We start from the raw sequence: 58,493 nt of genomic DNA, 5'->3' as shown, positions 1-58,493 counted from the left end.
GCAGGTTAGCTGATGAAGTCAATGAATTTGTGATGACAAACATTTATTCAGCTGGATGCCCACTAATTGGCCTCCACCTATTTACATAAACACACTTAAACTGGAATTGAAAACACACGCCTTTCGTGGCGAAGTTTTTCGGCCTCAAATGAGTTCAGTGAGTTTAAGCTATGACATGATGTCATCAAAAATCCACTTTAAATAACAATCGAACATTTGTTACGAGGCTTCGTGGAGAAGTGTGCGATATCTTGTGATATTTAGGTCAGCTAGAACCTCTGAGACTGTGGCGGAATGTTTTCTCCGTGACATCACACTCACAACAAAGTTAGATGACATCACCATACATTCCGAGTTCCGGAACTTTCAACTGCTTCATTTCAGATGAAAGTTCCGGAACTCTGAATGTATCTGATGATAAAGGCAGGGCCACAGCAGGAACTCTGCCATCGGCCACGAATATTAACCAGTTCCAGACACGGGCAAGATGCTGTCTGGCATTCTCCTCCTGTGGTTTGTCTGCGCTGCGGATGTGCGCCATCAACACGTTAATGATGTCCTCTGTAAACTATGAAGAAAAGCACAACCGTGACAATCATTGGCATTGTTCTTACATATTGGTGACAATACAAGGTACAAGGTAAATTTGTTTGTCTCTTTTAAAAACGTAGTTTAAGAAGAAATGAAATTAAAGTTCACCCTTAATCTTGCTTCATCTATTGGCGTCGAAGGAGTTGAGGAGGTTTTTTTTTCAATTTGAAGGAGTTTGAGTTATCTTTCATGACATCATTTTTACGTGATTGTTATTATACTCTATATCTATATCAACCAGTAATCAATTGTCTATAATTAAGCTGAAACAGAAACAATCAAAGTTGGTCTCCAGTTTTTGGATTGTGATTTCTGGTTTTAATGATAATAAGTAACTTATCTGTTGGTTTGTAAATTATAGTAATTAATCTGTATTTCAAACATATAAACCAAAGCAAGCAAAATAAACAAACAAACAAAAACAAACTCAGACAAAGCAAATGAGCCTTACGGCTGACTGCAATGAAGATAAAAAAAAAAAAAAAGAGGCCCATACAAAACCTATATTCCAGTCTCAATAAACAAATACTCAAACTACTAAAACTTCAATATCACATGTTCCAAAAACAGTAGGAATAAGTACACACTTAAATACAAGCCAAAAATAAATGTGGTTTTCCCAACTCAAATTAACAAGTCATAACAACACTATTGCTCAGATGTGTTTAGTAGTTTGATTTCTTTCAAATGAACAGTTTTCATGAATGCATCTAAAATTGAAATCATGTTTTTTCATGTGTGAACTCCAGGAAGTGTTAATCAAACAGCTGTTTGTTTATTCATATTAATCTGTTTGGGCGTATACACAATTGATTCATGATTCATTAGAGGTGATATTTTGATTTATTTTACACAATGGAATCATAGAAGGGGTTAAACTGAAAACATGTGGAACATTTAATGAATTTAAACATGTTTTTAAAAACAATATGTACTGAAGAGGTAGGAAGTGGCAGAACACAGAGGGGAACAGGACTGAGACCACCAGAAAATCTTCACCTTCTCAGCGTTGTCAGATGTACGATAATTATTGTATTTGTATGATAATTTTGTCCTCTGTGCGATGCACAATCAATTATTACAAAATTTCCGTAACGTACAATAATTTAACCACAAATACAATAAGCACTTAGTTTAGTTTACACGTCTCATTTTCACTCATTTCCTGGCTCCTACATCTGTGCTTTCGCATCACTTCTCACATGATCTCCTTACAGCCAAAGGTGTTTGGTGTAGTCCACAGTGATTGAAAATGATGGCAGGTTAGCTGATGAAGTCAATGAATTTGTGATGACAAACATTTATTCAGCTGGATGCCCACTAATTGGCCTCCACCTATTTACATAAACACACTTAAACTGGAATTGAAAACACACGCCTTCGTAGTCAAGTTTTTCGCCACAAATGAGTTCAGTGAGTTTAAGCTATGACATGATGTCATCAAAAATCCACTTTAAATAACAATCGAACATTTGTTACGAGGCTTCGTGAGAAGTGTGCGATATCTTGTGATATTTAGGTCAGCTAGAACCTCTGAGACTGTGGCGGAATGTTTTCTCCGTGACATCACACTCACAACAAAGTTAGATGACATCACCATACATTCCGAGTTCCGGAACTTTCAACTGCTTCATTTCAGATGAAAGTTCCGGAACTCTGAATGTCTGGTGATAAAGGCAGGGCCACAGCAGGAACTCTGCCATCGGCCACGAATATTAACCAGTTCCAGACACGGGCAAGATGCTGTCTGGCATTCTCCTCCTGTGGTTTGTCTGCGCCGTGATGTGCGTCATCAATACGTTAATGATGTCCTCTGTAAACTGTGAAGAAAAGCACAACCGTAACAATCATTGGCATTGTTCTTACATATTGGTGACAATACAAGGTACAAGGTAAATTTGTTTGTCTCTTTTAAAAACGTAGTTGAAGAAGAAATTAAATTAAAGTTCACCCTTAATCTTGCTTCATCTTTTGGCGTCGAAGGAGTTGAGGAGGTTTTTTTTTTCAATTTGAAGGAGTTTGAGTTATCTTTCATGACATCATTTTTACGTGATTGTTATTATACTCTATATCTATATCAACCAGTAATCAATTGTCTATAATAAAGCTGAAACAGAAACAATCAAAGTTGGTCTCCAGTTTTTGGATTGTGATTTCTGGTTTTAATGATAATAAGTAACTTATCTGTTGGTTTGTAAATTATAGTAATTAATCTGTATTTCAAACATACAAACCAAACAAAGCAAAATAAACAAACAAACAAAAACCAACTCAGACAAAGCAAATGAGCCTTACATTTGACTGCAATGAAGATTAAAAAAAAAAAAAGAGGCCCATACAAAACCTATATTCCAGTCTCAATAAACAAATACTCAAACTACTAAAACTTCAATATCACATGTTCCAAAAACAGTAGGAATAAGTACACACTTAAATACAAGCCAAAAATAAATGTGGTTTTCCCAACTCAAATTAACAAGTCATAATAACACTATTGCTCAGATGTGTTTAGTAGTTTGATTTCTTTCAAATGAACAGTTTTCATGAATGCATCTTAAATTTAAATCATGTTTTTTCGTGTGTGAACTCCAGGAAGTTTTAATCAAACAGCTGTTTGTTTATTCATATTCATCTGTTTGGGCGTATGGATTCATGATTCATTAGAGGTGATATTTTGATTTATTTTACACAATGGAATCATAGAAGGGGTTAAACTGAAAACATGTGGAACATTTAATGAATTTAAACATGTTTTTAAAAACAATATGTACTGAAGAGGTAGGAAGTGGCAGAACACAGAGGGGAACAGGACTGAGACCACCAGAAAATCTTCACCTTCTCAAGCGTTGTCAGATGTACGATAATTATTGTATTTGTATGATAATTTTGTCCTCTGTGCGATGCACAATCAATTATTACAAAATTTCCGTAACGCATAAATAATTTAACCACAAATACAATAAGCACTTAGTTTAGTTTACACGTCTCATTTTCACTCATTTCCTGGCTCCTACATCTGTGCTTTCGCATCACTTCTCACATGATCTCCTTACAGCCAAAGGTGTTTGGTGTAGTCCACAGTGATTGAAAATGATGGCAGGTTAGCTGATGAAGTCAATGAATTTGTGATGACAAACATTTATTCAGCTGGATGCCCACTAATTGGCCTCCACCTATTTACATAAACACACTTAAACTGGAATTGAAAACACACGCCTTTCGTAAGCCGAAGTTTTTCGGCCTCAAATGAGTTCAGTGAGTTTAAGCTATGACATGATGTCATCAAAAATCCACTTTAAATAACAATCGAACATTTGTTACGAGGCTTCGTGAGAAGTGTGCGATATCTTGTGATATTTAGGTCAGCTAGAACCTCTGAGACTGTGGCCGAATGTTTTCTCCGTGACATCACACTCACAACAAAGCCAGATGACATCACCATACATTCCGCGTTCCGGAACTTTCAGCTGCTTCATTTCAGATGAAAGTTCCGGAACTCTGAATGTACGGTGATAAAGGCAGGGCCACAGCAGGAACTCTGCCATCGGCCACGAATATTAACCAGTTCCAGACACGGGCAAGATGCTGTCTGGCATTCTCCTCCTGTGGTTTGTCTGCGCCGTGATGTGCGTCATCAACACGTTAATGATGTCCTCTGTAAACTATGAAGAAAAGCACAACTGTAACAATCATTGGCATTGTTCTTACATATTGGTGACAATACAAGGTACAAGGTAAATTTGTTTGTCTCTTTTAAAAACGTAGTTGAAGAAGAAATTAAATTAAAGTTCACCCTTAATCTTGCTTTATCTTTTGGCGTCGAAGGAGTTGAGGAGGTTTTTTTTTTCAATTTGAAGGAGTTTGAGTTATCTTTCATGACATCATTTTTACGTGATTGTTATTATACTCTATATCTATATCAACCAGTAATCAATTGTCTATAATAAAGCTGAAACAGAAACAATCAAAGTTGGTCTCCAGTTTTTTGGATTGTGATTTCTGGTTTTAATGACAATAAGTAACTTATCTGTTGGTTTGTAAATTATAGTAATTAATCTGTATTTCAAACATATAAACCAAACAAAGCAAAATAAACAAACAAACAAAAACAAACTCAGACAAAGCAAATGAGCCTTACGGCTGACTGCAATGAAGATAAAAAAAAAAAAAGAGACCCATACAAAACCTATATTCCAGTCTCAATAAACAAATACTCAAACTACTAAAACTTCAATATCACATGTTCCAAAAACAGTAGGAATAAGTACACACTTAAATACAAGCCAAAAATAAATGTGGTTTTCCCAACTCAAATTAACAAGTCATAATAACACTATTGCTCAGATGTGTTTAGTAGTTTGATTTCTTTCAAATGAACAGTTTTCATGAATGCATCTTAAATTTAAATCATGTTTTTTCATGTGTGAACTCCAGGAAGTTTTAATCAAACAGCTGTTTGTTTATTCATATTAATCTGTTTGGGCGTATACACAATTGATTCATGATTCATTAGAGGTGATATTTTGATTTATTTTACACAATGGAATCATAGAAGGGGTTAAACTGAAAACGTGGAACATTTAATGAATTTAAACATTTTTTAAAAACAATATGTACTGAAGAGGTAGGAAGTGGCAGAACACAGAGGGGAACAGGACTGAGACCACCAGAAAATCTTCACCTTCTCAGCGTTGTCAGATGTACGATAATTATTGTATTTGTATGATAATTTTGTCCTCTGTGCGATGCACAATCAATTATTACAAAATTTCCGTAACGTACAATAATTTAACCACAAATACAATAAGCACTTAGTTTAGTTTACACGTCTCATTTTCACTCATTTCCTGGCTCCTACATCTGTGCTTTCGCATCACTACTCACATGATCTCTTTACAGCCAAAGGTGTTTGGTGTAGTCCACAGTGATTGAAAATGATGGCAGGTTAGCTGATGAAGTCAATGAATTTGTGATGACAAACATTTATTCAGCTGGATGCCCACTAATTGGCCTCCACCTATTTACATAAACACACTTAAACTGGAATTGAAAACACACGCCTTTCGTAGTCGAAGTTTTTCGGCCTCAAATGAGTTCAGTGAGTTTAAGCTATGACATGATGTCATCAAAATCCACTTTAAATAACAATCGAACATTTGTTACGAGGCTTCGTGAGAAGTGTGCGATATCTTGTGATATTTAGGTCAGCTAGAACCTCTGAGACTGTGGCCGAATGTTTTCTCCGTGACATCACACTCACAACAAAGCCAGATGACATCACCATACATTCCGAGTTCCGTAACTTTCAACTGCTTCATTTCAGATGAAAGTTCCGGAACTCTGAATGTACGGTGATAAAGGCAGGGCCACAGCAGGAACTCTGCCATCGGCCACGAATATTAACCAGTTCCAGACACGGGCAAGATGCTGTCTGGCATTCTCCTCCTGCGGTTTGTCTGCGCCGTGATGTGCGTCATCGATATGTTAATGATGTCCTCTGTAAACTATGATGAAAAGCACAACCGTGACAATCATTGGCATTGTTCTTACATATTGGTGACAATACAAGGTACAAGGTAAATTTGTTTGTCTCTTTTAAAAACGTAGTTGAAGAAGAAATGAAATTAAAGTTCACCCTTAATCTTGCTTCATCTTTTGGCGTCGAAAGAGTTGAGGAGGGTTTTTTCAATTTGAAGGAGTTTGAGTTATCTTTCATGACATCATTTTACGTGATTGTTATTATAGTCTATATCTATATCAACCAGTAATCAATTGTCTATAATAAAGCTGAAACAGAAACAATCAAAGTTGGTCTCCAGTTTTTTGGATTGTGATTTCTGGTTTTAATGATAATAAGTAACTTATCTGTTGGTTTGTAAATTATAGTAATTAATCTGTATTTCAAACATATAAACCAAAGCAAGCAAAATAAACAAACAAACAAAAAACAAACTCAGACAAAAGCAAATGAGCCTTACGGCGGACTGCAATGAAGAAAAAAAAAAAAAAAAAGAGGCCCATACAAAACCTATATTCCAGTCTCAATAAACAAATACTCAAACTACTAAAACTTCAATATCACATGTTCCAAAAACAGTAGGAATAAGTACACACTTAAATACAAGCCAAAAATAAATGTGGTTTTCCCAACTCAAATTAACAAGTCATAATAACACTGTTGCTCAGATGTGTTTAGTAGTTTGATTTCTTTCAAATGAACAGTTTTCATGAATGCATCTTAAATTTAAATCATGTTTTTTCGTGTGTGAACTCCAGGAAGTTTTAATCAAACAGCTGTTTGTTTATTCATATTAATCTGTTTGGGCGTATACACAATTGATTCAATTGAAGACAACGTGCTGACGTATTGCGGGTTACATCACTTCCGGTGTATCTTGTCTGTGTCTCTGGTAGCGTCTCTGAGCTGCTCCTACGAGCGATCCTCAGCTAATCTTCTAACTTGTTCCTTACTTCGGCTGCTCTTATCTATCTGTGACTGAAAACTCACATAAGTTTTACTTAATCACTCACAGCTGTCTCCTCCTCTCAGCGGTTTTTTTTTCTGTGTATTCACAGCCGCTCTCTCACTGTTAGCCGGTTAGCTTGGTTAGCATTAGCTCTGGTTAGCGATGGCTTCTCTCTGCTCCTCTCCCTCTTCTGCTCCTCTCCTGCTCAGTGTGTCAGATGTTTAGTTACTCCTCTGCCTCCTTCAGTGATAGTGGGACCTGTAACTAGTGTAGTTTATTTGCTGCGCTGGAGGCGAGGCTTTGCGATCTGGAAGCGGCTCCGCACCGTGGATAATCCCTCTGTAGCTGCGATAGCTAGCAGGCCCCTGTAGCAGTGCGGACCGACATAGCATAGCCTCTGCTAGCCGTCCCCGGCAGCCCTGCAGCCGGGAGGCTGGGTGACTGTCCGAGCGAAGCATAGGAAGTCGAAGCCCGCGGCACACCACCCACCCCCCCTTCACGTTCCAAATAAGTATGCCCCTCTCAGCCACACACCGACCGAGGACACAACCCTGGTCATTGGTAGCTCTATTTTGCGAAACGTGAAGTTAGTGACACCAGCGGCCATAGTCAAATGTATCCCTGGGGCCAGAGCGGGCGACGTCGAGTCAAATTTGAAGCTGCTGGCTAAGGCTAAACGTAAATACAGTAAGATTGTTATTCACGTTGGCGGCAATGACACCCGGTTACGTCAATCGGAGGTCACTAAAATTAACATAGAGTCGGTGTGTGAGTACGCCAAGACGATGTCGGACACCGTAATCTTCTCTGGACCCCTCCCCAATGTGACCAGTGATGACATGTTTAGCCGCATGTCAGCACTCAACCGCTGGTTGTCGCGGTGGTGTCCAGCAAATGATGTGGGCTTCGTTAATAATTGGTGCTCCTTTTGGGGTAAACCTGGTCTTATCGAAGGGACGGCATCCATCCCACTTTGGATGGAGCCGCTCTCCTCTCTAAGAATCTGGCCGATTTTATTAGAGGCCCAAAGCCATGACAAACCAGAGTTGGGACCAGGTTTCAGAGTCGGAGTCTTACACGCTTCTCTGAGCTTCCTCTAGCACAGTCACACACCCATAATGTAAATGTTATAAAACAGTGTCTGTCCTCGACCACTTCATTTGTTTAATACTAAAATAAACAAAAGGGGAGTTGTACATGAAAATCTCATAAAATTAACTCATCTCCTGTCATACAGCATCATAACAGGAGAATTAAATGCGGACTCTTGAACGTTAGATCCTTATCAACCAAGGCTCATTTATTCACTGATTTAATATCGGATAACCATATTGATTTATTATGCCTCACTGAGACCTGGCTTTGTCCTGAAGAGTACGTTAGCCTGAATGAATCCACTCCTCCTGGTCATACAAATAGTCACGTTGCGCGGGACACTGGCCGAGGAGGGGGAGTCGCTGCTATTTTTGATTCAAGCTTAGCAATTCACACTAAGGCCAAGTTAAACTATAATTCATTTGAAAGCCTTTTTCTTAGTCTTTCTCACCCATCCTGGAAAACTTTACAGCCAATTCTATTTGTCATAGTGTACCGCGCCCCCGGCCCATACTCTGAATTTCTATCTGAGTTCTCTGAGCTTATATCAAGTTTAGTGCTCAAATCAGACAAAATTATTATCGTAGGGGATTTTAACATTCACATGGATGTTAATAGTGACAGCCTTAGTTCTGCTTTCTCCACACTTTTGGATTCAATAGGCTTCAGTCAGTGTGTACATAAACCCACCCACCGCTACAATCACACCTCGATTTAGTCCTTGCATGACGGCATTGATATTGCAGATTTATCAGTCTTTCCTGAGATTCCTGCTCTGTCTGACCATTATTTGATAACTTTTAATTTTTATTACTTGACTACAAGCCTCTCAGTAAGAGCTACTCTTCTAGATGTCTATCTGACTCAGCAGTGGCTAAATTTAAGAAACTAATTCCCTCTGCTTTGACATCATTACCATGTCTTACAACTCCTGAGCACACTACTACTAACTTAAGTCATTCCCAAATTGACTGTCTCATCGATAATGCTACTGGCTCACTGCGATCAGCTCTCGACACTGTTGCACCCTTCAAGAAGAAAATAATGAAACAAAAAAAATTAGCCCCATGGTTTAACCTCCAGATTCGCAAATTGAAACAAACATCGCGAAAATTTGAAAGACATTGGCGTTCGACCAAACTGGAAGAGTCCCGTTTAGTCTGGCTGGACAGTCTTAAAGTCTATAAGAAGGCCCTCCGCCATGCCAGGGCAAACTATTATTCATCACTAATTGAGGAAAACAAAAACAATCCCAGGTTTCTTTTCAACACTGTAGCCAGGTTGACTCAGAGTCACAGCTCTATAGAGCCCTGTATTCCTTCAGCCCTAAGCAGTGACGACTTTATGAATTTCTTTAATAATAAAATCATAACTATTCGAGATAAAATCCATCACCTCTTACCCTCAACTGACCTGACCCCGAACTCAGATAGCCTGATTATGGCAGCAAGACCCGAAATTTATCTAGACCATTTCTCCCCCATTGACCTTCATCAACTCTATACTTTGGTTTCTGCATCTAAGCCATCAACATGCCTGCTAGACCCCATCCCAACTAAGCTCCTTAAGGAAGTTTTACCTTTATTAGACAACTTTTTATTAGATATAATCAACGCGTCTTTATTGACAGGTTATGTACCCCAGTCTTTTAAAGTAGCTGTCATTAAACCTCTTCTAAAGAAGCCCACTCGATCCTGAGATTTTAGCTAACTATAGACCGATATCTAATCTCCCTTTATTTCTAAAATCCTTGAGAGAGTGGTTGCTCATCAGCTCTGTGACTTTCTCCGAGACAACAGTTTATTCGAGGACTTTCAGTCAGGCTTTAGAGTTCATCATAGCACAGAGACGGCACTAGTAAAAATTAATAACGACTTATTTATCGCTTCTGACACAGGTCTGGTCTCTGTTTTAATCCTATTAGATCTCAGTGCTGCATTTGACACCATTGACCATCAAATCTTACTGCACAGACTTGAATCCTCAATTGGCCTTAAAGGAACGTCACTAGCCTGGTTTAGGTCATACTTATCAGATCGTTCCCAATTTGTTCACATCAATGATCAACCCTCCGCACATACAAAGGTCTGCTTTGGAGTGCCACAAGGTTCGGTGCTCGGACCAATCCTTTTCACTTTATATATGCTTCCTCTAGGCAACATAATTAGAAAACATTCCTTAAATTTCCATTGTTATGCTGATGATACGCAATTATATCTATCTATGAAACCAGATGAAACTGATCAGCTATCTAGACTTCAAACATGTCTTAAGGATGTAAAAGCCTGGATGAGCCGTAATTTCCTGATGTTGAATTCAGACAAAACTGAAGTTATTGTTCTTGGCCCAAAACACCTCAGAAGCTCCTTTTCCAACAATTTAATTTCTCTAGATGGCATTACCCTGGCCTCTAGCACAACTGTAAGGAACCTCTGAGTTTTATTTGACCAGGATTTATCCTTTGCCTCCCATATAAAACAAACTTCAAGGACGGCTTTCTTTCACTTGCGTAACATCGCAAAAATTAGACATATCCTGTCCCAAACAGATGCTGAAAAATTAGTACATGCATTTGTCACCTCTAGGCTGGATTACTGTAATTCCCTATTATTTGGTTGCCCAAACAAATCTCTTAGGTCTCTCCAACTGGTGCAGAACGCTGTTGCTCGTGTTTTTAACGGGAAGCAAGAAAAGGGATCATATTTCTCCTGTTTTAGCTTCTTTGCACTGGCTCCTGTGAAATCCAGGATTGAATTTAAAATCCTCCTCCTTACTTACAAAGCTCTAAATGGTCAGGCTCCATCCTATCTGTCACAGCTCATAGTTCCTTACCAACCCTCAAGATCACTGCGCTCTGAAAACGCAGGGTTACTTGTGATTCCCAAAATTTCCAAAAGTAGGTTAGGAACCAGAGCCTTCAGCTACCATGCTCCTCTCCTATGGAACCATCTTCCATTTTCGGTCAGGGAGGCAGACACCGTTTCAACTTTTAAGGGTAGACTTAAGACCTTCCTCTTTGATAAAGCTTATAATTAGGGCTGGCTCAGGTTGCCTGGACCAGCCCATAGTTAGGCTGACATAGGTTTAACCTGCCGGGGGACTTCCTCTGATACGCTGAGCTCCTTTCCTTCTCTCAATGCCGCCATCAGAAATCATGCATGTCTGTTAACTGCATTGCCATGTGCAAGCTTAACTTAGCTCTGTGATAGCCATGTGGTACTCTCACTACCTGGGGCTCTCGATTACAGAGCCTGGGTCTGTTGAACTGCACTACGCTAATCCCATTGCCTCTCGGGAGCGTTCCTGCTCCTTGTTTCCCAGTTTCCTGGATCCTGGCCGTAACCTTGACTGTGCCTGACCGTGGTGATTGCTGTGCTGATGCTGCGACCCTGCCTTTGGTTGTGCTCGTGCTGTGGCTGTACTGATTCTGTGCCCCCCGCTCGCCCTGATCGTGGTCTGGTCCTGGTTGCACCGATGCTGTGATCTTGCCTTTGGACAACTCCCTTTCACATATGCATGAGACTGTTATCATCTCTGTCAACATCATCATAGAGAGCAATTACTAATTTCACACCTACCATTATTGTAATATGACATGCATCTGTTTCTATTGTTTCTTCCCTTTTTTCCCCCGTTACAGGGTGTCTTTTTGGGGAGTTTTTCCTTGGGTGATGTGAGGGTCTAAGGGCAGAGGGATGTCGTACACTGTCAAGCCCTCTGAGGCAAACCTTGTTTTGTGATAATGGGCTATATAAATAAAACTGACTTGACTTGACTTGACTTAATTAAAATATCCGGTTGTGTGCTGTACATTTCAAATGTTTTGGAGTGGAGTTATTTAGTTCAAGACCGTGTAGTAATGATAAATTAATATAAATGTCAGTGAACTAATTCTTTTGTATGCTTGGAAAATGACTTACATGACTTACAAGTTCTACCTGTTAAAAAAGTAAATTTTTTATTTGGGTTGCATGAAATGGAAATATTTAAGTATCTAAAATGGTTCATAGGTAGAGTACACATTAAAGTACAGAGATCCGTTTGGGGTTCACTCCACCTTCTACAAAGTGAGATGGTCAGTGCTCAGCCTTCTGCTGCTGACGCTCTGTGTCATCGTGGTCGCTGTGAACCGGAGGACCAGGACCAGCTATCATTGAAATGACCTAAAACACAGTTTTTCATATTTAAAAACTGCCAAATCAGTGACTACATAAGAATGATGTTTCAAGATGCTGAAATAGAACGAGTGAGTGAAGAGTGAAAATCAAATATCAGGATAAAACTGGAAAAAAAAACATACAAAGCACATGTGTGTCTGTCACAGGGCTCACAGGTGGAACGGTTGTGACAGTGAATTAAAATGTGTAAAGTTTAGTTCATAATGAAAATGAATTTTTTTCAAAAATGTTTAAAAATGTGGTTAATAAATATAAAGCTGGAATATGATTTAATTTGAATGAAATTTCAGAAAACTTATGAATTCTGTGTTTGTTTTTACACTTTCTTTTGTTAATAGTTATGTTTAGTTGAAAATGTGTTCCTCATGAGAATATATTAAGTAGTAAAATCAGCTGAAGCTTCAGCCTGAATTTTTCTGGATGATACTTTTTGTTTTATTTTAAATGTTATACCTTGATGTTTAGAGACAGAGAGAAAAATAAGAATAGTGAGAGACAAAGTTTCTCAGGTCAGAAGTCGACCTTTGACCTGACAGCGTGCAGATATATCTGTATATATTGTACATATTGTGTGTGTATTTTCTTTGTGCTGTTGTGGGTCCGTGTGGCTTCAGGGATCAGAGTTTTGGGCTGCAGCCTGACACACAGCAGGGGGCGCTCTGCTCTCTCACACTGTTGTTCATCATCTTTAACATTTCAGTTCTTCACCTGTGAACGCTGCTCTCACCTCAGCTTTTCTTTTGGATCATGTCACTGACTTTATCTTGTATTGAATTTATGTTTGATTTTAAATCAGATGATGTGATTTTTTTTTATTTCATTTGAAGGAGTTTGAGTTATCTTTCATGTGATTATTTTTATGTGATTGTTATTATATTCTGGTCTGTATCAATCAGTAATCAATTGTCTCTATAATAAAGCTGAAGCAGAAACAATCAAAGTCGGTCTCCAGTTTTTACTGTTTGGATCATGATTTGTGGTTTTCATGATGATGAACAAGAAATCTGTTGTAAATTGAATGAATGAATCTTTATTTCAAACATATGAAACAAACAAAAAAAAACAGACAAAAGCAAACGAGCCTTACGGCCAACTACAATAAAGTTAAAATTAAAAAAAGAGGCCCATACAAAATCTATATTCCAGTCTCAATAAACAAATACTCAAACTACTAAAACTTCAATATCACATGTTCCAAAAACAGTAGGAATAAGTACACACTTAAATACAAGCCAAAAATAAATGTGGTTTTCCCAACTCAAATTAACAAGTCATAATAACACTATTGCTCAGATGTGTGTAGTAGTTTGATTTCTTTCAGATTAACAGTTTTCATGAGTGCAGCATGTTTTTTTGTGTGTGAACTCCAGGGAGTATCAATCAAATGGCTGTCTGTTCATATTAATCTGTTTTCATGTATACACAATTGATTCATGATACATTAGAAGTGATATTTTGTTTTAATTTACACAATGGAATCAAAGTCAAGACAATGTGCACTTTTGTTGTCTTCATCCAGGCTCCTTCTGCTGGAAGCAGCAGGCTCCAAACATCGAGGCTTTGCCAGAAGTTGTTTCAAATGGAAGTAGACATGATGTGAGAGGAATTTGTTTGTTTAAACAACAGTGAGGACTAAATATCATTGTGTTCCAGTTGAAGGGGTTAAGCTGAAAACTTGTAGAACATTTAATGAATTTAAACATGTCTTTAAAAACAATATATACTGAAGGGGATAGGAGCTGGCAGAACACAGAGGGGAACAGGACTGAGACCACCAGAAAATCTTCACCTTGTCTGTGTTATCAGATGTACGATAATTATTGTATTTGTATGATAATTCTTCCCTCTGTGTGATGCAGTTATTACAAAATTGCTTTAATGTACAATAATTTGACCACAACTACAATAAGCACTTAGTTTAGTTTACACGTCTCATTTTCACTCATTTCCTGGCTCCTACATCTGTGCTTTCGTGTCACTTCTCACATGATCTCCTTACAGTATTTGGTATAGTCCACGCTCGGGTCACCTTTGTCAAGCATGCGCTGCCATTACTTATATTTCGTAAAAACACTCTGCAGCCAGTGCCAGACTGAGAATTTAGATAGCACACTGATTGAAAATGATAGCAGGTTAGCTGATGAAGTCAATGAATTTTATTTAGCTGGATGCCCACCAATTGACCTCCACATATTTACATGAACACACTTAAACTGGATTGGAAACACACTCATTTTGTTAGCGAACTTTTTGTCCTCAAATGAGTTCAGTGAGTTTAAACAATGACATGATGTCCAACAAGGAAATGTATTACACTCTGAATGTTTGCACATGATCAGCTCTCTAACTGAACATTTCTTAAAATTTCAATAGAACAATCGAACATTTGTTACGAGGCTTCGTGAGAAGTGTGGATATCTTGTGATATTTAGGTCAGCTAGAACCTCTGAGACTGTGGCCGAATGTTTCCTCTGTGACATCACACTCACATCAAAGACAGATGACATCACCATACATTCCGAGTTCCGGAACTTTCAACAGCAAAGAAGCAGCTGCAGTTTCGAAAAGATTCCAAACTGCTGTTCTTCACTTCCTGACCTGCATCTGACTTTTTACGTGTTATTGGCATCACATGACTGAAAACAAGCTATAGCAGCTCATCTTTTTTTCATCTTATTTCCTCTCCCAATACATTTCCTACTGAATCCATCTCGGATCTGCTCTTTCTTATTGTTTTCTTTGGACTACAGAATAAACTTGTACTTTTTAATTTACTATCCAGCTACATTTTTGAATAAACACAACAGAAATATCTGTACTTATTATATTTATAATTTAAAGGAAATAACAATCCACATCTCTGAGTAAAGTTTAAGATCTTGACAGTTTCAAAATAACAGATGGAAAAGCTTCTTTTTTGCACCAAATGGTTGTTTTGTTTTACTAAAAGTATATATTGTTTTAAAATCCAAGAAATTGAGAGCAGCAGTCCAGTTGATTTTCAGATTTCAAAGGGTTAAATAATACTTTATTTGAGCATTCATTTTAATATTTTGCTTATAGAGCTGCTTTACAGCAAACTTAGATATGTTAGTTATATGTTAATTTACGAACGTTTTCATTTATTCATCTCTGAATGCATGACTTACATTTTTAATTTTATTTCTTTCTTTTACTTTTAAAAGTTCTGAATTCACTACTGTAAATCAGCATCCATTGATTGATTGAGTTTTTCAGTGGTCATTTTGTAGCCCCCTCACCACATGGTTTGCTGTCTGCTCTGTGTCCATTAGGCAAACAGCAGCACCCTCTGCTGGTGAAAATCGAAAACTAAACACAGCACCAGGTAGTCCCAGGCGGTCTCCCATTCAAGTACTGACCTGGCCCTACCCTGCTGAGCTTAAATAATGATTTCTACCCATTTAAAATAACGCCAGCCGAAAATGCATTTGAGTGAAATTAAAGTGAACTTCATATGTTAAACATGGTGAGCTCACTGAAGTCAGGAATACTATTTGTTCCCAGTCAAGTGTCGTCTTCTATGGTGACTTTCAGAGGTCAACACGACTCACTTTCACCTCAGCTGACAAAGACCACAAAAAAGTTTCAGTCTGTATAAAGAAGGGTATAACTTTCAGATTTGTGAGAGGACACCTTGATATGTTTTAATGCTCTTTGGTTTTAGCATGTACAAAAGTCCTCTTTACAAATAATTTTATTTTGTATGAATGGTTATTTTTTCATGAAGAACAAATGCAGCACTACCAGACTGACAAGTGAAAAGGCAAAAATCCTCTATTGAAGAAAGAACAAACAGTCATATATCAGCTGATTACACACTTTAAAAACAGCTGTGTAATGATATTATGAAGATTCCTGTCTGTGTTTTTTTAAGTAACTACAAGTTTAAAAGCTATTAAGGTTATTTTTATTTTATTTATTTATTTTTTAAAGATTTGAAAACATTGTTAAATTAGAAGACAGACTGCACGAAATCATGTGACCAAGGTTTCCTCAACAAATATACAATATCATTAAGAAATGTTATGCACATAGACCTGACAGAGAGGATGAGTATCAATTCACAAAAGAAATAAATACCATCATGTGACGTATTTATTGTTAGCTCATCAGAAAAACCAAACTCTATTTCTTTTCTAAATGAATACAAAATGACACTGTGGTAATATGTACATTGGTTGTTTTTACTTTACAGTATGCAATCCTGGACTCTGCAATCCCCCACCAGAGGGTGTATGAGGACAGCCTGGAGGTCCACAGCAGGAGCATAGAGGCCCTGGTGTGCCGTAAGGGGCCAGGTGTCCCGGAGGGACCAGCATGAGGGACCTCCAGCAGCAGCTGGAGCACCAAAATACTTTCATAAGTGAAGCTATCCAGCTGAATTTCAGGAGCAGAACCACACCTGAACCGCGCCACTTAAAATATCTTCCAAACCCGCTCCTCCTCCTCTTTTGTTCTTGTATTCTGCACCCCTGTTACCTTCCTTCCTTTTTTTCCTCCTTCTCTCCGTAGGGTCCTAGGGGTCTGTCATGCCTGGGAGCCACGGCGGATACCCTACCGAAGCCTCCCCACACTGTACTCAACCATCCGTCCCACAATAATTCATCATCAATATTTATACCAATTTATACCTACTTTCGCTTGACACAGAAAAAGCGTTTGATAGGGTTGAGTGGTCATATTTGTTTGCCGTTTTGGAGAAATTTAACCTTGGCGAAAAATGCATTGGGTGGGTCAGATCTATGTATAGCAACCCAAAATCTAAAATATGTGTAAATGGTACCCTAACCGAAACATTTGATCTGTTTCGAGGTTGTCGGAAAGGGTGCCCATTATCTCCATTTTTATTTAACCTGGCAATTGAGCCACTCGCAGAAGCCATACGGGCTAATGAAGAGATTGCTGGTATCAATATTGGAAAAACAAAGAACAAAATTTCGTTATATGCTGATGATATAATTCTATATTTAACCAACCCTGAGCGATCAATCCCAGCAGTATTAGAACTTATCACTAAATTTGGAACAATATCTGGCTATAAAGTCAACTTGACAAAATCTAAAGCTTTATTAATTAATTCATCAGTCTCTAGTAAACTCAGGGCCATTTCACCATTCACCTGGGCTCAAAACAGCTTTAAATATCTTGGGGTGAACGTGGCTATAAAACTTAAAGATCTTTACACTATAAATTACATTCCATTGCTTAAAAAGATTCAGGAAGAATTAGAACATTGGAAAATGCTCCCCATTTCATTTCTTGGACGAATTAATGTAATTAAAATGAATGTTCTGCCCCGTCTTAGCTATCTATTTCAGTCACTGCCCTGTTATCTGGATAAAATGTTCTTTAAATCTATAAATAAAATGTTAACCTCTTTTATCTGGAGGAATTCCCTACCAAGAATAGCTTTTACAACTTTAACAAAGTCTAGAGAGAAAGGAGGACTGGCATTACCAGATTTACAGATGTACTACTGGGCCGCCCAGACAAAGGGCCTGATTAGCTGGGTGCAAAAACGCAATAACGCACATTGGATAGATATAGAAGAAGAACTCTGTACTCCTATTTCCACAACCTGGCTACCATTCATAAACAATATAAGTTCACTACATCAAATAAAGAAAACATATGTAGTTTATAACACTCTTCAGGCTTGGCAAGATATAAATAAGTTTTGTGGGAATTTTGGCAAAATCTCCAGGCTTTCCCCCTTATCCTCAAACCCAGATCTACCACCATCAATTGGTAGTTCCTTGTTCGCAAAGTGGAGAGAGAATGGTATATGTCAGCTCCAACATTTGTTTGTAAAGGAAACACTCAAATCTTTTACAGACTTAATGTCAGAATATGGAAATCTGAAACAGGACTTTTACAAATATTTACAACTCCGCCATTTAGTAAATACCCTGAAAAGAGAAAATCGTCTGTCCTTGGAGCTGACAAATTTCGAAAAGATTTTGGTGAAATCTACAACATTAAAAGGAAAAATCTCTGTAATTTATAATGCTTTATTAGACCATCACAGCTCTTCATTAATCCCACTTAGGAACATATGGCAGAGGGATATGGGATGTGCTTTTGATGAAGATCAGTGGGATGCTATTTGTCAGAATGTTTTTTCCTCATTGTCCTGCAATAAAATAATTGAACAAAATTATAAATTCATGCACAGAATATACCTTACTCCACTCCGTTTATGTAAAATGTTTCCTAACTCATCTTCCAGATGTCATCATTGTAAAACATGTAAAGGGACAATAATGCATGTTTTTTGGGATTGCAGGAAATTAAAATATTTCTGGAAGGCAATACATGATTTAACTGTCAAGGTTGTGGAAACCCCGTTGGACATTACACCAACACGGTACCTCTTTGGTACGGAACTGGACAAGACACTGGACACCACAAACAGGAAGAGGATTACCATAATATCTTATATAGCAAAGAAATGCATCTTGCTCAAATGGAATCAACAAAGACCCCCATCATTTGACTTGTTTAAATAAATCTTAAATGAAACTTTAAGACTGGAGCAACGCACATATACTCTAAAAAACAAGGGGGATGCCTTCCAGAAGATATGGGAACTGCTTATGGACCTCTGACACACATCATCAGAGTTTGGCATGCTCAAATATTACTTTCAGAGGACGAACTGTGACCATGGACTGATTTAATTTACTCTGCGGTACTTCTTGTTGTTGTCTGTCATGTATTAGTTTCTTATGTTTTATGTTTTATTTTATTTCATTTGTGTATTTTTCTCTTCATTTCCCTGATTGTATGTTTTGAAATTTAAAACTAAATAAAAAGATAATTGAAAAAAAAAAAATATTTATACCAATAACATTCATGTCAATAAATTGTCAAAACGATCTTGTTGGGATGTGCTCCTTGCTAATAAAAGGAATTGAGAACCTTCAGTTGCTGCTGGAGGTCGAGTCCTCCTCCCAAATGGAAGGTAAGTGTTTGCGTTTAGTCCCCAGACTCTTTGCAGGCTTCTCGGTGACCCGAGAGGTACACGGCGGAGTCGCAGGGGGCTGTCGTTCCCCAGAGATGACTTGAGCTGTTCTCTGAAACCGTCAACTACAGCTGCGTTGAATTTTTCAGTGATGCACTGTCTGATGGGAGTCATCCAACTGTGGTCGACCATTTCTTCCCACTCCCTCTTCAGTATTTCACAAACTTTGTCGTGTACAGCCGGCGGGAACGTGAGCGAATCGATCACCTGCTTTCCGCCCTGCAAATGATGGTCACGCAGAGCAGGCGATCCTGCTGCCAGGGTCACAAGCGTTTTGCGAGCAGAGTTGACCTGCCTGAGGAGCGTGTTTTTATCCTTGTCTTGAACCTGTGACAGAACGTCACGGTAATCGCTGTTCTGGTATTTCTTGGGATCCAGCTTAAAGGGATGTCCTTGCATTTCACAATGTCCGCATGAAAATGACTGCTGGGACATGAGATGATGGTGTAGTTGAGATTTTGAAAATAATTTGGACCACTTAGTCCCCAAAACGTTGTGAATTCCACAGCAGTAGAAATGCCATAATGTTCACGCCATTCAAGGGCTTTGCGTAAAAGCTGAAACATACAAGGGACAATTTGCTTTTCCCTTTTTAAACACGGGCTGTTGACTGTATAGATTAAAATGTGCCTCGCCGCCGTCCCGTCGTGGCGTAGAAAGTTATCCAGTTGCTTAATCAGAATTTCTTCGCTGTATACTGCTGTTTTATTGGTCGGTCCACTTTGGTCCGGAAATAGCCTCCTCTGTCAAAGCAGAAAGTTAGCTACTTGCTAACTACATGTTCTTGTAAAAGGTACTTTATCTTTTATTGTTTTATTAAAACTTTTCCTCTCTTTTACACCATTTCGTAAGCGATGGCGCATTGAAAAATGCTCCACCAGCTAACAAAAAATCACTGTGACTCGATAACACAGGCCGAATTTTAAGACCAAATACACGTGTTACAAAGTAACAATATTTTAATAAATATAACATAAAATCTTAAATGTGAAACAACTGTACAAAATAATTTCAATCAAAAATATAAACAATATAAAACAGAACTCGAGAAGAGCCTCTCCATCCTCTCTCTGCTCTCCTGAGCTCTCCTCTCCTCTGCCTCCCTCTGCTGCCTCATGGCCTCCCTAATCAAATTAAGGAGTTCATCTCCTCTCCTTCTCTTTCTTCTCCTTGCTGGCCCTGGTTGGCTCTCCTCCTCATCATCATCCTCCTGATCAGCCCCCGCAGCACTTGGCCCTGGTGTGTCCTCAGGGATGGAGGCAATTAAGACAGGGGAGCCATGAAAGGCCTCTGTCCTAACATCTTGTCCATGAGGACAAACCGCGGCCAAGTTGCAGCGGTGGTCTTCCCGCTGACCCCCTCTCCTGTCCCTGGATATTTGCAATCCTGAGGCAAAGGACAACAATCATGTCAACAGCAGCAGTTTTCAGTCAGTTTTATTTAAAAAGGCCATAATCACAAACCACAGTTTTCCTCAGAGGGCTTTACAGCATAACAGAGTATTTATTGACTTGAATGCGTAAAACAAATATAATTTAGTTTTGAAATCATCATCCAAACCTGTACATGCTGTATTTTTTTTTAGATTGTCCCATTTTTTTTGGCCTGTTGGGGCTCAACTTTCTCCTCCAGGCCCTTTTTTTTCCAGGATTGTTCTAAACACAGACAAAAGACACACAATAACAGGGATGCAGAGATTATTCATATAAAGGTCACATCAGGACAGACACAAAATCTCTCAAACATTTACATGACGCAATTTGTTCTTTAGATTATCATTTTAGTTTAGACTTTATAAAGGATTGGGGTTAATTTAAGTATCTTTAACATTAAATATTTATAGAATACAAAAGAGCTATTTATTATTGCCTTACCTCCATCCCACAGTGGCGGTGTTTTTGGCCCCGGTGAACAGATGGCCGTTCTCACCACGCAGCGTTATGAACATTTCAGTTTGCTCCTTGCTCCCTAAAGCAAGATGAAATGTAAAGCATGACAAACATAAAAGTTCTTATGTCGCAAAAATAATATTTTTTTTTATTATTTTAATTATATTGTATTAATCTAATATTCAATCCAAACAGTTAACTAGACTCTACAGTTGCACAGTTTAAATAAAGCAGGACTCAAACTTCAGTCTTGGTCCATTTATATAGCTAGTGTTATGAAGCATAAATAACATCTCCACAGCCACAAGATCATTTAAGTCAACCTCTGGACATTTGACATTTGAAAGTGAAGCTTTTAAGGCTTTACATCCAAATGCTGAGAGCTCCTGGCATGAAGCTAAACGTGCAGCAGAGCCTCGCTCAGCGGGCGGAGCTCTCCTCTGCTGCGGGCAGCACAGCGGGGCTACAGCGCCGAGCTGGCTCTACATAGCTACTATGCTAGGTGGCTACATGTTAGCATTACTAGCGTCACGAATTATGACAGAAATAATGAGGTTTTAAGGTCCCTCAAAGTTTAACATATCTGGCGTTTAATTTTCAAATGGGTAAAAACTCAATACTTACATTTGATTGTGAAATCTCCGATCTCCGCTCTGTGCTGCCATGATGACAAAAAGAGTTTTGAGAATAACCGGCGTGCAAGGAATCTTGGGAAATGGAAGGTCACAAGGATAGTAGCGATGTGTCCTCCAAAAAGAGGGAAAATAAGGCCGCATTTGTGGGCTGCTCAAGGAGGAGACTTCGAATTGTGACCAAATAGGACAGCCTTCGCGCAGCACTAGGACATAATCGGCCTTCGAATGCAGCCTCCGAAGAATGCAGACCCTGAACTGGGACACAGCTATAGACTGCAGCACAAAAAACAGCTGCAACTTGATGACATCATAGACTGAAGCCCAAACAGCAGCTGATGACTTGATGACATCATACACTTCAGCCAGTAACACAGCTGATGATTGATGACATCATAGACTGCAGACCAAACAGCAGCTGATGACGTGATGACATCATAGACTGCAGACCAAACAGCAGCTGATGACGTGATGACATCATAGACTGTAGCCCAAACAGCAGCTGATGACGTGATGACATCATAGACTGCAGCCCAATCAACAGCTGATGACGTGATGACATCATAGAATGCAGCCCAAACAACAGCTGATGACGTGATGACATCATAGACTGCAGCCCAAACAACAGCTGATGAATTGATGACATCATAGACTGCAGCCAATGACACAGCTGATGACTTGATGACATCATAATCTGCAGCCCAAACATCAGCTAATGACTTGATGACATCATAGACTTGCAACAAACAGCTGCAACTTGATGACATCATAGACTGCAGCCTGTACATCACTTAATGACTTGATGACATCATAAACTGCAGTCTGAACAACAGATTACAACTTGATGACATCATAGACGGTAGCCTATTCAAAAGCTGCAACTTGATGAAGTGATAGACTGCAGCCCAACCAACAGCTGATGTCTTGATGACATCATAGACTTCAGCACATACATCACCTGATGACTTAATGACATCATTGACCGTAGCGCCAACAACAGCTGATGACACTGTACACTGCAGTCCGAATAACAATGGATGAATTGATGACATCACAGACTGCAGCCTGTACATCACTTAATGACTTGATGGCATCATAGACTTTAACACATTCAACAGCTGATGACATAATGACATCATAGACTGCAGCCCAAAGAACAGCTAATGACTTGATGACATCATAGACTGCAGCCCAAACATCAGCTGATGACTTGATAACATCATAGACTGCAGCCCAAACATCAGCTGATGACTTGATAACATCATAGACTGTAGCCCAAACAACACTTGATGACACTGTACACTGCAGTCCGAATAACAATGGATGAATTGATGACATCACAGACTGCAGCCTGTACATTACTTAATGACTTGATGACATCATAGACTTCAGCACATACAACAGCTGATGACATAATGACATCACAGACTACAGCCCAACCAACAGGTTATGACTTGATGACATCTTAAGCCATAATAGCAGTTTAGTGACCCTAGTTTCGTTAGTGTGTATATTCCTGGAGCACACGTTTCTTGTGCTCAGTTGAAATCCCCGTCCGTGTGACGGGGAGGAGGGAGAGGTGGCAGAGCTTTCTGCCCGATCCGGCGGCGGTGGTTTTGAGTCCGTTCAGACCTGCCACTCTGGCTCTGCTTCCTCTCTGGAATTCATATTTAAGTCGTAATTTCTGATCAATGACTCTAGGATCCTCATTGAGTGCTTATCCTTTTTACTGTTCACCACCTTGGTTCTGTTGAACTGCACTACGCCAATCCCGTTGCCTCTTCAGAGCATTCCTGCTCCCTTGTTTCCTAGCTTTCCCAGATCCTGGGCACAACCTTGGCTGTGCCTGATCATTGTGAAATCTGTGCTGATGCTGTGATCCTGCCTTTGGTTGTGCTCGTGCTGTGGCTGCACTGATTCTGTACCCCCCGCTCGCCCTGATCGTGCTCTTAGTCCGGTTGCTCCGATGCTGCGATCATACCTTTGGACACCTCCGTATCAATATATGCATGAGACTCATGCACTCATCATCCTATGCTGCTCTTCCTGAGGTTTCTTCCCTTTTTTTCCCCATTCTTTTTTCGGGAGTTTTTCCTTGGGTGATGTGAGGGTCTAAGAGCAGAGGGATGTCGTACACTGTAAAGCCCTCTGAGGCAAACCATGTTTTGTGATAATGGGCTCTACAAATAAAATTGACTTGACTTGACTTTACTTGTACTTTAACTCAAGTAATAACTCAGTAACTTTCACTTGGATTAACATTTGGCCAGGAGTAGCTATACTCTCACTCAACGAATAGAGTACCTTGTCCACTACTACCCACAATGCAGCTGACAGTGTATTTGTGTCCAGCTCAGAGTTGCATTTTTCCCTCAGATGTCATGGCATGAGATGGATGTGTGGAGCTGCACTATGTCTGAAAGATATTCCCCGCAGTAACTGTGGGGACAGAAAAGGACAGTGTGAATGTCGTCCTGTCCACTCTGCATGTCCTCTCTGCTGGAGTCGAGCAAACACTGACACCACTCAGCTTATCAGCTCTCTCTGCGCTCACCACATCCTCATGTCTTTATCTCATCATCAAGGGAAACTTTCAGCAGTGAGACGTGACAGAGACACATCGTGCGTGTTTGTATCTACATCCGTAGAACATCCCCGGCATGGACTCTGCCTTGTCGTGGTGCTGGGGCTTGTGTGCCTCAGTGATCCAGACTTTCAAAGATGTTCCAACAGAACAGAGCATACTCCTTATACTTCACAAACAGGAGTATGCTCTGCTCTATTGGAGTGTCTTTGAATGTCTTCTGTGGAGAGGCCAGACCAAAGAGTCTGACGGAAAAAAAACTTGCCCCTACCACTTTGCGCCCCTTGATGGTCTTAGCTGAGTGTCCCCTGCGGTCCAAGCATTTACTTTTAGAGTGTTCAAATCAGGCCTGGTCGCCTGAATACCGCAGCTAGGAATAGAATAGGACTCCGGTTCTATTTTGTGGGTTTTCTCTCTGAATTGGGGCCATGATTAAGAGGGACGGCCAGGGGTATTCGTATTGTTGGCTAGAGGTGAAATTTTTTGACCGGCATCAGACAGACGATCGCGAAAGCATTTGCTAAGAATGTTTTCATTTATCAAAAAAGTCGGAGGTTTGAAGATGATCGGACACTGTCGTAGTTCCGAACATAAATGATGCCAACTAGCGATCTGGCAGCGTTATTCCCATGACCCATCGGAACAGCGTCCGGGAAACCAAAGTCTTTGGGTTCCGGGGGGAGTATGGTTGCAAAGCTGAAACTTAAAGGAATTGACAGAAGGGCACCACCAGGAGTGGAGCCTGCGGCTAAATTTGACTCAACACGAGAAACCTCACCCGGTCCGAACGCGGAAAAGATCCACAGAATGATAGCTCTTTCTCGATTCAGAGCGATTTGTCTGGTTATTTCTCATAACAAATAAGACTGCGGCATGTTAACTAGTTACACGGCCCCTTGGACAAGGTCAACAAAGACAAGGCTCTCCCAGTCGGCTTTATGCAACAAAAAGTCCCACATCAGAGCCAGCTGTGAATTCCTCTGATCGGCTAACACTAAGATGCGGGGTTGACTGGAACACCCCGAAAAAGCTTTTTTTTTTTTTTTTTTTAAAAAAAGTAAGTAGTTCATTGTTAATTGTTGCTTTTGCTTTGTTGTTTTTTTTCCTTCACTCCCTGTAAATTGTTCCCTCTGTGTCATAATTTGACTTTCTTCACAGGGCTGTCTAAATAATTCATTTTTGTAAATAGTTTTCTGAATTGTGTGTAGAAAGTTTAGTTTGTGTGTGTTTGCTTGTACATAATATTTGTGAAAATTTGTGCGATTTATCACTAAAGATTTGTAAAATTCGATTTCCGTTTTGTTTTTTGTTTTGTCTTTATGGTCTCTTAACTATATGTACATTCAAGTTACGTCACTGCAGCCTAAATATCCCGATAGCCCAGGCTGTGCTGAAAAGAAAAAGGTGAGGATATACGAACCAAAACTTGGAGAAACAGCTCAGTGTTCAGAGGGTTAAAATCTCTTCTTTGCTTTGTTTGTTTTACATGTTTAAAAAAAAGATCCATGCATTCAATTTACAACAGATTTGTTGCTTATTATCATTAAAACCAAAAAACACGATCCAAACAGTAAAAAGTGGAGACCGACTTTGATTGTTTCTATTTCAGCTTTATTATAGAGACGATTGATTACTGGTTGATATAGATTTAGAGTATAATAACAATCACATAAAAATGATGTCATGAAAAACAATTTACACTCCTTCAAATGAAATTAAAAAAATCCCATCATCATCTGATTTCAAATCAAACATCAGTTCAATAAAACAAGATAAAAGTCCGTCACACGGACCCACAACAGCACAAAGAAAATACGCACACAAAATGTACAATATATACAGATATATCTGCACGCTGTCAGGTCAAAGGTCGACTTCTGAGCTGAGAAACGATTACAGCTGATTGTAGCTTCCCTTTTTACTGAATGTATTCACATGAAGAACTCATTTTCTACTAAACATAACTATTAACACAAAAAAATGTAAAAACAAAAACAGAATTCATAAAAGAAAACGAATAGAATCAAAATTCTGAAACATTTCATTCAAAGAAAACCATATCCCAGCTGTATATTTAAAAACCACATTTTTTAAACATTTTTATTTTAATTTTCATCGTGAACTTAACAGTTTTAATTTGTAACAACTGTTCCACCTGTGACAGACACACATGCTCTGTATGTTTGTCCGGTTTTGTCCTGATATTTGATTTTCATGCACTCTTTCTATTTCAGCATCGTTAAACATCATTTTTACATAACCACTAATTTGCCAGTTTTTGAAGATTTTAGGTCTTTTCGGTCATTTCAGTGATAGCTGGTCCTGGTCCTCCAGTTCACAGCGACCACGATGACACAGAGCGTCAGCAGCAGAAGGCTGAGCACTGACCATCTCACTTTGTAGAAGGTGGAGTGAACCCCAAACGGATCTCTGTACTGTAACACTGTTTTGCTTGTTGACAGACACTGAAAATGTTCATCCAAAACTGCACACCAATACTCTCCTGTGTCTCTCAGTGAGACATTAGAGATAACCAAAGAACCACCTTCACCGTTTCTTATTCTACTCATCCCCCTTAAAGACCATATATTAACAGCTCTGCCTTCTGTTCGGTTCGACTTGATGAACAATTCAACCCACTGACCCCTTTCCCGATCTTTACATCCGAGATTGACATTTTCTCCCTCTGAGAAGAGCTCTACATCAGGAGGACCAAAGTTAGGACACACCAGGAGATGATACTTTTTCTCACTGACAGGAGTTTTACAGACGTACTCACCTGAGTGGTTTAACGTCAGTGATGAAACCACCAGAGAGTAGTTTTGGTCCACAGTCTGGTTTGGTTGTTCTATGGTATTTACAGTCCAGCGTGGGAGCTGGTCATCACTGAAATCAGTGAGAGCGCACGGTAACACGGCCGTCTCTCCCACTGAGCGATAGATCATCTCTGTGTACACCTTTAACACTACAGAGTCACTGCTGACACACTGCTGCTGCTCCATCAGCAGACAGCTGAACTCTGTCTTAGCTGTTGTTGTGAAATTAAACACGTGAAGAGCTGATGTGTTTTTATTCAGTTGGTATCTTCCTCCAACATCGTCCATCATTGATGTCTCATTGTCCCCAAAGACTCTGCTCCATATTTCCTGTTCATATCCAAAGTCACGTTTGAGCCACAGGACGTTCAGATTGCCAACCACTCTGTTACATGACAGAACCCCTGTTCCTTCATGAGTCACTGAATATTTTCCTTCTTGATCCACGTCACTGCAGATGATGACAGAGCTGTTCTTGTCATGTGTGACTCTGCCGTCGGTCCAACACTCCTCTCGGTACGGGCCAGAGTCTGAGTGGGTCAGGTTGTGGATCTTGTAAGAAGAGATATTGTTTGTGCTGATGACTGAGAGTCGTTGTTTCAGGTCTTCAGGTGCTGTGGAGTTGTGGGACCAGAGGTCAGAGGTGTTCCACAGGACGAGCTTCTCCTCACCAACAGACCTGGAGATCAGGCAGGAGTCGGCCTCCTCGGGGAGCTCGAAGGTGTAAGAGTCCCGTTCCTCCTTGATGCTGATGAGTTCTTGTGCATGAATGTTGTTGATGAGAGCAAACAGCAGGAACCAGAGCTCTGTGACTGCAGCCATTCTGCTCCGAGGTCTCCGTCTGAGAGTCCGTCAAACACTGACACCTCACAAACTCAACCCTCATCACCAGCGTCTCTCTGCGGTCCCAACAACGTGACTTCTTTATCTCTTCATCAGCGGAAACTTTGACACATCCGGCTCTTTATCAAGTCATCTCTGCCAGTGAGGCTGTCGTATCTTCAAACACACATTACTGATGAACTGAAATGATTTTACAGAACCGGGCTGGTTTAAATTTAGTTTGTTTATGCCTTACACAGACAGGGTTTCACATGCATCTTAATTCCCCTTTTACTATCCAAAGCACCTTATTTACATATTAGATCCAACACTTATAAATTGGCTCTCAGCAGAAGCACAGAGAGGGAACATAAAGCTCCTGCTTTTCTTTCTTCCTTTGACCAACCACATGGTCAGCTAAGGCCTTCCTCGCTCTGCAGCCATCTTTGATCCAGCATCTTGGACCTGGCGTCTCGTTGTAGCCTCTGTTATTGTTCTGTTCTTTTTGTCTCTCTCTCCCACACACAAACACACACATTTAGACATCCACACTTGTACATACTTACATAAACTAAACACAAAAAGTAAGGAAATTTGTGTTTGGTTGGTTATTTCTTTGTTGTAGTAATGTTCCTTGGCAATAAATCTTTTACTGTTGGAAAGCCTGTTTATTTCCCTTTTAAATACTATACTTGTTTTGGAAGTTATTATCGCAAATTCTTAATGTGTACTATACCTATGAACCATTTTTAGATACTTAAATATTTCCATTTCATGCAACCCAAATAAAAAATATACTTTTTTAACAGGTAGAACTTTCTACCATTTTCCAAGCATACAAAAGAATTATTTCACTGACATTTATATTAATTTATCATTACTACACAGTCTTGAACTAAATAATTCCACTCCAAAACATTTCAAATGTACAGCACACAACCGGATATTTTAATTACATCCTAGGCACTAACTGTCTGGTATCTATAACGGCCATGAGGAATCACAACGATCGTGTTATCTTGTAATCAATCATGTCAAAGACCTATGACAAGAAAATACAGCCAGCTGGTTGGTTAAAGAGTCTGTTTATATTTAATACATCCATGACATATATCACAATTCAATGTACACAAATGCTAAAGCGTTTGTGTGGGTTTACAATAATTAACATTCACCCAACCCATAAAGCGTAATATTACATAATAATAGCCCAACTGCAGTTCAACTTTGCAATATAAAGCTTTAATATCAATGTTTACTTACCTCCGCTGCACAGACATTAGTAATACATCAGACGTAAAGCTAGTGCTTAATGGCTGATTATCAATTAAATATGAAAACTGACCAGCACCGCTGTCGTTATATTGCTGAGTAGCTGCTGTTGCTAATAAGCTAAAGTACTACGAGCAGACTACGAGAGGAATACTCGTGAACGAGCGCTGCTCACTTCGTGCACTCGTGTGCCATTTCTGTGAGCGAACCTGGAGCGAGCCAGTGAGTCAGCGTTAGTGCTCGGGTACAGTCGGTCGCACTCAGCCGTGTTCGGTTGTCGTTCATCACTTCTACGCACACTCTATGGGTCAGTAGATCCGGGTATTATACACTTTTCATGTCATTCTATTCACAACCAACTGAGCAGAAACAATCACAAGCAGCTGAAAGTTCCGGAACTCGGAATGTATGGTGATGTCATCTGGCTTTGATGTGAGTGTGATGTCACAGAGGAAACATTCGGCCACAGTCTCAGAGGTTCTAGTTTACCTAAATATCACAAGATATTGCACACTTCTCACGAAGCCTCGTGACGAATGTTCAATTGTTATTTAAAGTTGATTTTTCTGTTATATTTTGTGATATATTAGGGGTGTGTGGCAGGAGGTGTGGCTGACCCCCTCTCTCTCCTGAGTTGGTAGCGAGAATGGATGTATTATAGTGAAATCTGGATACAGCCGTTGGGGCGGGGCCTCATTCATTCCTATGAGAGCTGCTCAGAGGCGCATAAGGCAGAGAAAACTCTTTTTCTGGGTTTAGAAAAGTGTAAAATCCAACAGTAAATACTACAATAACGACATTCGAACGCAGCCGACTGTACCCGAGCACTAACGCCGACTCACTGGCTCGCTCCAGGTTCGCTCACAAAAATGGCACACGAGTGCAGGAAGCGAGCAGCACTCGTTCACGAGTATTCCTCTCGTAGTCTGCTCGTAGTAGGTTAGCTTATTAACAACAGCAGCTAATCAGCAATATAACGACAGCGGTGCTGGTCAGTTTTTATATTTAATTGACAATCAGCCGTTAAGGACTAGCTTTACATCTGATGTATTACTAATGTCGATGCAGCGGAGGTAAGTATTACAAGGTCGGGTTAACGTTAATTATTGTACACATTTGTGTGGGTGTACAATGATTAACACAAACTAATTCACAAATTAGTGGTGTATGAATGCAGTGTATAATGTCTCAAGCACCATGAGAGGGAAGAAAGGGTGTAGTGAGAGAAAGAGCACAGAATGTAGGTGAATAGAGTGATGAACAAAAGTCATTTAAATAGTAAAATATTCTGTTTATAATTTAACTATATAAAAAAGATGGAGACTTATCCTTACACAAAGATGTCTGCCCTGTCATATTTACAAGTATGTTTTTCATACAGTAGAAATACAGATCCTGTTGAGAATAAAATCCAGAACGGAGTCAATGGGGTCCAAAATTCGATCAAGAAACTGTTTGTTTAAAGTTTACCCACGTTTGATTGTAGCCTCAAGAGACTGTGTAATGCTACTTAAAAAAATATCATTCCCCACATTGGTGAAATGAACTCCATCTCTTCTAAATATACCAGGGCAGTCAAATTTTATGCAAGGATGTTTTACGCTGTTTCCGCCCAAATCAATGACAAATGTGCCCATCACTCTGTTCACCCACATTCGGGTCTCGTTGATCTTCTGGATCTGCTTTCCTCCAGTGACCTCTCTCATTGATTGATGACAGGATGATCTTCATCCCTGGAAAGTTGTCACGGAGGTTCAGCAGGTACTGCTTCATTGTGGCGACGAGCTCCACATCTGTGATTTTTCCCAGATCGTTGCCGCCACAGTGGATGAGCAGGACATTAATTGTTAAAAAAAGAGCAGGAGGTCCCTCCACCCCAGCCAAACCACCACACATGACCATCCATGCCGAGGTTGCTCCCTGTGGTGCGTCTGGTTCGTTCTTCCCCACGTTGGTTGTAGATGTCCCCAATAAGCCAGATTCTTCTTTCTACATGGAGTCAAATATATTAAAAAACATAAAATGTGGTTACTTAATAGTGTTCTTTGAAGATAATGGTACATGTTGTTTAAGTAGTATCAAGTTTTATGTAAGTTAATACGTGACTCATGATAATTCAAGTCATAGTGACTGGAGCAGGGAATTTATGATACATTCTGGATGAGTTGCTTTACTACAACATAAGACATGCAACAAGTAAACATTACTTATGTAGCTATATGATTTACTTACATTGTTATGAAGTGTTACCAGGGTTGTATATTAACACCAACAAATGTTAATCAGCTATGCAAGTATTATTATTATTATGGGATGCAAAAATGGATGTGGACAACGTGTAGATGAATAATAATATTTGTGAAGAACATAGGACACCTTGTCCAATGGCTGGGATCTCCCTCTTCTTGTCCAACTCCATGAATGACTTATCCATCTATAATTAAATAAAGTAAAAACAGTTACGTTCTGCGTTTTTTGTTTTCTTTAAGAATGTGTACTTAAAGAGTTTGTAAGACAACATGCATTCTCTTTTGCAAAGCAAAGTAACAGATTTAGGAAAGAACGGTGGGTACATTTCATGTTATATTAATTGTGCTTATGTACATTTATTTTAATTACCAGAAAATGTATGACTGCAGAAAAGTACTGATAGCAAGTAAGCAAATGCATATTTAGCACAATTAAGACAAAGACTCAGTGTCAAGTCCACCTCTTTTTCCCACCAAATTGACACGAGGACAACTCGATTCAAGGTTCCAACTCAAACTTTTATTTTATTTTTAGTTGGTTGGTGGTCTTGTTTCATAGGTTGTAAACCTTTAAAGACAGAAAACAAAATTACCATCCAGCACAGAACCAAAAAGTTGACACATTACCCATTTTCAATTAATTAATCATTTAAGCCTTTTAAATTGAATAAAGAATAATCAAGAAAAAGAGTAGTGTTTTAACATTTAACAGAATATATATGCTATATTTTTACTCTATTTAAGCTCAAAATTAAATATCTTAATAGCTTATTGGACAGAAAATCAAATAAATGCTGCACATTTCAGACGACAAGAAGCAAATAAACATTCTACAGACCATTGGCGTCTTTGGCCTGAATCCGAAGGTGGACTTGGGTCTCCTCTCCTTTGTCTCCTCTTGCTCCTTTCTCCTCTGTGTGTGTGACTGTTGAGCTCCCCCAGTCCTTCCCAGATGCTCTAAATCAGAGTGCAATCAAGCACCCTCTTGCCTCTCCCTGTTGCACTCTGGGAAATGTAGTCCCATGTACTGAGACTCAGCTTGACACGCAGCTTCTTATTATGTCTGATAGTGTGTGCAAAAATGTCCCTTCAAAAGTTAAAACAAAACCTTCGCCAGTTCGTGTTTGCATACATCTGATATTAATTATCAAAGAAACAACTTTGTGTTTGACAGCGGCTAATATTAGCTTAGCCATAACTTTTTTTGCTGATAGCATAGACGAGGTTGAGCTTCAGAGCATCATATACTGTATGTACTGTATGTATACCAGAAGCTGTTTTATTGGCAGTCAGAGATTTATTATGTATTACTGTTTGTAATCTTACCTTCTTGTGGAGCGATGATATGATGTCTTTTGTCTCTTCTCAGATGCAGAGGGCTATGCCTTTTGGTGTGTGTGTTGTTATAACCTGGATCCTGAAGATCCAGAGATCAGATCGAATTTGTTGCGTCTACGCATCGGCGCTCTGTACCGAACTATCTGCATGGGTTGCTGGGGTAACCACGTAGGCATCAATACATGCGATGGTGACGCGGATTACCAACATAGAAGTATGAGCAGCAGAAAAATGGAGACACAACATTTCCCCATCCAAATACTGGTGTCAATTCAAGACGCCGTGCTGAATTCCTCCACTGGGAAGCGTCCGCGACACATTTGATGATGGCAGGTGGTGTGCCAGTTTTCGAATGTGTTACTGGACGTTTGACAGGATCTCTAATATCTGATTTGAATGACCAGAACATATGGACTGAAGACGCATTTGTAGAAGTCTGATTTGAATCGTATTTCAAACCACCTCCACATGTGGTTTGGATTGGATTAGTAAAAATCGGATTTCATGTGTTAATTTGCTATTCAGACTTTATAAAATCAATCTGTATATGACAAAAATCGGATTTGGGCTGGCAGTCTGATCAAAAGCCTTAGACACAAGCAAATATTTGTATGATTTCTTCACCAAGGCTGACACATCCAATATGTTGGCGAACAGCACCACAGGCCAGCACCTCGTCTTCCGCCGGCAGCTGTAGGTTCTGATAAGCTGCAAAAAAAGAAAAAAACAAGAAGAAAATGAATAAATTTGTCCTATAAATTTTTTTTACATCATATATCATTCATTCTGTATCCCGTCCCGGGTGTTCACCCCACAGGCTGCGGGTCGATTCACCGTGTGAGCGAAACAAACCAGCCAGGATGAGGAGCCCGATGTAGCCCCTGATTTCGGTGGCATCCATATCCCTCCAGTCACCGTGGACACGCTGCCCCTCCAGGTTGGTCATCGGATGATCTCATCCGTGACAAAAAAATCCAAACTGGTCTCTGCTGGGTCTACATCTCCATTATTATACTCCCATACTTGTACTTCAATACTGTCCCTGCCAGTACTTTGATGGTCACTGTCGGGTACTTCTGGTAAGGTGTAGCTGACATATCGAGTATTTCAACAGAAAAGCCAGTGCACACCTTCAAAAACTGTGTGGACAGGTGCGTAGGAGAAAAAACACTTGCAGGTAAAAGAAGATGGGACCCGCACACTGTCCTGTACTTGCAAAAAAACAGTTTTATTAAATACTCAATACAACGTTTTGGTCCAATGGACCTTCATCAGGTAAACAGTCAGATACAGTCAATACAAGCAAATAGACACTTCCTTGTGGGCAGCCAGTCAAAGAGCAGAAAAATCCCGGCCCCAAAGTTTGTTTTCATTTAGTTAATCTGAAGGACTGCATGTCCTACCCAGTGTCACATAAGTAATCTGTAAATACATTTTTAAGTGTCAATTTTTTTAAGATACATAATAGAAATAGATACATTTAAACCCCCCCATGGGACATTGGGAGTATTGAAGACCATGTGAACATCATTCAACAAAAAGTAGTAATAATAAAAGTACCAAATAAATCATCCACACAAGGCTTCAAAGACAAGAATCATTAGCAGATAAATAAGTAGATCAACAGATAGTGATCAAACTTTGTAATTTAGCCACAGAGCGGCTCTTACTTAAGTGGACGCAGGAAGGCAAAGGATTCTCGTCCAATCCAGAAGCCCGGGTAAACAGGCTCAGTGAATGTGGTGCGAAAGGTGTACAAATGAGTCAGAGTGTCAGATGAGACTTTGTAGAAGGACAGAGTGCCATCATACCAGTCCAGATACACCCCAATTCTGTCACACGTAGCAGCGATGAAAGACTTGTTCCACACGTTGTAAATATGATGGGCCTCAAGAACGTGTTCTCCGGTTGATGAATATTTGCCGAAAGTCCATGACGTGGTATTTTTACCAAACTTGCTGTCTGAACCGTCTCTTGCTCTGTCAATTCTCTTGTACGCAACAGCAACATAAACAATTTCTTTGGAACTGGTACCCCAGTCTACCTCCCAGTAATGGCACCCAGACAAGCCCTCTTTGCACAACACCTGAGGATACTTCATAAACCTCTCTGGGTGATCAGGATATGACTGTGATTGTCCATACTTTGCCTTCTTGTTTCCCTCAGACAGAGAGAGTTTTTTATTTGCAGTGTTTGGGTCCAGGGTGAGATCACAGGCATCTGATGGAGAGACCAAAAAAATGTCTTATTAGTGTTATTCGTGGGGCTGTCAGCGTTAGCACGTTAACCGTAAAGCAGTTGAGGTCCATACATAATACCTTATTTGAAAACAAAAAAAAACAAAAACGTTAGTCACCAGCAATCCCAACTGACATTTCTATCTGTAAGAGGCTGTTAGTATGTATTTTTATGATTATGCATCCTCCATAATTAGTTCGAGACTCGATGTCTACCTCAAGAAAATACCTACCGAAATACGGTGAAGTTTTAGTGCCTATAAGTGGATACCTGAGCTGGACCAGTGCCAGTAAATTTAGCAACACAAATACATGCCTCATTCCTCAAAAGAAGTCTAGTACCTGACATGTTAGTAATTGATACCTACTTACAGCATTGTATAAATACTACTGCCTTTCCATGTGATCGGGGTCAGCCAGCGTTCTATGTTCTGTGTCAGTTAGTCTGCGCTTAGTCTTGTCTCTCGCCTTGTCTTTGTTGTACTTGTCCTCATTTGTAGTCTTCGTTTTAGTTTATCTTTGTACTCATCTTTATTTATGTTGTACTGGTTTGTTGTACTCATGTTTGTTGGAATTGTAATTTTAATTGTATACAACAGAGCAGGGGATACATTTTGGCAAGAAAAGGTAGCATGGCCAGTTCACGGGGGTCCTTGGACTTCTGACCTCGAGATATGTGACTGAAAATGGGTTATTGGGTACCCATGAGTCTCCCTTTTTTTGGACATGCCCACTTTATGCTAGTCACATGCATTTTTGACCAAAACCATGCTGTTTTTTGTTATTTTTTCCTGTTGCATTTGAATATTTCTGCATATTGTGGTGCCTTAACAGTCCTGAAATTGCCCCCACTTACAAGCTGAGTAGCGCACAGATGCTCCTAACCAGACTGGTCAGTGGGCATCTCCAAAGATAATACCAGTTGCCACAAACCTATGCTGAAACTAAATGGAGGAAGTTTACTGGAAGCGCTGCTAAGTGGGTGGAAACTGTGCAGTCAAAATGGTGGAAGGCTCGGGTCTAGGTGACGTCCTCAGGTTGGCAATTTGTATGTGTATATGTATATTTTATATATATATATATATATATATATATATATAGCCATTTTCAATGGCTGTAAGTTTTTGCTAGAAAAGCCAAAAAAACTGTTTCCATTGAAGTTTTGCCTAATACAGCTTTTTTGAATGCCTGAAACCTGAAATACCACCTCATGTGAGCGTAAATCTTTTTTCCGATAAATGGGAGTTTTTTCAAAACTGCCATATGTCTTGGGGAACAGTAGTTTCTCAAATCCAAGACCTGTACGAATCAGAAAAAGACATTAAACTGGAGCTGCTGAAAAGTGACATTTGATTTCCGAAAAAGAGAACCTGGTAAGAATTGCTTCGCCTTATCATTTTGGATGTCATGATGGCACCATGGCAGCCCTCCTCTTCCCTTGTGTGGTTATTGTTTGTTCCAAATTAAATCACTTAAACTTCGTATACTTGTGTTGTGTCTTACATTTTGGTCCTGTGTTCCTCGAAGTTCCTTAACATTGGATTTCCTAACTGTTTTCAAATGCAAGGACAAATTTTAATTTCATTTTTTAGACCATGTTTAAGAAATAACTAATAAAACCACCTTGTACCTTGTATCTTACCTGTTTAAATTCAGCCATTAATTAGTTTAACGTTAATCATTTAACAGCCCTGAGGTATTAATTATTGTGATGGTCAAACAGGTTTCTGGAGAACAGGTATTCGTACAACATTTTTCACTTAAACAAACAAAATGCACCATAAAAAATGACTTACAAATGATCAAATCTTTTCTTTTTGTGATGGTCTCGACATCGGGGACTTCAGGCTTTGAATAGTTTTCACAGGCCAGAATGCCGTTATTGTAAAGGTATACAGTCGCTCCTGCGTATTTCTCATTTTCAATGGCTGCTATAAAGAAATGCACCCTGTTGTTGTTCTTCTGGGCTTTGGCATAATGACTTAAAGTTTTGGCTTTTTCTCTCATTTTGGTGAAAACTTCAGCTGAGACGTACCATGGATCTTCTTTGGTTACTTCTAATTCACTGCCTGAGTCCAGGTAGTTGGCTAACTCATCAAGGCCAGGGTCAGCACTCGTCAGGGAGGTGAAAACAAAGCACAGAGCATGCTCTACACCTGGAGTAAGAACCTCTCTGTCTAGCTCAGACTTATTTGGGACGACTTTTATGCCCTCCATGGTATCGACACAGGACTTGATGATGTTGATTTCTCTCTCTTTGTGACTCAGCCACTTGTTCAGGTTTTCATGACTGAATGGTGACTTGTTCCTTTCATTGAAGAGTTCTTCTGCTGCACTTTCATTTTCCTTACCTTCGCGGATGGAGGGAAGTTTCTTCGCAAAGGTCCTCTGGAGTTTAGTTGTGTAATGATCACACAATTTTTGGAAAGTGCCTAACTGTTTTTCCATCTGTGGAAAATTTTCTACCACTCCATCTAACAGAGAATCATTGCACCTCATAACTACTTCCCCTAAATCTTCCAGAGCATCCTCCATCTTCCTCACTAGCCCAATGCTGATCCTCTTCGTCAGCTCAGGAGCTTCAGTATCCATATTTTTCAGGGGCATCAGCCAGACCTTCACTGGAACAGCATTCTCTCCTTTTTCTCCCAGCAGCTTTGGAAGTTTTTCATAGGTTTGCACTGCCTCTTCAAACGTTGTAGGGTTGCTTTCAAGAATGAAGTCTCCGTAGAACTTGCAGGAGAATTCCTTGGTCAGGGCTTTTTCATCATCATTTAGCTTGATTTCAGTTTTCCCCTCACTGTTAACAAACGTGGGGATCTTCTGTATCATAGCTTCCATGCCATACTGGAGGTCCTGAACCTTGCTGGCTCCCAACTTCCTACTGTCAAACACAAAGAAAGCATTTGCCCCGAAAAGGATGGCGGTGACCACATGTGTTGCCGAGCTGTTCTTAATGATGTTGGCCTGTTCTTGGCTCATTTTGAGAAGGTGAAGCATCGACAACTCTCTGAAGTAGGTGGTGGCTTTGTACTGACAAGTCACTCTGCTCTGATTCTTGAATCTCTTCTTATCATTTAAATACTTGGCAGACCCTCCAACTTCAATCATTCCACTCAGGAAACTGGCCTTCAGAGAAGATTCAACCTCCAGCTGAGAGGCCTTGGAATCGATGGAGTCAGATGCAGAAATGTCCAATTTACTGCTGTGCTGAGAGTTTTCAACTGTGTTCTCTTCTAGGGTTTTCTTATCCCACAATGTCAAACCTGTAGAGAACAGAAAACAGTTATCTTGTAAAACAGATGATAAAACAGATTAATCAGTTTGTCAATGTAAAGCCACAGGATGGTAATCCTAGTTATAGGTGCTACGCAGCAATGGGTTTGTGACGGGTAATTTTTAGCAGCAAGCGGCACATGAATTGGGAGACAATTAACAACTCTGCATTAGAATGAGCATTCTTCATCACATGAGGCTTGAGCTCACAACCTCAGACACAAGGACAAGTCACTATCTCAATGAGCTCCATGCCAAGAAAGAAACCAGAGATGGCTTCACACTATGACTGAGCTGACCAGCAGGGGGCATGATATCAGCTGTCTGTGCATGGAAAGACAGATTTCAACTGCTGCCAAAAATTCACTTCAAGACTAAATTCTAAGAAGTTGCAGACTTTATTTAGGAAGCAGAGAGATGTTTATCATTTCTGTTCACAGATTGAATTGCTCCATAAGTGAAAAACTGGTGTTTAAGGATGCCATTTTCCCACATACTGCAGAAGTTTACATGAGGGCAGAATTCATAATGCTGTCAAAATATTAGTTTTGAGATAATAAACAGCACATTTTTTATCATTTCGTTATGAACCTTGAATATTTATTCAGCAAGAATTTACGGTATATGTTTACAGCAGCGTTTACAGTCAAACATTTCAATGCACTGTAGGCTCAGTTTTTGATGAATCAAAAATCTGTGTAGATTGTTTGTGTCACACAGTCTGAAGATGTCCTGCAGCAAATTTGGTTTCAACTGAGCAAAATCGTGGGGGGACATAGGTTTAACTAGTTTTAAAATTTTTTTTGTGATCGACCTCATAATTTGTACCACAGTGTAGTGTACAAAAGTTTCTTTACAGTCAGGCCTACATTTTTTTGGTGTAATTAGGGCTTGAGCACCGAATGGTGCGAGGACCCTCTTGGAATGCAAGGATTTTTTTTTTTCTCCCAAGAATCGCATTTTTGGAGGTCTGAACATGCTCAGAAACTCATGAAAGTTGGTATGCTAGTCCGGCCTGGCGAAAAAATTTCAGATGTATTTTGGTGGTTTCAGAAACAGGCATGGCAAAATGGCTCCACAGCACCTGTGTATCCGCAAGAATGGCTGGTTTTAGCTACAATCACATAATACGGCACACGTATGTATCATGTCCAGACACAAAAAACTCGTTTGGACCCACGCCTAAACCCAAGAGGAAGTCACCATTTTGAATTTTGTGCTGATTTTTGGTGATTTCCAGCCTCGTACTTTTGCTATCTTGTCCTACAGGATTCATCCGATCAACTTCAGAATTGGTGTTTCCATTCTCAACCCCTTGGTGATAAAAAATTATAAATTGTCTGTGGAAAACTTTTACGGTTTTCCTGTTATGTGGCATACAATTTTGATGTCTCGCCATAAAACAGGAAATTATTGTAACTTTGGTGTACATTTCCGATCTGCCTAAAACTTCATAGGTTTGATAAGGGTCCCTCTCTGAACACATGTATATAACAGTATTCACTAGTCGTAATTGCGCATTGGATTTACATGATATTTAGATGGTTTGTATAACAAACGATGTACACAAAGATTACATGGAATTTGCCTCTATTTGACTGCCACCTGGAGGCCACTGGAAGCACTACACCAAATAGTTCACTCCAGGGTCCAAACACTTCATATATTATCCAACTTTCACAGAAACGAACGACCTCTTTAGGTGGAGTCCAACCAGTACCCCGACATACATGGGGGTGCGAGGGCCCGTTCATTGCTGCTTCCAGCTTTAATTATTAATGATTTGTTATGGATTTTTGGTGATGGCTTTAGCACCACCATCAGGATTTCTGGCTTAACTAAACTTTTCCTGATATTGATGAGTGCTTCTCTATTGCAGGAAAGTCTTGCTTCAGCAGAAGAGGCCATGGAGTTGAAAACATATAGCAATGTAATCTTATCTTACTTATAAACAATCAAAAGTGGAAACAATTCATTGCTAGTTCCATGGGAAAGTCTTTAAAAACTTATTTTTATTTAAGACTTTAAGACTTATTTACATTACACAATGAACTCTCATGGACTATGTGTTTGTATGTCCAGATTGTTCTTGTGACCAAATGTATGCAGCAGGTCAAATTATGGAGGGGTTTTCAGTTTGATAAAATGAGCATTCATTTGTGTCTATGAAAATTTGAATAATTTTGTAAACGACTTTTCAAGTCTGTAAATTAAAATTCAATAAACACATATTTTTTTAAATGCCTCCAGCAAAACTCCCGTCACTGTGAGATCATAGTGGAAAGACCTGTTGTTTCAGCAGTTATTCATAAGCAATTAACAGTGGAAACAATTCAAGTTCAGTTCCACAGAAACGCTCTGATCATGGGAACCTGTTTATAACCTTACCCAGCATGTTTTTTTTTCTATGCTTGTAATTAAATCCACCCTCTATTTATTTTTATTGCATATTTTGGTTGTTATTTCTCATAAACCTTATGGCTTTTCACGGCTTTTATTGTTTTGACTACTGTTTTATTAATATCTCTTTCATATTTCTTTTATTTGTTTAAAATCTCTGGCTTATCTGCAATTTTTTCCAGTTACGGTATCCATGTACTGTATAATGAATTTTTTTAAGAAATGTATTGTGTTTTTTGTATTTATGAATAAATAAAGAAATAAAGAAACATAGTATAGACTTTAAAATGTATCATATTTTTATATTTATAAATATGTATATTTCAGCACTGTCCTGTCAGATGTCATCTATTACAGAGCATTTGATTCTCAACGTATTCATGTTAAATAGATGAGGTTAAAAAAGTGACTGACCCGGGATCGGTTCATCTTTCCGAGCATTGTAGAGCATTCCCAGGGCGAAGGGCCGACCCAGGGCAGCAACAACCATTCTATCTGAGGCCATTTCTCCAACCTGTTGAGAAATGTCAAGAACATGGCGTTCAACGCTTCATTTACTGTAAATGAAGTACAAATGTTGATAGTTTAAAACTTTGCAAGTCAACTCTCAGACACAGCAACACTGACAGTCTCAATGCAGTATTTCTCAGTAGAAACTATTCTGAGTTGAGTAAAAGTCTAACTGTGGTTTTGTCTCTGTCTCCGTCCCTCCAGTTTGTCCTCACTTGTTAAAGTTGCGCAGATCAGCTGAGTTGTGTGCCAGTCTTCTTGACTTCCAGCCGGAGCTTCCAGTCTGATGATCTGTGATTGTGTGAGACAACTTAAATCCTGCCAAAAAATCTCCTCAACTGACTCCTCCCATCGCCTGCCTCAACATGACTGACAACAACCGTCTCCAAATGTACCGGGGCCGAGGTCCAAGGGCCCAGGCCTGGCATCAGAATATTATTTTGCTCCATGAAGAAAAAAATTAATGAGACAAGCAGCAAGTCAAACTTGCTGACGTGCTGACTCCACTCCTTATGCCAACATCCTGCTTTTTAAAGCCAGGCGTGTTATAACAAAACAACATTAAATCCAATAATTCAAGTTACTACCAGTGGATGCCTCCGTGCACCAGTAAAGTATCTGTTACAGGTTATCACAATGACTGCGAAAACACGGACGCTTCAAACACAGAAGACGTCCATATTCAGCACAGTTTGCAGATAAGGCCACATTAAGACGAAAACAGCCCGACTAAAAACAATAGCCCTGCCTTTGCTTTTTTTTTTTTTTTTAAAAAAACCCAGCATTAATATGATAACATTGTTTTATGAGGTGACATGACCTTGACCTATGAGCACCAGTTCATTCTTGAGTCCAAGTGGACGTTTGTGCCAAAGTTGTGGAAATTCCCTCAACACGAGTGAGCATCACCTTTGAACACAAAAAAAATGCCAAATTTGTAAAACTTTCCTCAAGGTTTTCTTGAGGTATTGAGTTCACGAGAATGAGACAGACAAGGTCACGGGTACTTGACTTTAGAACCATGACCACCAAAATTAGTTCACTATTTTGAGTCTAAGTGGACGTTTGTGCCACATTTGAGATTCCGTTACGGCCATTATCAGATATTGTGTTCACAAGAATTAGATGGATTTATAATAATAAACACTTATAATTATAGTTATAAAAAGGTTCCCATCATCAGAGCGTTTCTGTGGAACTGAACTTGAATTGTTCCCACGGTTAATTGCTTATGAATAACTGCTGAAAAAACAGGTCTTTCCACTATGATCTCACAGTGACGGGACAGATTTGCTGGAGGCATTTCACAGAAAGAACTTTACTCGGGCCAGCTACTTAAATTATAGGTGTTGAAGAAGTTCAAATTTCTAAGCTACAGTCGTCACAACACAATATTGTGAGCACACAGCGAAGCAAGCAATGGCGACCGCCTTTTTAAAACAACATTCAGTCAGCAGCTAGTTCGATAGATAAAGATTAAGAAATATGTAAATAAATACACAATACACAGACAAATTAATTTTTGTACCTTAAAGCTGGACACAATTGTGAGCAAAGGCAGTAATCGTTCACATGTAGACGTACTCAGTTTGTGTCTAAACGTCTGGTCCAGGTGGCTTCACGAGGCTAACTGCGCTAGCAGCTAGGCTAGCTCGGACCGCCAGGTTTCGCTTGTACATGAATTGTGTTGATGTTATATTTCAGAGCTTGCAGTACTGCTGGTACAGTATATCCTCACGGCAGAAATGACAGAGAACGATGATCCTATCAACAGTTCCATCTTAGCGTTTTAAATGTACACAGTTCAATATCGATTACGCCTGACGTTTTTACTGCTTATTTCCTTTGTCACATAGAAACACTGTCCTTCTAGCGACCCCTTGCACTTTTGTATTACTTGACTTTAGCCGTCCTGGTTCAAATGCACCTGTGGTGAAATACAAAAACTGAAAACTAAGTACACCTCATAACAACAGACAAACAGAAATACACACATACCTGCTGTAACATTAATCTATCTAAAGGGCACATGTGAAACCTCTTAGTGCCAAAAATCTTTCTCTTCTTTTTCATCATCATATGAACATTAGTAGGATGAGACAGACCTCACCAGACCTTTTGGTATATATGAACATTTCTCAGGGATAGGAAACAGTCCATGTATGTCACCAACCATAATGTTTCAGTTCCTGTTTTTGTGTTATGACCTATGTTCTTTCTATGTATTTAGCAGCCACAGCAAGCAGTGACATATATTGACAAATGAGGAGTTTGCCACAAAAATCTATAATAACTAATGAACTTTCACCAGTTGGCCTATCCCAACATTGATGTAGAAGTAAACAAGAATAAATTGAATTTTACAGATATGGGCAATAAGCCATTATCTGATGCCATACTTTGATAGAACACTACAGACCCTCTATTGAGAAAAAAAAAAACGAAAAACAGTGCGTTCCATATTTCCCCATGTTTTAGCTGCATTATCTTAGCACCAGCAAACACGTTGAGCAAAACATTCCACTGTATTCTGTATAGTCCTTAAGCCATAAATGTCCTTAACTTAAACTTGTCCACCATCCGTAGCTAATGGGATTATGTGTACTGCGGGATAGAGTATCCTGTATGGGATGCCAAGTGCTCTGAGTGACTTCTTGGCCTCCAAAAACTCATGTCGCCTTTTTTCCACTGAAGGTGAAAAATCTTCAAAGAAGTGTATGCGGCTCCCAGAGATGGGGATTTCCCCCATTTGCCGTGCCCTTTGTGTGATCAGCTGCTTATCCGCATAATTGTGTAGACAAATGTAAACAATCCTGGGTCTGGCTGACTCCGTTCACAGGTGTGCAGGGCTACGATGACATCGGTCCGTCTTGATCAGGTCGTTTTTTACCGAGAGATCCAGGACTCTTGGCAGCCATGTCTCAAAGAAGTCTTTGGCATTGTCGCATTCTGTGTGTTCTGGCAGGTTGACGATTTTAATATTTTTGCGTCTAGACCTGTTCTCCTGGTCGTCCAGCCCAACCGCGCCTCGGTGTACTCAAGTTTAGCTAGCAGCTGCGTCCGTGGTCCTCTGTAATGGAGTTTCTTTGTTCGGTGTTCTCCATCTTTCTCTCAACGGCCTTCAAATTTTCGCACACTGAGTTCACTGATTTAGCAATCTGGTCAAGTTTTGCATCCAGACTGGAGCTGAGTTTGGTAAAAACTCCTTCACTTATCTTCGTGACCAAGCTGTCGATTTCTTCGCGTTCCGTCATTTTGTCGAGTCCACAGGCCTTTTGCTCCGACTGAGGTTTGCGAGTTTTAGGTGGCAAAGTCCGTCTATTTCCAGGTGTTTTTGCCCATAGGTCAGGCAAAGACATGTCTTTTCTGGTCGTACTGTTCCGACTGTATAAAGCTATCTCTGAAATGTTCAAAAACTTGTTGGTCTGGGAGCTCCACTCTGACGCTCCTACTCTCTCCTTATCACGTGACCCCTCATCTCCCTCATCTTAGCAGTTTTTAATTGTAAATGTTTCATTCATGGAGCCAAGCAGAATAGTGGCGTCTGCCTCCATCATGTTACAAAGACACTGTGACGCTCAATGACGCAGCGGGTCAAAGGGCACCATGAAACATATTTAGATAGATAAAAAAATATTCTTACATACATACATATAAACATGCACACATACGGTATAGTGTTTTTGTACGCAGTAAGCTCCACAGACGTATTCATCACGATGGTCTGTGATATTCCCTCGTAATAACACACTCAAAAGCCTAAATTTTTTATCTTTTGTCCTCCTTTTTATCACCTGGAATTAACCTGTGAAAACGTGAATAAAAAGTTATATACATGTTAACTATCTTGATGGATTAATATTGCGCTATGAAAAGTTCCTACAATGAAGACTAATTGATGTTTCTCTCTCTCTGTCTCCCTCTCACACCTCCTGTCAGTATTGGACATTGAAACTCCTGATCAACTGTAAGGTAACACACATCAAACTGACATTTCATTGGTTTACCATTAGAGTGATCTCAGAGTAACATTAATTTTATAATAATTAGCAGATATAAACTAAAATGGCTATTTCATAATGTCTTTAAAATACAGTTTAGTTGTTGAAAAACATGTTTTGAAATTAGTGGCTGGGTATTAGGTAGGACAGTTATTACTACAAATCAATAGTATTACGACGAATCTGTAATATCTCTCTCTCTATATATATTTATATATGTATATATATATATCATTTTGTTTGTTTCTTTTTTTCAGATGGCACTGAGAAAATTAATGTTAACTCGCCCTGATACTCCTTATGCTAAGCCTTATTCAAAGTGGATTTTTTTTAGTTATATTTTATGAGATGTGAAGAAATGTTCAGTTCAGTTCAGTTGTTTAGTTTAAGAAAAAATAACCTATTACTACCTATTGTTATCTTAATTGGTCAAAGTCATTGTTTGATATAGGTGGCCAGAGGACTGCCTGTAAATGTACTGAAGTAAAAGTTTTGTCATTCAGTATAACAGAATTTTCTCTGTTACACCACAGTGTCATCCATTACACTAAATGACAGATTTCACTATTACTACATGGAATAATATTACTTTACCACAAACACATGATCCATAAAGTCAAGAAAAGAAAATCACCTTAATCAGGAAAATAAAGACTTATATTGACAATATAATGTGCACTGTATCCATCCAACACTGGAAAAGAAAAAAATACAGACAAATATGATTATTTTTGTTCTTTTGAACTTTCACTAGTAGTTCTGAGCAAGTAACTTCCAAAATATAATGCAGTACAATATTACTAGTAACTGTCATTTTAAAGGAAAGTTTTGTCACAATATCACTTCCTGTGCAGAGTAATGCGTAACACTACTTTTGCATTACTTTCACCGAAAAAACTGCATAAGTCAAAAAATGTCAAAGGGTCAAAAAATGCTGCGAACATATCAACGCTTTATATCAGGTGGTAACGTTAGTTTCTCCAACATCAGGTCACTGACATACTCTGATAAATATGTTTATATTGTTACTTTTATTCTTTGTTTTACTGTTAATTTTAGAACGAGACTACAATGTTGAATGACAGAAGTGAAATTCTATTTTTTATAATATTACACTTGTTTTTCATGTCTTTATACTTGAATATTTATAATAAAAGCTTTGTTAATTGCTTACTGAATGTTGGCTTCGTTTCCACAGGATTTGCAGTGCATTGTCCCTTCTTGTTTTTTGGGAAGCTTTGCAGTTGAAGTCATATGTTGTGATGTACTGAAATTAGAAAAACACAATTATAACAATAATTTTGGTTACAAACATAATACTGTATATGCTTTAAAAAACACTTCGCTCCACATGAAAATGTTTTTACTGGTAAAGAAAGCTGAACCACATATATGTTAATTTTCTGCTTCATTACCTGCAGTGTATTTTAGCAAGACTTTTCAAATAAAGTAAACGCTGATCTTGTTTTAAATAATTTAATTCCTAACTGAAATATCATTAAGAACACTGGAATATTACAAGTATTACTCTTTATCTTTCCCTGCTCACTATACTCTATTGTTTTCTGTTTGAAAGTTAGCACAGAAGTAGCACAGATTTATCACTGAATAACATGTAATATGTGTGCAGTCAGGTAATTTTGAGGAATGATCACATAAGCTCAGCAGCTGAGGAAACAATGCTGCACTTTTCAGGAGACATTGTTTAAAAAAAAACAGCTCAATGCACGTTATGTGTCTGTATAATAATGTGGAAATTAATCCACATCTGTGTTATCTGATAACTACGTTTTATTAGATGGGAATAAGCCACGTCTCAGTCAGTCTAAATCGGATACAACATTTTTTGATGTACATAGATCATAGAGAGATTACCAATCTTTTTCACGCACAAATAAATACTGAACATTTAGGTATGCATTTCACTTGATAAATGTGCTGGTAATTTTACATGTCAGTATCATCTTTCCTAAACTGGCAATACTTTATTATAAGCGTAATTAATACATTGTTAACGGACTGTTTATTGCACTTTTGTAAATACTCCTTGATTACTAATGAAGAAATGGTAATTAATGCTTTAGATTGTTAATTTGTCAGTTTAATACCACAAGACTTATACAATTAATAATATAATATAATAATTTATATATTATAAATAATAAATAAACTAATTATTAATTGTTTCCAAATTATTTGTAACCCTTAAAAAATCATTTGTAAATTTTATAATATAAATATTTCTTGGATAGATGAACCAGATATATTTCTAACACTAAGATTAATGGTTGGCTTGAAAACTAAATGTTGTTTGGATGGTTTGTATAAATTTGCAATGTATAAAAAAAAAAAAAAATATTTCTAATAACATTTTCCTAAAAAAAAAATAACAGAACAGAACGGATTATATTTATATTAGATTATTTTCTTCTAAAAAAAAAAAAGCATCTTAATTCTTTTTCTTATTTTAATAATTTAATAATTTAATAATTCTCATTTATCCTCTTTGGAGTGTGAATGTTGCTCAATGCCATCTAAAAGGGAACTTGTGTCATTGTGTACCACCCAACAGTGGATTCATGTTGTTATATCCTATACAAGTGTGGACCTTTTTTCTGTAATGTGCACCCACAAACAAATGGCATTTCTATACGTGCAGACTGAGAACACAATAAATAAATATATATAGAGAGAGAAAAACTGATGAGTGCTTGTGAGGTAAGTATGGTCAGGGACTGAACAACTTTAAAGGTCTTTAAAGGTTTAAAAGTCTGATGTTACATCATTTATCATTTTATATAATTAAACCTAAAAAGAAAAAGTCTTACTGCTGACCTTTGTATTTAGGATTTTATTCTGCTTGGTTCATAGTCTTCTTTTTTTTTGTTTTAGACTCTAAAATACTAATTTCTCTCCTGCCTTCTGGATAACCCTTAATTTTAAAACTGTATGGAGCTTAAAAGTTAAGATATCACCTAAAGCTAACCTTTGTATTTTAATACAAAAAAATGATTTAAAAAAATCATGTTTCAGGAGACTGGTTTTATTATCATTCATCATTAACCCTATAAAGCCATTTGTATCATATTTGATACATTCTATGACCTCCATGTAATCCACATTAACATTACTGAAGACTGTTTAACGGCCCATCTACAGTCTGAAAGGCTGCTGGGGACTGCAAGCCGTTCACCCTGGAGAGGAGTGTTAAAAGTGATGTGTGTGAAGAGGTCGTTCAAATACCTGCTCCAACCAGCAGGGACAGAGCTGAATATGGATATTCACACGCACATTTAGGTCCCCTCTTGGCAAATACTGAAAAATTTAACCAGATGTCTTAACATCATTTTACGATGATTTACTGCATGACCAAGTGGGGACCTTAAAAAACGTCCCCTGTTGGTGAATGTGTAACGACATGGAAGTTCCCTGTTATATACAGTGCCTATCATAAGTATTCAGCCCCTTTGATGTTTTACTTTGATGTTTTTAATAACCCTTTCCCTGAGTTGCTTAGAGTGTTCTTCTGTCTTCATGGTGTAATGGTAGCCAGGAATACTGATCAACCACTCTCTGGACCCTTCAGACACAGGTGTTTTACAACTCAATCACTTGAAACACACCCACAACACTCAGGTGATCTTCATTTCACTAATTGTGAGACTATTGGCAACAATTTGATGGACCTCTATTGAATTAGACCATTGAATTAAAAAGGGGGTGAATAATTATGCAAACAATTATTTTTATTTATATAATTTTCTTTCATTAACATTACTTTATAGAAATCTGTTTTCACTTTGACATTAAAGAGTTTTTTCCAATAAATTTTTGTGTTAAGAGAGCCAAATTTGATTGACCATGATTGATTTATAAAAGCAATAAAAGGGTAAAACACCAAAGGGGGTGTTATGATAGGCACTGTATGTCATGGATGTATTAAATATAAACAGACTATTTAGCCGACCAGCTGGCTGTATTTTCTTGTCATAGGTCTTTGACATGATTGATTACAAGATAACACGATCGTTGTGATTCCTCGTGGCCGTTATAGATACCAGACAGTTAGTGCCTAGGATGTAATTAAAATATCCGGTTGTGTGCTGTACATTTGAAATGTTTTGGAGTGGAATTATTTAGTTCAAGACTGTGTAGTGATGATAAATTAACATAAATGGCAGTGAAATAATTCTTTTGTATGCTTGGAAAATGACTTACATTAGAAAGTTCTACCTGTTAAAAAAGTATATTTTTTTATTTGGGTTGCATGAAATGGAAATATTGAAGTATCTAAAAATGGTTCATATGTATAGTACCTGCTAAAAATGATTGTGTGAATCATATATTTCATTAAATGTTAAAATAAAATTGATATCTAGCTACAACGAGACGCCAGGTCCAAGATGCTGGATCAAAGATGGCCGCAGAGCGAGGAAGGCCTTAGCTGACCATGTGGTTGGTCAAAGGAACAAAGAAAAGCAGGAACTTTATGTTCCCTCTCTATGCTTCTGCTGAGAGCCAAGTTGGATCTAATATGTATATAAGGTGCCTTGGATTGTAAAAAGGGAATTTAGATGCAGACCCTGTCTGTGTAAGGCATAAACAAACTCAATTTAAACCAGCCCGGTTCTGTAAAATCATTTCAGTTCATCAGTAATGTGTGTTTGAAGACACGACAGCCTCACTGACAAAGATGACTTGATAAAGAGCCGGATGTGTCAAAGTTTCCGCTGATGAAGAGATAAAGAAGTCACGTTGTTGGGACCGCAGAGAGAAGCTGGTGATGAGGGTTGAGTTTGTGAGGTGTCAGTGTTTGACGGACTCTCAGACGGAGACCTCGGAGCAGAATGGCTGCAGTCACAGAGCTCTGGTTCCTGCTGTTTGCTCTCATCAACAACATTCATGCACAAGAACTCATCAGCATCAAGGAGGAACGGGACTCTTACACCTTCGAGCTCCCCGAGGAGGCCGACTCCTGCCTGATCTCCAGGTCTGTTGGTGAGGAGAAGCTCGTCCTGTGGAACACCTCTGACCTCTGGTCCCACAACTCCACAGCACCTGAAGACCTGAAACAACGACTGTCAGTCATCAGCACAAACAATATCTCTTCTTACAAGATCCACAACCTGACCCACTCAGACTCCGGCCCGTACCGAGAGGAGTGTTGGACCGCAGAGTCACACATGACAAGAACAGCTCTGTCATCGTCTGCAGGAGAGTGGGTCAAGGAAGAGGTTTTGGAGTGACAGCTGGGGCAACAGAGGTTCTGTCATGTGAGGGAGTGGCTGACAATCTGAACGTCCTGTGGCTCAGACGTGACTTTGGATTTAAACAGGAAATATGGAGCAGAGTTTTTGGGGACAATGAGACATCAGTGATGGACGATGTTGGAGGAAGATACCAACTGAATAAAAACACATCAGCTCTTCACGTGTTTAATTTCACAACAACAGCCAAGACAGAGTTCAGCTGTCTGCTGATGGAGCAGCAGCAGTGTGTCAGCAGTGACTCTGTAGTGTTAAAGGTGTACACAGAGGCGATCTATCGCTCAGTGGGAGAGACGGCCGTGTTACCGTGCGCTCTCACTGATTTCAGTGATGACCAGCCCCCACGCTGGGCTGTAAGTACAGTAAAACAACCAAACCAGACTGTGGACCAAAACTACTCTCTGGTGGTTTCATCACTGACGTTAAACCACTCAGGTGTGTACGTCTGTAAAACTCCTGTCAGTGAGAAACAGTACTATCTCCTGGTGTGTCCTAACTTTGGTCCTCCTGATGTAGAGCTCTTCTCAGAGGGAGAAAACGTCACTCTCAGATGCAAAGATCAGGAAAGGGGGCGGTGGTATTTTTGGTTCATTAAGTCGAACCAAACAGAAGGCAGAGTTGTTGTTGTATGGCCTTTAAGGGGGATGAGAAGAATAAGGTACGGTGATGGTGGTACTTTGGTTATCTCTAATGTCTCACTGAGAGACACAGGAGAGTATTGGTGTGTAGTTTGGGGTGAACCTTTTCAATGTCTGACAGCAAGCAAAACAGTGTTACAGTACAAAGATCCGTTTGGGGTTCACTCCACCTTCTACAAAGTGAGATGGTCAGTGCTCAGCCTTCTGCTGCTGACGCTCTGTGTCATCGTGGTCGCTGTGAACCGGAGGACCAGGACCAGCTATCATTTAAATGACCTAAAACACAGTTTTTCATATTTAAAAACTGGCAAATCAGTGACGACATAAGAATGATGTTTCAAGATGCTGAAATAGAACGAGTGAGTGAAAATCAAATGTCAGGATAAAGCTGGAAAAAAACATGCAAAGCACATGTGTGTCTGTCACAGGGCTCACAGGTGGAACGGTTGTGACAGTGAATTAAAATGTGTAAAGTCTGGTTAACAATGAAAACTTATTTAAAAAAAAAAAGATTTAAAATGTGGTTAATAAATATAGAGCTGGAATATGGTTTAATTTGAATGAAATTTCAGAAAACTTATGAATTTTGTGTTTGTTTACACTTTGTTTTCTTAATAGTTATGTTTAGTACAAAATGAGTTCCTCATGAGAATATATTAAGTAGTAAAATCAGCTGAAGCTTCAGTCTGAAATTTTTCTGGATGATACTTTTTGTTTTATTTTAAATGTTATACCTTGATGTTTAGAAAGAGAGAAAAATAAGAATAGTGAGAGACAAAGTTTCTCAGGTCAGAAGTCGACCTTTGACCTGACAGCGTGCAGATATATCTGTATATATTGTACATATTGTGTGTGTATTTTCTTTGTGCTGTTGTGGGTCCGTGTGGCTTCAGGGATCAGAGTTTTGGGCTGCAGCCTGACACACAGCAGGGGGCGCTCTGCACTCTCACACTGTTGTTCATCATCTTTAACATTTCAGTTCTTCACCTGTGAACGCTGCTCTCACCTCAGCTTTTCTTTTGGATCATGTCACTGACTTTATCTTGTTGTATTGAACTGATATTTGATTTGAAATCATGATGATGTGATTCTTTTTTTTTTGAAGGAGTTTGAGTTATCTTTCATGACATCATTTTTATGTGATTGTTATTATACTCTATATCTATATCAACCAGTAATCAATTGTCTCTATAATAAAGCTGAAACAGAAGAAATCAAAGTTGGTCTCCAGTTTTTACTGTTTGGATTGTGATTTCTGGTTTTAATGATAATAAGCAACAAATCTGTTGTTAATTGAATGAATGAATCTTTATTTCAAACATATGAAACAAACAAACAAACAAAAACACAGACAAAAGCAAACGAGCCTTACGGCCGACTGCAATGAAGTTTAAAAAAAAAAAGAGGCCCATACAAAACCTGTATTCCAGTCTCAGTAAACAAATACTTAAACTGCTAAAACTTCAATATCACATGTTCCAAAAACAGTAGGAATAAGTACACACTTAAATACAAGCCAAAAATAAATGTGGTTTTCCCAACTCAAATTAACAAGTCATAATTACACTATTGCTCAGATGTGTTTAGTAGTTTGATTTCTTTCAAATGAACAGTTTTCATGAATGCATCTTAAATTTAAATCATGTTTTTTCGTGTGTGAACTCCAGGAAGTTTTAATAAAACAGCTTTTTGTTTATTCATATTAGTTTCCGCGTATACACAATTGATTCATGATTCATTAGAGGTGATATTTTGATTTATTTTACACAATGGAATCATAGAAGGGGTTAAGCTGAAAACATGTGGAACATTTAATGAATTTAAACATGTTTTTAAAAACAAAATGTACTGAAGAGGTAGGAAGTGGCAGAACACAGAGGGGAACAGGACTGAGACCACCAGAAAATCTTCACCTTCTCAGCGTTGTCAGATGTACGATAATTATTGTATTTGTATGATAATTTTGTCCTCTGCGATGCACAATCAATTAGTACAAAATTTCCGTAACGTACAATAATTTAACCACAAATACAATAAGCACTTAGTTTAGTTTACACGTCTCATTTTCACTCATTTCCTGGCTCCTACATCTGTGCTTTCGCATCACTTCTCACATGATCTCCTTACAGCCAAAGGTGTTTGGTGTAGTCCACAGTGATTGAAAATGATGGCAGGTTAGCTGATGAAGTCAATGAATTTGTGATGACAAACATTTATTCAGCTGGATGCCCACTAATTGGCCTCCACCTATTTACATAAACACACTTAAACTGGAATTGAAAACACACGCCTTTTCGTAAGTCAAGTTTTTCGCCTCAAATGAGTTCAGTGAGTTTAAGCTATGACATGATGTCATCAAAAATCCACTTGAAATAACAATCGAACATTTGTTACGAGGCTTCGTGAGAAGTGTGCGATATCTTGTGATATTTAGGTCAGCTAGAACCTCTGAGACTGTGGCCGAATGTTTTCTCCGTGACATCACACTCACAACAAAGCCAGATGACATCACCATACATTCCGAGTTCCGGAACTTTCAACTGCTTCATTTCAGATGAAAGTTCCGGAACTCGGAATGTACGGTGATAAAGGCAGGGCCACAGCAGGAACTCTGCCATCGGCCACGAATATTAACCAGTTCCAGACACGGGCAAGATGCTGTCTGGCATTCTCCTCCTGTGGTTTGTCTGCGCCGTGATGTGCGTCATCAACACGTTAACGATGTCCTCTGTAAACTATGAAGAAAAGCACAACTGTGACAATCATTGGCATTGTTCTTACATATTGGTGACAATACAAGGTACAAGGTAAATTTGTTTGTCTCTTTAAAAACGTAGTTGAAGAAGAAATGAAATTAAAGTTCACCCTTAATCTTGCTTCATCTATTGGCGTCGAAGGAGTTGAGGAGGTTTTTTTTTTTCAATTTGAAGGAGTTTGAGTTATCTTTCATGACATCATTTTTACGTGATTGTTATTATACTCTATATCTATATCAACCAGTAATCAATAGTCTATAATAAAGCTGAAACAGAAACAATCAAAGTTGGTCTCCAGTTTTTTGGATTGTGATTTCTGGTTTTAATGATAATAAGTAACTTATCTGTTGGTTTGTAAATTATAGTAATTAATCTGTATTTCAAACATATAAACCAAACCAAGCAAAATAAACAAACAAACAAAAAACAAACTCAGACAAAAGCAAATGAGCCTTACGGCTGACTGCAATGAAGATAAAAAAAAAAAAAAAAGAGGCCCATACAAAACCTATATTCCAGTCTCAATAAACAAATACTCAAACTACTAAAACTTCAATATCACATGTTCCAAAAACAGTAGGAATAAGTACACACTTAAATACAAGCCAAAAATAAATGTGGTTTTCCCAACTCAAATTAACAAGTCATAATAACACTATTGCTCAGATGTGTTTAGTAGTTTGATTTCTTTCAAATGAACAGTTTTCATGAATGCATCTTAAATTTAAATCATGTTTTTCGTGTGTGAACTCCAGGAAGTTTTAATCAAACAGCTGTTTGTTTATTCATATTAATCTGTTTGGGCGTATACACAATTGATACATGATTCATTAGAGGTGATATTTTGATTTATTTTACACAATGGAATCATAGAAGGGGTTAAGCTGAAAACGTGGAACATTTAATGAATTTAAACATGTTTTTAAAAACAATATGTACTGAAGAGGTAGGAAGTGGCAGAACACAGAGGGGAACAGGACTGAGACCACCAGAAAATCTTCACCTTCTCAGCGTTGTCAGATGTACGATAATTATTGTATTTGTATGATAATTTTGTCCTCTGTGCGATGCACAATCAATTAGTACAAAATTTCCGTAACGTACAATAATTTAACCACGAATACAATAAGCACTTAGTTTAGTTTACACGTCTCATTTTCACTCATTTCCTGGCTCCTACATCTGTGCTTTCGCATCACTTCTCACATGATCTCTTTACAGCCAAAGGTGTTTGGTGTAGTCCACAGTGATTGAAAATGATGGCAGGTTAGCTGATGAAGTCAATGAATTTGTGATGACAAATATTTATTCAGCTGGATGCCCACTAATTGGCCTCCACCTATTTACATAAACACACTTAAACTGGAATTGAAAACACGCTTAAGAAGTCAAGTTTTTCGGCCTCAAATGAGTTCAGTGAGTTTAAGCTATGACATGATGTCATCAAAAATCCACTTTAAATAACAATCGAACATTTGTTACGAGGCTTCGTGAGAAGTGTGCGATATCTTGTGATATTTAGGTCAGCTAGAACCTCTGAGACTGTGGCGGAATGTTTTCTCCGTGACATCACACTCACAACAAAGCCAGATGACATCACCATACATTCCGAGTTCCGGAACTTTCAACTGCTTCATTTCAGATGAAAGTTCCGGAACTCGGAATGTACGGTGATAAAGGCAGGGCCACAGCAGGAACTCTGCCATCGGCCACGAATGTTAACCAGTTCCAGACACGGGCAAGATGCTGTCTGGCATTCTCCTCCTGTGGTTTGTCTGCGCCAGTGATGTGCGCCATCAACACGTTAATGACGTCCTCTGTAAACCATGAAGAAAAGCACAACCGTAACAATCATTGGCATTGTTCTTACATATTGGTGACAATACAAGGTACAAGGTAAATTTGTTTGTCTCTTTTAAAACGTAGTTGAAGAAGAAATGAAATTAAACTTCACCCTTAATCTTGCTTCATCTTTTAAGGGCGTCGAAGGAGTTGAGGAGGTTTTTTTTTTCAATTTGAAGGAGTTTGAGTTATCTTTTATGACATCATTTTTACGTGATTTTTATTATACTCTATATCTATATCAACCAGTAATCAATTGTCTATAATAAAGCTGAAACAGAAACAATCAAAGTTGGTCTCCAGTTTTTTGGATTGTGATTTCTGGTTTTAATGATAATAAGTAACTTATCTGTTGGTTTGTAAATTATAGTAATTAATCTGTATTTCAAACATATAAACCAAACAAAGCAAAATAAACAAACAAACAAAAAACCAACTAAGACAAAAGCAAATGAGCCTTACGGCTGACTGCAATGAAGATAAAAAAAATAAAAAAAAGAGGCCCATACAAAACCTATATTCCAGTCTCAATAAACAAATACTCAAACTACTAAAACTTCAATATCACATGTTCCAAAAACAGTAGGAAGAAGGACGCAGTTAAATACAAGCCAAATATAAATGTGGTTTTCCCAACTCAAATTAACAAGTCATAATAACACTATTGCTCAGATGTGTTTAGTAGTTTGATTTCTTTCAAATGAACAGTTTTCATGAATGCATCTTAAATTTAAATCATGTTTTTTCGTGTGTGAACTCCAGGAAGTTTTAATCAAACAGCTGTTTGTTTATTCATATTAATCTGTTTGGGCGTATACACAATTGATACATGATTCATTAGAGGTGATATTTTGATTTATTTTACACAATGGAATCATAGAAGGGGTTAAGCTGAAAACATGTGGAAAATTTAATGAATTTAAACATGTTTTTAAAAACAATATGTACTGAAGAGGTAGGAAGTGGCAGAACACAGAGGGGAACAGGACTGAGACCACCAGAAAATCTTCACCTTCTCAGCGTTGTCAGATGTACGATAATTATTGTATTTGTATGATAATTTTGTCCTCTGTGCGATGCACAATCAATTAGTACAAAATTTCCGTAACGTACAATAATTTAACCACAAATACAATAAGCACTTAGTTTAGTTTACACGTCTCATTTTCACTCATTTCCTGGCTCCCACATCTGTGCTTTCGCATCACTTCTCACATGATCTCCTTACAGCCAAACGTGTTTGGTGTAGTCCACAGTGATTGAAAATGATGGCAGGTTAGCTGATGAAGTCAATGAATTTGTGATGACAAACATTTATTCAGCTGGATGCCCACTAATTGGCCTCCACCTATTTACATAAACACACTTAAACTGGAATTGAAAACACACGCCTTTCGTAGTCAAGTTTTTCGGCCTCAAATGAGTTCAGTGAGTTTAAGCTATGACATGATGTCATCAAAAATCCACTTGAAATAACAATCGAACATTTGTTACAAGCTTCGTGAGAAGTGTGCGATATCTTGTGATATTTAGGTCAGCTAGAACCTCTGAGACTGTGGCGGAATGTTTTCTCCATGACATCACACTCACAACAAAGCCAGATGACATCACCATACATTCCGAGTTCCGGAACTTTCAACTGCTTCATTTCAGATGAAAGTTCCGGAACTCGGAATGTACGGTGATAAAGGCAGGGCCACAGCAGGAACTCTGCCATCGGCCACGAATATTAACCAGTTCCAGACACGGGCAAGATGCTGTCTGGCATTCTCCTCCTGTGGTTTGTCTGCGCCGTGATGTGCGTCATCAACACGTTAATGATGTCCTCTGTAAACTATGAAGAAAAGCACAACCGTGACAATCATTGGCATTGTTCTTACATATTGGTGACAATACAAGGTACAAGGTAAATTTGTTTGTCTCTTTTAAAAATGTAGTTGAAGAAGAAATGAAATTAAAGTTCACCCTTAATCTTGCTTCATCTTTTGGCGTCGAAAGAGTTGAGGAGGTTTTTTTTTTCAATTTGAAGGAGTTTGAGTTATCTTTCATGACATCATTTTTACGTGATTGTTATTATACTCTATATCTATATCAACCAGTAATCAATTGTCTATAATAAAGCTGAAACAGAAACAATCAAAGTTGGTCTCCAGTTTTTTGGATTGTGATTTCTGGTTTTAATGATAATAAGTAACTTATATGTTGGTTTGTAAATTATAGCAATTAATCTGTATTTCAAACATATAAACCAAACAAAGCAAAATCAACAAACAAAAAACAAACTCAGACAAAAGCAAATGAGCCTTACGGCTGACTGCAATGAAGATAAAAAAAATAAAAAAAAGAGGCCCATACAAAACCTATATTCCAGTCTCAATAAACAAATACTCAAACTACTAAAACTTCAATATCACATGTTCCAAAAACAGTAGGAATAAGTACACACTTAAATACAAGCCAAAAATAAATGTGGTTTTCCCAACTCAAATTAACAAGTCATAATAACACTATTGCTCAGATGTGTTTAGTAGTTTGATTTCTTTCAAATGAACAGTTTTCATGAATGCATCTTAAATTTAAATCATGTT

General features: G+C 38.7%; 2 protein-coding genes across 2 annotated transcripts; both read right to left on the bottom strand.

Moving 5' to 3' along the window:
• Window positions 1-26,095: 26,095 nt before the first annotated feature.
• LOC148185551 (uncharacterized) lies at window positions 26,096-29,057 on the bottom strand. The gene has a single exon (XM_088074487.1). It carries the CDS (start codon window positions 28,117-28,119, stop codon window positions 26,788-26,790), a length of 1,332 nt encoding a protein of 443 aa, XP_087930613.1. The 5' UTR covers window positions 28,120-29,057; the 3' UTR covers window positions 26,096-26,787.
• A 5,128-nt stretch (window positions 29,058-34,185) lies between these two features.
• On the bottom strand, window positions 34,186-41,703 carry LOC121937866 (neoverrucotoxin subunit beta-like). The gene is made up of 4 exons (XM_088074281.1): window positions 41,617-41,703; window positions 41,306-41,405; window positions 37,012-38,481; window positions 34,186-35,198 (listed from the first exon to the last, which is right to left on the bottom strand). Exons 2-4 carry the CDS (start codon window positions 41,394-41,396, stop codon window positions 34,645-34,647), a joined length of 2,115 nt encoding a protein of 704 aa, XP_087930407.1. The 5' UTR covers window positions 41,397-41,405; window positions 41,617-41,703; the 3' UTR covers window positions 34,186-34,644.
• Between the last annotated feature and the right edge of the window lie 16,790 nt (window positions 41,704-58,493).

The sequence above is a fragment of the Plectropomus leopardus genome, chromosome 24 (genome assembly GCF_026936395.1).
Source record: "Plectropomus leopardus strain MGB_pleo_1.0 chromosome 24, ASM2693639v1, whole genome shotgun sequence".
Lineage (NCBI taxonomy): Eukaryota > Metazoa > Chordata > Actinopteri > Perciformes > Serranidae > Plectropomus > Plectropomus leopardus.
Note: the sequence above shows the minus strand (reverse complement) of the source record. Positions and strands in the feature narration are given on the sequence as shown.

What these genes read in the sequence shown, in the direction of transcription:
- LOC121937866 (XM_088074281.1), bottom strand. Translation starts at nt 41,396, where the DNA reads ATGGCCTCAGATAGAATGGTTGTTGCTGCCCTGGGTCGGCCCTTCGCC. An exon ending in GAAAGATGAACCGATCCCGG is followed by an intron (nt 38,482 to 41,305) that starts GTCAGTCACTTT and finishes TGTTCTCTACAG; the next exon opens with GTTTGACATTGTGGGATAAG. An exon ending in AAGAAAAGATTTGATCATTT is followed by an intron (nt 35,199 to 37,011) that starts GTAAGTCATTTT and finishes TCTCTCCATCAG; the next exon opens with ATGCCTGTGATCTCACCCTG.
- LOC148185551 (XM_088074487.1), bottom strand. Translation starts at nt 28,119, where the DNA reads ATGGCTGCAGTCACAGAGCTCTGGTTCCTGCTGTTTGCTCTCATCAAC.